This window comes from Schistocerca serialis, chromosome 1 (assembly GCF_023864345.2).
Source record: "Schistocerca serialis cubense isolate TAMUIC-IGC-003099 chromosome 1, iqSchSeri2.2, whole genome shotgun sequence".
Lineage (NCBI taxonomy): Eukaryota > Metazoa > Arthropoda > Insecta > Orthoptera > Acrididae > Schistocerca > Schistocerca serialis.
The window spans coordinates 166,678,115-166,750,203 of record NC_064638.1 but is presented as its reverse complement, the minus strand read 5'-3'; positions in this window follow the sequence as shown (position 1 = coordinate 166,750,203).

The following is a 72,089-nucleotide window of genomic DNA, read 5'->3' as shown; positions in this document are numbered from 1 at the left end:
GACCTGGGACCGGACCGCAGCGACGCACGGATGCACGCCAAGACCGTAGGATCCTACGCAGTGCCGTAGGGGACCGCACCGCCACTTCCCAGCAAATTAGGGACACTGTTGCCCCTGGGGTATCGGCGAGGACCATTCGCAACCGTCTCCATGAAGCTGGGCTGCGGTCCCGCACACCGTTAGGCCGTCTTCCGCTCACGCCCCAACATCGTGCAGCCCGCATCCAGTGGTGTCGCGACAGGTGTGAATGGAGGGACGAATGGAGACGTGTCGTCTTCAGCGATGAGAGTCGCTTCTGCCTTGGTGCCAATGATGGTCGTATGCGTGTTTGGCGCCGTGCAGGTGAGCGCCACAATCAGGACTGCATACGACCGAGGCACACAGGGCCAACACCCGGCATCATGGTGTGGGGAGCGATCTCCTACACTGGCCGTACACCACTGGTGATCGTCGAGGGGACACTGAATAGTGCACGGTACATCCAAACCGTCATCGAACCCATCGTTCTACCATTCGTAGACCGGCAAGGGAACTTGCTGTTCCAACAGGACAATGCACGTCCGCATGTATCCCGTGCCACCCAACGTGCTCTAGAAGGTTTAAGTCAACTAGCCTGGCCAGCAAGATCTCCGGACCTGTCCCCCATTGAGCATGTTTGGGACTGGATGAAGCGTCGTCTCACGCGGTCTGCACGTCCAGCACGAACGCTGGTCCAACTGAGGCGCCAGGTGGAAATGGCATGGCAAGCCGTTCCACAGGACTACATCCAGCATCTCTACGATCGTCTCCATGGGAGAATAGCAGCCTGCATTGCTGCGAAAGGTGGATATACACTGTACTAGTGCCGACATTGTGCATGCTCTGTTGCCTGTGTCTATGTGCCTGTGGTTCTGTCAGTGTGATCATGTGATGTATCTGACACCAGGAATGTGTCAATAAAGTTTCCCCTTCCTGGGACAATGAATTCACGGTGTTCTTATTTCAATTTCCAGGAGTGTATTTCTTTACGACCTCACACTTAAGTCTACTGGCTTATGACCACACTCAATCCTTGATTCGCGTGTCATTGGACGGAAGTAGCCTCGACCCTACGATTTTGGGGATGCCGTTTCACTACCTCTGTGTAGTTAGAATTTTCAGCTATACAACGAACGTCGTCTGCACGACGGCCGACAGCAGGGAGAAGATCACCGCTGCAGAATTGCTCCTCACAGCACTGAATTCGGTGAGATACGCACCACGGCTCGACAGATAGGGAGTATTTAACAGTAAATGTGATAAGTTCCATTTGTTTGATCGCAGAGTATCTTCTTTCAGTGTCCGTCGGGGTGGAGGCTTTCTGAACTTCGATGCTGATCAACTGCTTAGCGTTTCCGTCGTGTAAACGGGGGCGCGAGTTCGAGACACGTCATGAGACATTTTGCAATTTCAAATTTAGATTAATGAGCAGGAGTCAATGATCTGTGTCTATATTTGTTGTTTGTTTCTTTGAGAGTTGTTTTTATAATAAACATACTGTCAAACGCAGTTGTTCTACTTCTCCTAGGTTAGATTCGAAGTACTGATCCTGATCAAGTTAGAGTCGAGTATTGCCGCAGCTTTGAAAATTAACCAACACGTTACACCCAGCTGCAGGTTATCAGTGACAGGTTGCTTGACTGGTTGTTTATGGGGAGGGGACCAAACAGCGAGGTTATCGGTCCCATCGGATTAGGGAAGGATAGAGAGGGAAATCAGCCGTACCCTTTCAAAGCAACCATCCCGGTATTTGCCTGAAGCAGTTGTAGGGAAATCATGGAAAACCTAAATCAGGATGGTCGGACGCGGGTCTGATCCGCCGTCCTCCCGAATGCGAGTCCAGTGTGCTAACCTTGCGCGGTCCATTGGCAGGAGCAATGTAATTCACTTTGGAGGCGTGACTAGACCATTCCAAACGCTACACAGAATACAATGACACATAGACGAACGCAATTAGAGAGGGTAATGTTGGGAGTTTGAAAAGATACATTAACTCATTACAGAAAACACTGCGTAACAAAAACAATATTGTAAGAGAAGAACTTACACGTAAAGGCTACCGCGTTATTTAAAAAAAATAGAGCACTGATGCATAAAATGGAAACATCATTTCAATAAAGTGAGGGAAGACAGACTAGTTGATTAAGTAACGCATTATGAGCCGACAGGGAATAGAGATGTCACACGGTAGAGAAGCAGATAGCTTCAGTGAATATGGAATGCGCTGGAAATACAGTCCATGAACCGAAGGAGACGAATAAGAATGGTGTTCATACGTTGTCTCTCAAAAATCCCGAAGCACCTACGAGGTGAGCGGGAAACGAAATGAAACTTCGTAGGTTGGCAAAATACGTGATGGTACTTCTATGATTACATACTCAGGTGAGATTTGGAGAGAATTTGACAGTAGGAGCCCACTTATGACATTGCGTCCCCTCCAGCATGGATGCACGCACTGATTCGGTTGAGATGGGTGCAATAAACCTATTGTATTCTCTCATTCGTCAGCTGTAGCAAGCTGGCCCAGAACTGCAGCAAATGGTCATTGCCATTCTCGATACTGGCACTTGGGAGGTGTTGACATCTGAGCTTGTCCCATCATGTTCTATGTGGGACAAATATAGCCATATTGCTGGCTACGGGACAACCTTAACATCACGGATAGAAATTAAACGACACGTGCCACATGTCACCGAGCACAGTCCTATTCAAAAATCGCAGTGCCGCATGCGAGTTAACACATGAGGACGCAAGACGTCTGTGACGTACCGTTGTGCCATCACAGTGCCGTCAGTCACTACGATACCCAGTGGCAAGCATACCATGACGCCAGAAGTAACACCTCTGTGTCTCTTAAAATCACTGGGAGAATGAGATCTCTCCCCAGGTTCTCGAAAAACTCGCCGACCATGGCCATTCGGGGATTCGTCGGTAAACCCAAACGACGCCATTCTTCATCAGTCCATGCTTTCTGGTCATGGCGCTACACAAAACTCATTCATTTGTGTTGTGGTGTCAATACAATAAATGCATGGGACGGAAATTCCCTAGTCTCCAACCAACAGTATGGAATGACACAGAGAACTGGAAATGTGAGCTCGGTACACACTACAGCGACCCTCCCTTTTTTGGTCAGATATGGTCACTGGAAATCTGACGCCGTGTATGCTCGCCCTCAAGTTCCCACAGAGTTCAACACCGTGCCACTGACACAGCCAAATGCCGCACAATTTGTAAGTAGGCTGTTTATGTTTTCTTATTGGCAACGTTACGTAGCGCTCTGTGTAGGCTGTTTATGTTTTCTTATTGGCAACGCCACGTAGCGCTCTGTAGGAAAATCACTGGCTGTGTCGTGTGCAGTCTGTGGCTAGTTTGCGTTGTTGTCTGCCATTGTAGTGTTGGGCAGCGGCAGCTGGATGTGAACAGCGCGTAGCGTTGCGCAGTTGGAGGTGAGCCGCCAGCAGTGGTGGATGTGGGGAGAGAAATGGCGGAGTTTTGAAATTTGTAAGACTGGATGTCATGAATTGCTATGTATATTATGATTTTTCAACACTATTAAGATAAATACATTGTTTGTTCTCTATCAAAATCTTTCATTTACTAACCATGCCTATCAGTAGTTAGTGCCTTCCGTAGTTTGAATCTTTCATTTAGCTGACAGTAGTGGCGCTCGCTGTATTGCAGTAGTTCGAGTAACGAAGATTTTTGTGAGGTAAGTGATTTGTGAAAGGTATAGGTTAATGTTAGTCAGGGCCATTCTTTTGTAGGGATTTTTGAAAGTCAGATTGCGTTGCGCTAAAAAACATTGTGTGTCAGTTTAAGCCCAGTCACGTATATAATTTTTCAAAAGGGGACGTTTCAAATTCTTCACATTGTACGATTCTGCCATCTGGCGAAACGGAGACACATAATGAGGCGCGGTAAAAATGTGTCAAGTGTTGACAAAGATTCTCAGACGAATATGTGAGATCTGCGTGTCCTTCACAGCGATCGCTCCACATCTGACGCTGTTCACGCCCCATACAGGACATCTCAAACAATTTCGTTCAAACCAAAAAATGTGATAGTGGGTCCACAATCGATTATATTGACATAGGGACACACAGTCGCAAAATGAACATTCATTGTGCTATAGACATACACAGAATACAACATAAAACAACAATGTAGCTTATAGTAATTGTTTAAAGCGTCGATGGGCAGTCTCACTGCTTGTATTGCAACGGTGCATGCAATTCTGTTGCACTTTCGCAAAGATGGCGGTTGTCTGTTTCTAACATTCTGCGAGGTGTCTGTTTGTTCTAAGTCGTGTCTCCCTACCACTATCGCGCAACGACGCTCTGAGCGTGTTTTTTCGGGAATTGACTAGTTTGAACCTGGGACCTGTTGCTGGTAAGGAGACGCCAGACACGCATGACATGTAGAGTTCAGAAGAGTTCAGTGAGACTAGCGCTGATATAATCAAATACTTAATGATTTCTGCATTAGCTCCACTGCACTCCCTGTAAAAGAATCTTATTACTAACTATGTTTAGTGGAAGGGGTTCAAGGCTTTTCTGTTTTTAGTTGGCTGGTAAAATAACTTGGAAAAAGCAGTTAGGTTTACCATTGGAATTTTTATTCTACTCACAAAACATTGTTTATAAATTGTACTATTGATAAAAGGGAATATTTTAATACAGGATGATAAAAACGAAATCTTATTACTAACTAAATTTAGTGGAAGGGATTCAAGGCTTTTCTGTTTTTAGTTGGCTGGTAAAATAACTTCGAAAAAGCAGCTAGGTTTACCATTGGAATTTTTATTCTACTCACAAAACATTGTTTATAAATTGTACTATTGATAAGAGGGAGTATTTTAATACTGGATGATAGAAACCAAATGCGTTCAACAAAAATGTGAACGAATATTCCCTGTATGGTTTTTCAAGTTCTATAATGGATCGAAGGATGACCTATGCAATATCACATCTATAATCTAGGTTTAAATTAAGTTTTATAAAAGAGAAAACTGTCAAAAGTGGTCTACAGTGACCCTCAGTTATCTTTAATTACTTATTTAGCTTGTCGTAAATTACAGTGGCTGATGTGGCTTCTCAATAATTATATAACAGAAAAATCATCGCGTTTCAGAACTTCTAGCAGCAAATGAGAATACCACGAAATTTAATTGACGATCGACACTAGTATTATGTAAAAAGGGAATGTAACAGATGAGATTTCTGCAGTTTTCAGTGAATCCCTATGCGCTCTTATGCGATATCGTGTGCGTTCATTACCTTGTCGGTGGTTAGGCAGCATCAGGGATGGCAGGCGGCGCAGCTCCACACACCTCGCCGTCTGGGTAGCAACTCTTTCGAACTTATCCTTACTACTGTCTACCGAAGTTGGTTCAAGAAAAAGGTATCTGGCTGTGCTTTCAACTGACCAATCAGCGTTTCATTGTTAACCTTAAGCTCCGTCTACAAAAATTCTGTCTATCCAATGAGAAACGTTGTACTTTTCATGGTGGGGCAATGTTTTTAATGGTTGCTATGTAACGGAGACGTGTATAGACTCACGCTAAACCTTGTAGCTGGTGTGGCCCTTTTAGTGTTATCGTAAAATTTATACTGTTCTTCTGGAGGGTTCTATCTTTTAACATGGGCTGGGGGATGGACCTCCCGGCGGTCGGCCGGCGAAGTGGGCGTCCCATTGTCCCGCTCTTATTTTAGGGCCTTCTAGCCCACATGGCTCTGCTCTCGGCTTCTGTTCTCGTTTCTCCCCTCGGAACTGCGTCTGTTTCACGGTGGGATGGTATGACATGCATTTAGATATTCTTGTGTTAGTCTGTGATATTTCATTTGCTCACTTATTGCTCATATTACTTTGGTTAAATTAATGTCAGGATTTATTCGGAGCTATGTGACATACTGCCGGATTTGCTACCACGTCAGGGTTTTCATGGAAGGTGTTGGATTTGCATGACACCTTACATATCACTGCCCTTTGAGCCTAATTTTTGCACTGAAGTTAGGCAATGATTGAAATATTGTCCAAGTCAATCAAAAATTATTCCTTTATCTAAATTTTGTTGCCTACTGTTCAGCCACTTTATTCTAGGTGTATGCTAGTTCGTATTACAAATTTATATTTTTATATTCTTCCACATTATTCTCAAAAATATATTTATATTGACATGAGAAGAATATTTTTATGCTATTATTGATTTTTAATTATTTCTTTTCTTTATTTAAGTGTGAAGTTTGTTTTTTAAGAAGTTTGCTATCCAAAATGAGGAGTCTCTCACATCGATCTTATCAGAAATATTTTTTTTTTAGTAAATCTACTTTTCTTTTCCCCACCTTCCTCTCTCTTCCTTCTTCTTTCTCCCGACGATCTTTTCTGCAACATAAACTTGAAATATTGTGCTAATTATTTACTTGAACTTCTTGCAATTTTTCGTCGATTTCTTTATGGACAGAATGCGATTCCCCCTTTTGTGCATACCTTTCTAATTCTTCATCCTCTTTATCTCGCATCATTCTTAATTGTTTGTTTATAACTGGTATTTCTTCTAATTTTAGCGTTTGCACAAAGAGTAGTGTGACATTCCCGAATGTTACGCCACCTTTCCCCATATCTAGTATTGCTCGTCTCTCATTTAAAAAATTTGCACCTATAATCAAATCTACAGTTACTTAAGGTATAATCACGAAGTTGGCTTCGATCTTTTGACCTTGGCACGAAAGAGTTAACCTTATTTGTTTCGTAACTTCCGCAGCATTGATTATAATAGAACCTCTTACTTTAATCTTACGTGTTTTCAGAACTGGCAATTCCTCATTGGCATTACACTGCATGAATAAATTTTCTGAGATCGCGGTCAGTTCACTTCCGCTATCAGTTACAATATTGACTGGGATCTGTTTTACCATGGCCTTCACAAATGGTTGAATTTGAATGGGTAGGTTCTGTTCTTCTTCTTCTTCTTGCATCAACGAATCCTCCACTGAATCATACATGAGTCTTTTCAGGACTTTCCCCTGTGAATTCGAACTTTCTGTAGGATAAGCTTCGACTGCTACTTCTCTCTCTTTTATTTCCTCTTCTCTATTTCTTCCTTCATTTACACTTTCTTCAACATCCTCTACTTTTTCCTCATCTTCGTCTATCTTCTCCTTCTTCGTCGCTACTTACACATAATCGCATCTAAATGCTCTAATTATCGCTTCATAACTTCCTTCATTATATACGTTGGGTTGTGTGCGCACTAGTAACTTATTTTCAACTTCTGTCGACTGCGCATTATCCTCCTTGATTTCGCTTTCCCTGGTTTCCATCTCAAATAGCTCTGCAATACTCGTCCTTTCCTCCTACATTCATTGTGCATGCCTCTGGTAATTCATCTTCCCCATCAGTATTCTCCCAATTAATTTCATCCCAACACGATATTGTTATTTTCCTGTCTTCGTTTTCATCTGGTCGCAGCGGTTTTGTTTCTTCCTTCTTATCTTCTTGTGATAAGGTATTTATTTCTCTGTTCAAGGTGCTACAATAGTCCTGGGTCGGTGCGCCATTCTCTTTGGCATGGGCGCTTAGCTGTCAATTCGAACGTTCTTCGGGGTTTGGTGGTCTTACCTCCACCTCTTCTATCTGTATTCTCTTTTCCTGCTCAGCTTGTTGATATTGGTTTCTTTGTTGATAATTTGTCGATCTATTGGTTCGCCAATACAGGTTCCAGTTGTCATTATTCCCTCTGTAATAGTTGTTGCCGTTCCTAGGTGAATTACAATTATTGCCATATTCTCTTCTAAATCCATAACCGTTTCTTTGTTGAAATCTGTTGTTACTTGGTGCGAAGTTATCACGTGGTTCGTAATTATTGTTTCTTCATATTGTATCTTGTGGATTCCACTGCTTTTTGCTTTCGTTTTCACGTACGCTTCGCCTTTTTCTTGCGTCATCTTCCGAAAATATAAACTCTAGTTCCCTTAGAATTCCATTAAATGCTTCGATGTCACTGCCTCCGCAACCTACTAATGACTGCTGGTATTTCAATGGTAACTTCATCGTGCATAATTTAATCAAGTCTCCGTCACTGTATGGTACATCTAAGCATTGATGTTTCTCTGCCTTTACTTCGAAAAATTTCACGGGACTCTTCTCTCCTGAATTTTCAAAATATGGGTTCTGTAATAATTCGTACTTCACTCTGTTCTGTGCTTCGCTGGACCAATATCGTTAGAGAAACTTCTCTCTGAAATCTTCGTACGATCGGCATGTCGCTGCAACATTCTGCATGGTTTCAGCGACTGTTTCTGACATGTGTGCACATATGAAGTCTAATTTTTGTGCCAGCGTCCCGTGTTCTGGTAATCCTACTCGGAATTGGTCAATAAAAGTTCGAGGATGTAATGAATTTCCTTCTCGAAAGGGGTGAAATTTTCTGACTGTGAGGAAATAATCGTTGTCGTACTTCGTCATGGTTCCATATGAAATTCGCGATTCTTCGCCACTTTTGTTTCTGATCATTTCTCCCGTCATTCTTTCCGGTTGTGATAGATCCATTGGATATTGTCCACTGTAACTTTCGCCTACCCTTGCGTGATATCGTTGAAGTGGTACGCAATAATGTTCTTCCATCGGTTGTGAACGTGTAGCTGAATGCATTGCACTGTACTCTTCGCGACCTGGCTTTCCATTGTCACGTATTGGTTCGGTATCTTGATTGGCTAACCTTGCCGCTTCATTGCACGATCCAAACTGTCTTGAAACATACATTTGTGGTTCCGCATGTGTTTGTGGTGCCGTTTGTTCATCAAGAGTTTCGGAACGTGTTTGTTGCGGTGACAGCTATCTGATTTCACACATGTTACTTTTCGCCTGTGATTGGAATCGGAAAAAAATGATATCTTCGTTAGTTGCTTGTTTTCCCGGTGCTGTTACAGATACGGATGTGGTTGCAGACTCAGTGCTTGTTCGATCCTGTTCACTACGCTCTTCAATGGTTTGCAGCAACTCTGTTCGCAATTTCTGAAATTGTAGCTTCGTTTGCGCTTGTATTTTGACTATGCGATTATCATACCTTTTCAGCGCTGTTTTTGTGATACGTTTGAGTAACACACTGTTTTCAGCAATTTCATGCGCTGTACCCGCTGCTTGTCTAGTAACTACGGTTATCTGTTACTCTAGTTTCTTGGCTTCTCCCTGGGTGTTGTTACGTAATGTTTTGATCTCGACCTGAGTGTCATTACGCAATGTTTGTACGACCACTTGTACCTTGTCAATGTCTGTTCTCAATTGATTGTGACCTGTTGTTAAGTTCTCTATCACTTCTCGAGATTATTTTGCCTCGTCTTCAATATAACTTAGGTGTAACTGAATTTTTTTGTTTTGTTCTTTAATCTCACGTATTTGTTTCATGGTTTCTGCATTCTGAATTTGAATTTGGTTCGCAATTTCTTTATTTTGCCTTGTCATGGTTTCCGTCATTTGTTGTAATAATTCTACCAGATTGGTGGGTCCTATTGCGTTTTCTTCCGACGTCCCACGCTCTGTATTTTCGCCCAAGTGTTGGTTTGCAACCGATTGCATTGAACTGTGTGGTGACACGTTTCTGCTCGAATTCCTTATACTCTGTTGTGATGGAGCTCTGATTACTTCTACTATGGGTTCTGCGTATTCAAGACGCAAGTTAGAATATCATTGACTGTCTCTCTCTACTTTCCTGCTCCTCTGTCGTATACTGAACTACATTTTCTGTGCCTTGGCGTACATTATCCCCGTTATGGTGCGTTATCTGTCCTATTTCTCGCGATACTGCATCGTCTGTTGTTCTGTCCTCTATTCTCTGTTCGTTTTTATGCTGGGTCTCTACCTCAATTCGGTCAAGGTCTCGATCTGCCATTTCTAATCTTTCTGATTATCTTATTTTCTGTTTTAAAGGCAATTCACGCCCCCTACTTCGCGTTAACATGCGCTCATACGATCTAACGCGTTTCATAAACTTTTGCTCACACGACTTGACACTTATTATACCTAAGACTGATAATCCATTCATTTACTTTTTGGGTCAGAACCAACTTGTCACCGATGTATCCACCACCTGTGCATTGGAGAGAAAACTTAATTCCAACAGTATTAAAATTCATAACATAATTATGCTATTGTCTCTGCTAGAATGTCTCACTTTCTATTGAATACTTTCTTACTATGTATCGCTGCATCTGCTGTTTCCGACTATTCATGCCTTTCACAAAAATTATTCGTTACGAAAATTTTTCAACAGAATATTTTTCTGAACTAGTTAGGCATGTGGTCGACCTTCAATTATGATATTTTACCATCCTGGCAGGGTCGCCATTCTCTAACATTCTGCGTGGTGCCTGTTTGTTCTGTCATGTCTCCCTACCACTTTTGCGCAACGACGTTCTGAGCATGCTTTTTAGGGAATTGACCAGTTTGAACCGGGAACCTGTTGCTGGTAAGGAGACTCCAGACCACACATGACATGTAGAGTTCAGAAGAGGTCAGTGAGACCAGCGTTGATATAATCAAATACTTAATGATTTCAGCATCAGCTCCACTGCACTCCCTGTAAAAGAATATTAATAAAAACTAAATTTAGTGGAAGGGGTTCAAGGCTTTCCTATTTTTAGTAAGCTGGTAAAATAATGTCGAAAAAGAAATTAAGTTTACCATTGGAATTTTTAATACTATTCACAAAACATTTTTTATAGACTGTACTATTGATAAACGGAAATGTTTTAATACAGGATGATAAAAACCAACTGCATTCAACAAAACTGTGAACGAATATTCCCTGAATGGGTTTCCAAGTTTTATAATGGATCGAAGGATGACCTATGCAATATCACATCTATAATCTAGGTTTAAATTAAGTTTCATAAATGAGAAAACTATCAAAAATAGTCTACAGTGACCCTCAGTTATCTTTAATTACTTATTTAGCTTGTCGTAAATTACAGTGGCTGATGTGGCTTCTCAATAATTATATAACAGAAAAATCATCGCGTTTCATAACTTCTAGTAGAAAATGAGAATACCACGAAATTTAATTGACGATCGACACTAGTATTACGTAAAAAGGGAATGTAACAGATGAGACTTCTGCAGTTTTCAGTGAATCCCTATGCACTCTTATGCGATATCGTGTGCGTTCATTACCTTGTCGGTGGTTCGGCAGCATCAGGGGTGGCAGGCGGCGCAGCTCCACACACCTCGCTGTCTGGGTAGCAACTCTCTCGAACTTATCCTTACTACTGTTTACCAAAGTTGGTTTAAGAAAAATGTATCTGGCTGTGTTTTCAACTGACCAATCAGCGTCTCAATGTTAATCTTAAGCTCCGTCTACAAAAATTCTGTCTATCCAATGAGAAACGTTATACTTTTCATGGTGGGGCAATGTTTCTAATGTTTGCTGTGTAATAGAACCGCGTATAGTCTCATACTAAAACTTGCAACTGGTGTGGCCCTTTTAGTGTTATCGTAATATCTATACTGTTCTTCTGGAGGGCTCTATCTTTTAACATGGGCTGGGCGATGGACCTCCCGGCGGTCGGCCAGCGAAGTGGGTGCCCCATTGTCCCGCTGTTATCGTAGGGCCTTCTAGCCTACACGTCTCTGCTCTCGGCTTCTGTTCTCGTTTCTCCCCTCGGAACTGCGTCTTTTTCATGGTGGGAAGGTATGATATACATTTAGACGTTCTTGTGTTAGTCTGTGGTATTCCATTTGCTCACTCGTTGTTCATATTACTTTGGTTAATTTAATGTCAGGATTTATTCGGAGCTATGTGACATATTGCCGGATTTGCTATCATGTCAGGGTTTTCATGGAAGGAGTTCGATTTGCCTGACACATGTTGTACACTGGAACAGGTAGCAGGCAATAAACAGCGTACACCCCTGACCATCAAAACGTACTGTACACAGATGAGCCCATGGTGAATGTGTAATATGACTACCGCATGCATCGCACTGGTGCATTCACTTGTGCCGTATGCACAGCAGTGTGCCTTGTGTCAGCTGTCCATCGCATCATACAGCTTGTGATATGTCTGTGGTGAGGTGTGCTACTGTGTACAGTGGATGAGATGGAGTCGAAGATGGATCGTTACTCGTCACGAGAGTTGCCAGACATGCATTTAAAGTCTGGTGCTGCACAATGAAGTGCCAATAAAGCAGCATAAAATTACGTAGAATGCTTTCGCAATAGGCTTCAGCCTAACTGGAAGAAGTGGTACCAACTTAAGGGAACAGGGTAATGCCTGCTGCAGAGACCTGGCCAGGTTCCCTGCTAAGACATATTCGAAACACCAGACTTTGAGGAGATGGTGTTAGATCGTGTAGCAATAAGCATTTGTCAACATACCCACATTTCTGTGTGGAATAGCCATTACACTCCTATCATATGCAACACACACTAGCACTTGGACCTTCCTTCATTCCTTTCTGTTAATTGATGATCCACCACAGTGCTGTAGTTCGAAGCTTGTACAGTTTGTATTATTCACGAACGAGGCCTCATTCACATGTGATGGGGTTTTCAACAGTTGCAACGGCATTGTCTAGAGTGAGGGCAATCTGCACCCCACCCACATCAGTGGCCATTTACAGTGATTCTCTGTCAACGTACAGGCAAGCATTGTCTAATTTTTCCTAATAGAACCATAACTGCTGCTTCCGCATTTGACTAGTCCATGTTACTTGGTGCCCCTACGAGATGTGCTGCCACAGTTCTTGGAGCATTACCCCTTGTTGCCCATGAAAGGATGTGTTCAACACGACGGTCTACCAGCACAGTTCGATGTTTATATATGCGAGCGCTGAGACAACTCTCATCGTCGGATTGGATGGGGAGGTCCTGTCTAATAATCAGCGTGATCGCTGTATCTCATAGCTCTGGACTTTTTCTTCTTGAGTTACATCGAAAAGTTAGTGCATGAAATTCCTGTAGAAACAGATGAAGATGTGCTTGCTAGGATCCATGCTGCCTGTTTCCTGGTGCAACAGACACCAAGGATCTTTGGGAGAGGGCAGACTTTCATGCGCCATTACCATGCACGTACTGAGACTGGTAATCGTCACTTTCAACAGTCAGTATGAACCACGTTGTTGTTATATGGTGTTCGCTCTGTATGTCCATAACACAATAATATGCATTTCCGACAACTGGTTCCCCATTTCAATATAATCGGTTGTGGACCCACTATCACCAGTTACAATTTTATCCAGAATGTTTGAGACACCATTTAACTATATACATAAATGATTTGACGGACCGGATGGGCAGCACTCTGCTGTTGTTCACTGATGATTTTGTAGTGTATGGAAAGATGTCGAAGTTGGGTGAGTGCAGGAGGATACAAGATGACTTAGACAAAATTTCTACTTGGTATGATGAATGGTATCTAGCTCTAAATGTAGAAAAATGTAATATGTGGAATAAAAACAGCCACCAGTTGCGGAATGTACTACTCAAAAGCTCTTGTCCTAAGTTTCAGCCCATACAAATGGGACTTCTTCAGAAATCTTACTACTTACAAATATTGGCCCATATTACGCACTTGACCATTGGGCCACTTTGTTGTGTTTGGCCAATGGCCATTCAGCTTGCATTTATGATAGCAGGTTGACGTATTTTTATTTCTTATTGTGACTTCCACAATGTATATATTTCTTTTATAAAATCCTAATTTCTTGAACGTCACGCTTATATATTTCTAGGTAATAAGACTTCTGAAGCATGCCCATTTATGTAGATTGGGATCTAGGTCAAGAGCTTTTGACTACTACCATCCGCAACTGGTGGCTACATATATTACATTTGTACAGTTGTTGTTGCAGCCGTGCTCAAGATCCTAGAAAAATTTAAGTTAGAGCGGATGAGTAGGAAAAATAAACACTTTATGTTCAGATACAGCATTAGTAGTGGCCTGTTGACACAGTCACGTCATTTAAATAAATACCTTTGGGTAACGAAGCAAAGGGATATGAAATGGAACGAGCGTGTGAGGATTGCGGTAGGAAAGTTGGTTAATTGGGAGATTCTAGAAAAGCGTGGTTTACCTGTAAAGGAAACATCATATAGGACGCTAGTGCGACCTATTCTTGAGTGCTGCTCGAGTGTTTGGCATGCGTACCAGGTTGTATTAAAGGAAGACATCGAAGCAATTCAGAGGCAGGCTGCCAAATTTGTTACTGGTAGGTTCGAACAACACGCAGGTGTTGACGGAGATGCTTCTGGAACTCAAGCCTCGCGGGGAAGCCGCGCAGTCTAGGGAGCCTTACCAGGGTTCGGGCGGCTTCCCCTTCGGCGGTTGGAGTCCACTATAGGGCATGGGTGTGTGTGTTGCCCATAGCGGAAGTTAATTAAGTTAGATAAAGTAGTGTAAGCCTACGGACCTATGACATCAGCAATTCGGTCCCACAGCAACTTACCACAAATTTCCAAATTTTTAGAACTCAGATGAGAATCCCAGGACGGAAGGCGACATTCCTATCAAGGAACACTATTGAGAAAATCTAGAAAACTTGCATTCGAAGCTCACTGCAGAACGATTTTGTGTGTAAGGACCACGAAGATAAGATGCGAGAAATTAGGGCCCATACAGACACATTCAGCCAGTCGTCCTTCCCTCGTTCTATTTGCGAGTGGAACAGGAAAGGAAATAACTAGCAGCGGCATGGCGTACCCTGCACCACGCTTCATAAGGTACCCTACGGGACCCAATAACAGCACGAAACACTAATGTGTTCAGGCGGCCGTTCTGCCCGTCACAGAGAATTCATCTTTCACATAGCTATGGATGTCGTGTATGTGTACGGTACATTGAAGCGGGACCATGTCTCTGGGTGCTTCACTGTGCTTTACTTTTTTGTCACAGTTAGAATATGTTTGTTGTTTGTTGTGGTCTTCAGTCCTGAGACTGGTTTGATGTAGCTCTCCGTGCTACTCTATCCTGTGCAAGCTTCTTCATGTCCCAGTATTTACGGCAACCTACATCCTTCTCAATCTGCTTAGTGTATCCATCTCTTGGTCTCCCTCTACGATTTTTACCCTCCACGCTGCCCTCCAATGCCACATTTGTGATCCCCTGATGCCTCAGAACATGTCCTACCAACCGGTCCCTTCTTCTTGTCAAGTTGTGCCACAAACTCCTCTTCTCCCCAATTCTATTTAATACCTCTTCATTACTTATGTGATCTAATCTTCAGCATTCTTCTGTAGCACCACATTTCGAAAGCTCCCATTCTCTTCTTGCCCAAACTACACTCCTGGAAATGGAAAAAAGAACACATTGACACCGGTGTGTCAGACCCACCATACTTGCTCCGGACACTGCGAGAGGGCTGTACAAGCAATGATCACACGCACGGCACAGCGGACACACCAGGAACCGCGGTGTTGGCCGTCGAATGGCGCTAGCTGCGCAGCATTTGTGCACCGCCGCCGTCAGTGTCAGCCAGTTTGCCGTGGCATACGGAGCTCCATCGCAGTCTTTAACACTGGTAGCATGCCGCGACAGCGTGGACGTGAACCGTAAGTGCAGTTGACGGACTTTGAGCGAGGTGGGCATGCGGGAGGCCGGGTGGACGTACCGCCGAATTGCTCAACACGTGGGGCGTGAGGTCTCCACAGTACATCGATGTTGCCGCCAGTGGTCGGCGGAAGGTGCACGTGCCCGTCGACCTGGGACCGGACCGCAGCGACGCAAGGATGCACGCCAAGACCGTAGGATCCTACGCAGTGCCGTAGGGGACCGCACCGCCACTTCCCAGCAAATTAGGGACACTGTTGCTCCTGGGGTATCAGCGAGGACCATTCGCAACCGTCTCCATGAAGCTGGGCTACGGTCCCGCACACCGTTAGGCCGTCTTCCGCTCACGCCCCAACATCGTGCACCCCGCCTCCAGTGGTGTCGCGACAGGCGTGAATGGAGGGACGAATGGAAACGTGTCGTCTTCAGCGATGAGAGTCACTTCTGCCTTGGTGCCAATGATGGTCGTATACGTGTTTGGCGCCGTGCAGGTGAGTGCCACAATCAGGACTGCATACGACCGAGGCACACAGGGCCAACACCCGGCATCATGGTGTGGGGAGCGATCTCCTACACTGGCCGTACACCACTGGTGATCGTCGAGGGGACACTGAATAGTGCACGGTACATCCAAACCGTCATCGAACCCATCGTTCTACCATTCCTAGACCGGCAAGGGAACTTGCTGTTCCAACAGGACAATGCACGTCCGCATGTATCCCGTGCCACCCAACGTGCTCTAGAAGGTGTAAGTCAACTACCCTGGCCAGCAAGATCTCCGGATCTGTCCCCCATTGAGCATGTTTGGGACTGGATGAAGCGTCGTCTCACGCGGTCTGCACGTCCAGCACGAACGCTGGTCCAACTGAGGCGCCAGGTGGAAATGGCATGGCAAGCCGTTCCACAGGACTACATCCAGCATCTCTACGATCGTCTCCATGGGAGAATAGCAGCCTGCATTGCTGCGAAAGGTGGATATACACTGTACTAGTGCCGACATTGTGCATGCTCTGTTGCCTGTGTCTATGTGCCTGTGGTTCTGTCAGTGTGATCATGTGATGTATCTGACCCCAGGAATGTGTCAATAAAGTTTCCCCTTCCTGGGACAATGAATTCACGGTGTTCTTATTTCAATTTCCAGGAGTGTATTTATCGCCCATGTTTCACTTCCATACATGGCTACACTCCATACAGATACTTTCAGAAACGAATCCTGAAACCTAAATATATATTCGATGTTAACAAATTTCTCTTCTTCAGAGTCATTTCCTTGCCATTGCCAGTCTACATTATATATCCTCTCTACTTCGACCATCATCAGTTATTTTGCTCCCCAAATAGCAAAATTCCTTTACAACTTCAAGTGTCTCATTTCCTAATATAATTCCCTCAGCATCACCCGACTTTATTCGACTACATTCCATTATCCTCGTTTTGCTTTTGTTGATGTTCATCTTATATCCTCCTTTCAAGACACTGTCCATTCCGTTCAGCTGCTCTTCCAAGTCCTTTGCTGTCTCTGACAGAATTACAATGTCATTGGTGAACCTCAAAGTTTTTATTTCTTCTCCATGGATTTTAATACCTACTCCAAATTTTTCTTTTGTTTCCTTTACTGCTTGCTCAGTAAACAGATTGAATAACTTCGGAGAGAGGCTACAACCCTGTCTCACTCCCTTCCTAACCACTGCTTCACTTTCGTGCCCCTCGACTCTTATAACTGCCATCTGGTTTCTGTACAAATTGTAAATCGCCTTTCGCTCCCTGTATTTTACCCCTGACTCATTTAGAATTTGAAATAGTGTATTCCAGTCAACATTGTCAAAAGCTTTCTCTAAGTCTACAAATGCTAGAAACGTAGGTTTGCCTTTCCTTACTCTTTCTTCTAAGATAAGTCGTAAGGTCAGTATTGTCTCACGTGTTCCAACATTTCTGCGGAATCCAAATTGATCATCCCCGAGGTTGGCTTCCACCAGTTTTTCAATTCGTCTGTAAAGAATTTGCGTTAGTATTTTGCAGCTGTGACTTATCAAACTCATACTTTGGTAATTTTCACATCTGTCAACACCTGCTTTCTTTGGGATTGGAATTATTATATTCTTCTTGAAGTCTGAGGGTATTTCGCCTGTCTCATACATCTTGCTCACCAGACTGTAGAGTTTTGTCAGGACTGGCTCTCCCAAGGCTGTCAGTTGTTCTAATGGAATGTTGTCTACTCCCGAGGCCTTGTTTCGACTCAGTTCTTTCAGTGCTTTGTCAAACTCTTCACGCAGTATCGTATCTCCCATTTCATCTTCATCTACATCCCCTTCCATTTCCATAATATTGTCCTCATGTACGTCGCCCTTGTATAGTCCCTCTATACACTCCTTCCACCTTTCTGCTTTCCCTTCTTTGCTTAGAACTGGGTTTCCATCTGAGCTCTTGATATTCATACAAGTGTCTCTCTTTTCGCCATAGGTCTCTTTAATTTTCCTGTAGACAGTATCTGTCTTGCCACTAGTGAGATAAGCCTCTACATCCTTACATTTGTCCTCTAGCCATCCCTGCTTAGCCATTTTGCACTTCCTGTCGATCTTATTTTTCAGACGTTTATATTCTTTTTGGCCTGCTTCATTTACTGCGTTTTTATATTTTCTCCTTTCATCAATTAAATTCAATATTTCTTCTGTTAGCCGAGGATTTCTACTAGCCCTCATCTTTTTACCTAGGCTAACATAAAGCAAAAAACACTGAATTAGGTTTGTTTTTAACAAGAGCACGTCTTTGTGATTTCGATTATTACATCACAGTTCAGACTCTGCAAGAGGTGGGATTGCAGAGGTGGTGGCAGTGGTAGGAGGATCAGCGTGAGTGGGTGGACGTTGGGGTGGGGGGGGGGGGAGAACTCTGCGGAAATGGGAAAGGAGGGCTGCTCGGAAGACCAAGGTAGCGAGTATGTGTGTGTGTGTGTGTGTGTGTGTGTGTGTGTGTGTGTGTGTGTGTGTGTGGAGCTATGGCCGGCTTAGGATGTACGACGCGACGCCAGGCGTCCCCGTTCGGCCAGCGCCGGCGCTGCAGCTGGAGCCAGGAAATGGAATTCCAGCGACTTGCCGATGCGATCAGGCGGCAGCCTCCGGCGCCGGAAGACGGCTGCGACGCTGGGTGGCGTTGTGGGAGGCGAGTTGGGGCGGGGGGGGAGTGGGGGGTGTTGATCTGAGGGACGCGGGGCGCGGCGTGGCAGTGCCGCGGCGGCGCCAGTATGGACACACTTGTTATCCCGAGTCACCCGTTCTGGAGAGTTTTCTGCTGTGATTCGACTGTCTTGTGCTAATAGTGCCATCTCAGTGTTTATAGCGTCACAGCCAAAATTAAAGTCATTTCCTCTCTTTTATATTCAGATCAATGATATGGTCATGAAAGCGCCATGTACACACGAAGTGAAATAACGATTAATGTATAAAGTCGTCGTCTGTGGAAGGTCAATGGTCATTATAGACATACCATTGCAGTGAAAACAAGGAGGACAATGATTCTCATGTATGATGTATTATATAAAGACGACGCATTGGCGAAATCGGCCATTGGTACCTTGCCTCGCTATTAGATTGTCTCGATTTTCGTTTTGCTGTAGAGGTTGCTAATTTATGTGTGTTGTCGCACATTAAAGTGTATGTCAGGGTTTAAAATAGTAGATGTGGATGAGTTAACTATATCGTGATTACTTCATTTACCATTACCTTTCCATTTTATTAAAGAGAAACTTTTATAACAATGAAAACAAAGGTCAAGTACACTACTGGCCATTAAAATTCCTACACCAAGAAGAAATGCAGATGATCAACGGGTATTCATTGGACAAATATATTATATTAGAACTGACGTCTTACTACATTTTCACGCAATTTGGGTGCATAGATCCTGAGAAATCAGTACCCAGGACAACCACCTATGGCCGTAATAACGGCCTTGATACGCCTGGGCATTGAGTCAAACAGAGCTTGGATGCCGTCTACAGGTACAGCTGCCCATACATCTTCAACACGATACCACAGTTCATCAAGAGTAGTGAGTGGCGTATTGTGACGAGCCAATTGCTGGGCCACCATTGACCACACGTTTTCAGTTGGTGAGAGATCTTGAGAATGTGCTGGCCAGGGCAGCAGTCGAACATTTTCTGTATCCAGAAAGGCCCGTACAGGACCTGCAAGATGCGGTCGATCATTATCCGGCTGAAATGTAGGGTTTCGCATGGATCGAATGAACGGTAGAGCCACGGGTCGTAACACATCTGAAATGAAACGTCCACTGTTCAAAATGCCGTCACTGCGGACAAGAGGTGACCGAGACGTGTAACCAATGGCTCCCCATACCATCACGCTGGGTGATACGCCAGTATGGCGATGACGAATACACGCTTTCAATGTGCATTCACAGAGATGTTGCCAAACACGGATGCGACCATCATCATTCTGTAAACGGAACCTGGATTCATCCGAAAAAATGACGTTTTGCCATTCGTGCACCCAGGTTCGTCGTTGAGTACACCATCGCAGGCGCTCCTGCCTGTAATGCAGCGTCACGGGTAATCGCAGCCATAGTCTCCGAGCTGATAGTCCATGCTTTTGCAAACGTCGTCGAACTGTTCGTGCAGACGGATGTTGTCTTGCAAACGTCCCCATCTGTTGACTCAGGGATCGAGAAGTGGCTGCACGATACGTTACAGCCACGCGTATAAGATGCTTTTCATCTCGACTGCTAGTGATACGAGGTCGTTGGGATCCAGCATGGCGTTCCGTACTACCCTCCTGAACCTAACGATTCCATATTCTGCTAACAGTCATTGGATCTCGACCAACGCGAGCAGCAATGTCGTGATACGATAAACTGCAATCACAATATTCTACAATCCGACCTTTACCAAAGTCGGAAACGTGATGGTACACATTTCTCCTCCTTACACGAGGCATCACGGTAACATTTCACCAGGCAACGCTGGTCAACTGCTGGTTGTGTATGAGAAATCGGTTGGAAACTTTCCTCATGTCAGCACATTGTAGGTGTCGCCACCGACGCCAACCTTGTGTGAATGCTCTGAAAAACTAATCATTTGCGTATCACAGCATCTTCTTTCTGTCGGTTAAATTTCGCGTCTGTAGCACGTCATCTTCGTGGTGTAGGAATTTTAATGACCAGTAGTGTATTTAAATACGGAAACTTCTCATTTGGTAAAGGAATCAGTTCGACAATATAATTTTTCAATCTTTAATTGCAACAGAACCTGCAGTCACTTCCTTCCGTCCTTTCGTCATGAGTCCGGTTGTCTTTTCGAACTTCAAGATTCACAGAGTTAAAGTCAATAATACCGTGAGCTGTTGCTATTTTGAAAATAACTGTAAAGAAAAGCCTTGAGATTTTCGGCAAGTTTAAATTTTTATAAGAGGCAGAATTCAATAACTAAGTTAAGTATAAATTCTGGCGCCAGTTACTACGTTTGTCGTTGCCACAGCATAAGTGGGTAGAACGAAATATTTTATGTGCCGATTGATAACTGAGTTTATTAAATTAGAAATAAAGAAAGAAAGTAAAACCCCAATTTCCGTGTAGTGCCGGCAAAGTTTCTAATAAACCAACATCATCTTAATACCTTTGCGTACCGAAAGTAATTGACAAAAGGTGAAAATACAATGTGTAATGGATATGAGTGCGCATATAGAAATATCTGTACTTATACCCATTACACTCTGTATTTTCTCCTTTCATCAATTAAATATATCAGTTACTTATTACTCCACTTATAACTATTACATTCTGTACTTCCTCTTTCCATTAGTTACTTGTCCATTGCACCCTATAATGGATAAGTCAATTACTTGGTGACTGAGGAGGGTGTAATGAGCAATATTACATCAGTATTTGCCTCAGATACAGACTAAAACTTATAGTGAATACAAATATTATGTTTTTAGGTTGGTTAGTATCTCATAGTACATGTGGCAAGATGTTTATTTTATTCTGGGCAGCAGGTTAAGTATTAAAGTGTGGACTGACAGGCGTAGTCGATTTAGTGCTTCAGTATGACGAAGCCCAAAACATCTCGTCGTAACGTTTCTGATGTGTTTGTGGGAAGACTGTTTGACAAAGAGAAAAAACAGCCAACCTGGTAACGTGTGTAGATAGTAAGGTATCACAAATAAAAATATCTACATTTATACCCTTTATAATCTGTATAAAAAAATGTAGCAAATGGAGCAGGCAAGAGGGAATGAAGGTATCTAAACAATGAGACTGGTAGAAACTGCAAAATGACCAAACAGAAACTGCTAGATTGGCAAATGCAAGATTGTAGATGACAGACAGAATATGAAGGAGACCTTTGGACAAAAGAGGGGCAGCTGTATGTATCTCAACAGCTCTGATAACAAGCCAATAGTAAGTAAAGAATGGAAAGCTGGAAGGTGGAAGGAATCTAGAGAACTGCTATACGACGGAAATCGAAAGCAATATTGTCAAAAAGGAGGAAGAAGTTCGAGTTCCATAGAAATATAGATAGAGCGCGTGCAACATTACATGGCCAGTAGCTGTGCAGAAGGCGCGATGGGGTGAGGAAAAACGATAGTGGTAGCGGTCTCTGTTGCGGGCGGGGCAGCGCCGTGGGAGGGGCGTAGTTCTATAACCGAAGCCTTAGCATGAACACCTAGCGCGCAGAACTTGTAAGTTAATAGTCAGCGAGTCTGCAAAGCACCATTATTACCGGACTACGCCAGTACGACAAACAATTCGACAAGGCAACCGCTTATTGTTAAGACTACAATGGGTACAGGATTACACTGGAATTGGGTCGATTTACATTCGCCTGTCTTGTACACCAGTTTTTCTTTCTCTTGTTGCCATGCTAGTTTACACAGTTTCACATCACTAACATGCTAATGCAGCTGCAATTGCAACAAAATCCTGAAACAGTCTACTACTAATGAAACAATTGAGGACAGGTGAAGATCAGTAACTTATAAAAACTCATGCTTGGTATAAACCGAAAGTGTGATTTATTCATTTATGGTCTTACAAAATCGCTTGGTATAAACCGAAAGTGTGATTTCTTCATTTATGGTCTTACAAAATCCGTACTATTTCTTATTTCATGATAGTCCTTGGCAGAATCATTTTAATTTACTGAAAATGTTCCAGTTACTCGTATATTGCTGTAGAAAAGAACGTTATGCATGTTAGCTACGTGCCAAAATACTCTCCGCTTTCCACAAAATCTGAGGTGGCTGCGATGGGAGTTTCCTCTGTGAGAACGATAATGTGTTTCTGCGCACTGGTCAGGTAATCATGTGCGATCTCTACACGCGCAACAATACTAGTACGATTTAGAAGACACACTGAAGAAAGGCAACCCTACCATTATAGGATTTGCGTACTTATAGTAAGCTTTTGAATTTGTTTAATGGAATACACTCTTTGAAGTTCTGAAGGTAGCAGAAATGAAATACAAGGAAAGACAGGGTATTTACAACTTGTACAGACCCAGACTGCAATTGTAATAGATAACTGTTACAATATGGAAACAGAGGTTCAGATGGGAGTGAGACAAGATGTAGCCTATCGCTGATGTTATTCAATATGTACATGTATCAAACAGTAGCGGAATCCAAGGAGAAATTGGGAGAGGGAATTAAATTTCAATGAGAAGAAATAAAAGCTTCCATGTTTGCCTACGACACTGTAATTCCGTCGCCGACATCAAAAGTTCCTGGAAGAGCAGTTGACTGGAATTGGATCGTGTCTCGAAGAGACGTTGCAGATGAACATCTACGAAAGTAGTGTAAGGGTAATGTAACTTATTGGATTTAAAATTAGGTGATGTTGAAGGAATTATATTATGAGATGAAACATTAAACGCAGGGGCTGCCGAGATCTTAAGCTTTTGCTTTTCACTACGTTAGCTATATTAGAGAAAAATATTCTGTGAACGTTTCTAGCAGGAAGGGGCCGCCTACATTTTACTCCTGCACTTCATACAAAGTGAGCTAAAACAGAGTAAAATATTTTATAAATGTAACTTACAGAATATTTTAATTAACGGATTGTGAGTTTTCAATCATAGGTCGAACTCACGTTGGTAGTTTGTGCAGAAACCAGTATTCATTTGACATAATAAAATACGACTATAAAGAAATATGTTCAGTCAAAAGCTATTCCGTCGGTTAGTACTGTCAGAGAAAGACATACCACAAAATGCAGAAACCAAATGGACTGAAGAAAGAAAACTAGCCCACGGAGAGAGAATGACACCAACATGAAAGATCAGAAAATCTAATCTAAACGCAGTGCGTGAGCCAACGAAATCCATACCCAAATAATAATAAAAAATAATAATATGACACAAGCGTCTCTGAAGTATATACTGCTTCCTCCTGTATGTACCTAAAACAAAGACCATGAAGCCCAAAAGTAGGCAAAGCAGCCGACAGATTTGAGTTCATGGGTGCACATGGGTGGAATACTAGAAAAGAGCAATCAGACCACAAAGGAAACTTCAGACAAAACAGAAATCTCGTACGACTTGGAACCCGTACCAAATTTAACTAATAAGAGATGCTGAACATATGCAAAGAAGTGTACTGCTTAAGAAAAAGGCCATTACGGAATAATTTGCGTCTGTCTTCAGTGTTTGCAAGATCAATTCTTTCAGCATCTCCAATGGCTCAAACAGACCTTTGACCATTCATGCTGCCCCTTTTTTTGGTATACGTTCAATATCCCTTGTTAGTCCTATTTGGTACAGATTGCACATACTCGAGAAATATTCCTGAGTGGGTCGTACGAGTTTGTCGTAGACGGTAATCCTTCGTGGAGTGAGTGTTCATTTCTAGTATCCCATTCATGCACTGAAGTCTACCGCCTGCTTCACCTACCTCGGAGTCTACGTGGCTGTTCCATTTCATATTTCTTCCAATTGTTATAGCCAGGTATTTGCATGAGTTGACCGATTCCAGTTGTGACTCACTGATATTGTAGCCATAGGACACTACTTTTTTTCGTTTTTTACAGTACACGATTTTGCACCCTGAACTTTAAAACCATGTTGTCAATCTTTGCACCACTTTAAAATATTAAAATATTTGTGCAACTTGTTTCAGGGGCTGTAGGTAACTGCGTCATTTGTGAAATATCTGAGGTTACTATTAATAGTTAATACGAAACATGAGCAGCGTAAGTCCCCCCAAACACTTCTCTGTGGCATAGATAACATGCTGCGTTGTTCCTCCCCCCCCCCCCCCCCCTCCACCCTCTCCCCAAAAACTTTTGAGTGCAGTCACAAACTACTCTTCATATTCCATACTACCGGACTTTCGATAATAATCGTATGTGTGGTACTTAGTCAAACGCTTTTCTAAAGTCAAATATGTACTGGCAGCTGCCAGACTGCCTTGATCCATGGATCTCAGTAAGTCATGTGAGAAAAGTCCGAGTTGTATTTAACATCATAGATGTTACCGGTAGTATATCTGTTCTGGTTGGCATGGATGAGGTCATTCTGTTCAGATACTGCACTATATTTGAAATCACAATATCTTCTAAGATTCTACAACAATTTTGTATTGAGAATACTGTACAGTAGTTGCGTGCTTCATTCTGCTGCCCCCTTGTGAACGGTTTTGACGTGTGCTTACTTCCAACCACAGGACACGGTTTCTTATTCGAGAGAATTACAATAGATTAATGTTAAAAGAGGGGCTAACTGAGGCGCATATAAGGTACAGAATGGCTTAGAAATCCCATGAGCCCTTTTAGCTGCCACGCACCATAAAACGCTTGCGGAGTACAGATGCAGATGAAGAAGTAGGTAGCATTCTCCGTCGTAGACGGACCGCATTATACCGGATTCCGATCATTCTTGGTTCGACAACGACGTAATCCATACTTCTACTTTTCTCTCTTTCCTGCTGACGGGTGAATTTTCGCCGTCTGACACCGTTTCGCGAGAGAAATCGTGACGCAGATATCTGATGGAGCGCCAGGGAGACGCCATTGAGCGGCGCGGGCAGGGCGGCGGAGAGTGCCGGGAATGACTGTGGGGGGCGGGGGGCGGCGGTAGGTAACTGATGTGGCGCGTGCGACGCCTCCCAAGCACGGCGCCGGCCGCCGGCCGACTTCCTGCGGGGGGCGGGGGGCGGCGTCGCGTCGCCTGATTAATGCCGCCTCCAGCGCACGCTCCGCCGCCGCTTATCTCGCAGCTACCTGCCGGAGCCGGCGACGCTCCGACCAGATTCGCATTCTTTGAAATATGTATCCTGACTCACGAACGATAGTTCCTTCCTACTTTCTCGGAAAGTTAATTTTGCGGTGAAAGTCAGGCGAAGCGCAAGTAGATACATTTCGTGTGTGCCTATTCGCTAATTATCCCGTGTTGTCTGTGCTCTATGTGGCCCCAATCCCTTTCGACATTACCACCCCTGTGCATCGGAGGTTCGAGTCCTCCCTCGGGCATGGGTGGGTGTGTTGTACATAGAGTAAGTTAGTTTAAGTGAGATTAAGCAGTGTGTAGGCTTAGGGACTGAAGAGCTCAGCAGTTCGGTCCCATAAGAACTTACCACCACCCCTGTGGGGGTGGAACTTCAAGCCCCTCTTACATGTCTTAAACTACAGATAGCCAACTGTAAACCGCTCGCAGTAGATATTTCAGACAGCAGCGTCTGCTTCTGCCTCTCAGAACAAGAACTTATAAGTTGCAGGGAATGTAACTCAGACCCGACTGTAAAAGGCAACTAACAGCATTGCCACTCACAGGGATGAGCCATGCTGGCTCCCCTCGATTCCTCTTTGGAGCTCCTGGGTGCCTATTCTGTATCTTTCCGCCATTGTGCCGATCGTTTCGGTACTCAAGAGCACCGAACGGTCTAGTACTCGAATTATTGCCCCTGCATTATTCAGTATGCATTTCGGAAGCGATACCGTTCGGGTCTAGAGAACCGAAGCGCTGTTGTCGGCTTGTGTCGCGCAAGCCAATCAAAACTAAGCGGCTGCAGATCCACGCACGCGCACTGCAGCGCGCACAGCGCCGCGAACGCAAAGCGGCTAGCAGACGACACAGGCGCGCTAGTTTTCGAAGTACCGAAAATTGTGTTTGCGTTGCCATTCCATCGAGCTGACGCGCCCCCCTTCATCGCTCTTGTCTCCTCCTTAACAGTATCAGGCGCAGTATATCCATTTCCATGATTCTCAGCTGAAATGCATAAAAATTTTAACAGTTTCCCTGATCGCATGTTTCCACGCATGCATAATAATGATAGCGTATCTGACTGTATTCTGCAGATTGTCGTAAATGCCGCATTATGTCATCTTATTATCATTCACACTGACATCGAGTTTAGGGTTTTACGTTTCAGAAAATGAGTTAGGAATAGTGTGTAGTACCACATTGTACTAATACATCTATAAAAACACCCGAAAAATTGATTCTCAGAGTTTCAAAGAATATGAAGGGAAACAGAATGTGGTTATAGCTCGCTCGTAGAGATCCAAATGATTAAGTAGCCCTCTTCCCTGTATGATACGTCAACGATTTGTGTCTTAAAAACGAAATTGAAAAAACGCATTTTCGAGAGCTCCGGCAGTTCGTCGAATTTTATTATATGGATCTCATGAATGAAAATATTTCGTATATGGTGCTACAGTCTAAAGATATTACGGCTGAGATCTTTCATCTCTGTCTACTGTTGTTGAGGATTCTATCGCAGATAAATGCTTGTGACGAGCAAGATTATGAAGATGACTGCTGCTACTTACATTGTCAGTCATTTAAGTTGTGTTCTTAGATTCCTGTCTAACTGCATACTCGGAAATCACTACATATTTCGAAAAAATTGTGAGTTATTTCTGACAAGAAAAAATATAAAGGCCACTGTCGGTTGTTTCACTCACAGCAATTTCATCTCCAGCAATTTCATATTTCGTTTTTTAAACACACAGAAATCACGAAATCATTGCTGAGGAAGAGCGCTCTTACATGTAAGTAGTAACGAATACTGCAGAAAAATCCTAACTTACACGAATAACAATGTCTCACAACGTGTTGCATATACGAAGAGGGAAAAAAAATTGATTTGTACTCATCCGTGATCGCACCTGTGTTCTTTCGTATCGCATTCCCACGAGCTAACCACTTTTTTTTTTTAAGTTGATCTCATTTTGTTCTATATTGTTCGTTGAATCTGTTCGGGGCGGACGTCCGATGACACCCGTTCAGCTTCTTCGGTGATCTTTTCACTCAGTTTTTTTTTTTTTTAATTACATCTGGCCGAGCAAGCTGAGCTACCGTGCCGGCGCTTGGCCACGCCAAACAACAGAAACGCAACGCTCAATTCTTGTACTATTTCGTAGAGGGACATAGGCTGACTTCACTGCCAAACGGTACTGCGTAAGCCATAAATGCGTGATAGTTTAGAAGGTTCCCAATATCAGGCTTCACATAATTACTTTCCAGTGTTACTTGAAAGTTGTAAACACGTTTCGATAATTACTAACTAAACCATTTGTGGGAAAAAGTACACAAAGTCACTAGTAAAGTCAGTTCACACTCATGTAATATACGTGAGCAGAGCAGATGTCTTGATATTGAATGATCTTTAAACTCTTATTTTCGTAAAAATAACACGTATTTTGATAGAATATTGACTGAAAACTTTTTTTATGTAATAATTCACAGTAACAACCTAACCTAAGCATATTTCTAACAAACGAAAATAGTCTATTTTGAACTCAATTTCCAACCGGATTCGTCTAAAGCTAAAACCGCTAAATATGTTTAAAATAACAAATTATAGGTGTACATAAACCACAGCTCACCGATCGACAGGGCCACACTGAAATCGAAAATCTCTCGGTACAATTGTCGTAAAATCGGTGGGAGGACCGTTCGGTAACAGGTCTGAGAAGCTTACTGAATAGGATGTTCGGATAATGAACCGAAAATGACGTCACTACCGAGACTAACCGACTACACCGATCGGTATGAACGATACAGAGACCTTTCAAGCTTGAGTTCCGCCAAGTGGCGCTTCGGCTCTTGTCGTGCTTGCTATTTCTCATTTGGGAACAGTTGGCAGGTTAATCGGCTGCGTACCTTTCTAGAGCTATTTGCGTATTGCTTATGTGATCCGTTCTTGCTGACTTTCTTGTATCGCCGATTCGTGACCTTGGTGGATAAAACTTGTGGCTGTGGTTCTGTTGGGTTGCCTCCCGCTACGTAATTGGGTGGTGCTCTGGCCTCCATTGCTCTGAGTTGGCTTAATGTCTTGCTACCAGCTTACTGTCTAATTTTGTCAGTGTCTCATTAATGTGTACTTCTTATTTGTAAGAGGTTTTTGAGTACAGCCCAGCTTGCAGGGTGTGCTGTGTAATGGCTTGCTGATCTTAAACATTTGTTTAACTATGTCATTAGTGTAAAATGTTTTTCTAGACACTTTTAAAAGGTTATCTTTATAAACTCTGTATTTATTGTGGTCATTACCTGGTTTTTAATGAAGTTTGTTATTGAACTATGAGATGTCCTGGTGCACACCAACTATGCATGTTTGTTCACGTGTCAATAAGGTTACTGTATTTGTATTATTTAAGGTAAGCTCGACGGTGCGGACATTTTGTCCACGTCGATGTCCTTCCTGTTTTCCTGTTCTTAAGTGTCCATAGTTGAGTTCCGTATATTCAAGCACATCTTAAGTAAATTTAATGAGGTCATTTTGGCTCTTTGTTGCATATTTCGGTTTTTTCTCCCTATAAAAGCTCAGGTAATTCGACGCTACTAGGGGTTGGAGAGATCAAGACACGTTCATAAGATCTATCGACCTGGAAAAAGTGTTCAACAGTGTAAAATGCTAGTTCGAAACTTTGAGAAGCTATAGGGAGAGACAGGTAATATACAATATGTACAAGAGCCAAGAGGGAGGAACAAGAGTGGACGACCAAGAACGCAATGCTCGGAAAAATAAAAGAGAGGTTCAGGAGTGGAATTAAAATTCAAGGTGAATTGATGTCGATGATAAGATTTTCTGATGACGTTCCTACCCTGATTGAAAGTGAAGAAGAATTACATGATCTCGTGAATAGGATGAACAGTCTTATGAGTACAGACTATGGGTTGAAAGTAAATCGAAGAAAGACGAAAGTAATGAGAACTGGCATAATTGAGAACAGTGAGAAACGAAACATCAGGATTGATGGTCATGAAGTAGATGAAGTTAAGGAATAAGCAGTAAGATAACCTATGACGGTTGGAGCAAGGATGATATCAAAAGCAGATTATCACTGGCAAAATGGGCATTCCTGGCGAAGAGAAATCTAGTAGCATCAAACATAGGCCTTAATTTTAGAAAGCAATTTCTGAAAATGTACCGTTTAGAGCACAGTATTGCATGGTAGTGAAATATGGCTTATGCGAAAACCGGAACAGATGTGGCGCTACAGAAGAATATTGAAAATTGGGTGGACTGATAAGATAAGGAATGAGGAGGTTCTGCACAAAGTCGGAGAGGAAAGGAGTATGTGGTAAACACTGACAAGGAGAAGGGACAGGATGACAGAACATCTGTTAAGACATCAGGGAATTACTACCATGGCACTAGAGGGAGATGTAGAGGGCGAAAATTATAGAGGAAGACAGAGATTTGAGTACATCCAATATGTAATTGAGGACGTAGGTTGCAAGTACCATTCTGAGATGAAGGGTTGGCACAGGAGAAGAATTCATGGCGACCGGCATCAAACCAGTCAGAAGTACTCAATAAAACGTTGGAGAGAAATAATCAGGGGCCTTTCATTAGGTTTTTTGGATTTAGTTATTTAACTTATGTACCTTTGACATTTATGTATATTCTTCATGCGGAACTCATTGTGGGTTCCTGTCTCTTGTGGCGATGTTGGTCGTTGTGTACTTGTGCGAGGCGAGCACCAGGGACGAGCGTTAGTGAAGTGCAGCTTGCATTGAATCGCTGCGCCATGGCTCCATCGCGTGTTTTATACACCACTGTGGCGGTTTGATTCCAGCCTCCCTTCCGGTGTCTTGGCCGGTGCTCCTCCGAGGTATCTGAGTTCAGTTTCTTGCCTTGTTCTATCCTACGTTGGAAACCATTAACTTTTCTGGCGGCTACGAATTTTATTTTAGTTAATTCGGGGTGAGAAGTACCTCTTCTTCTCCAAGCAATTCTGTTACTAACATCAGGGCAAGTTTGAGTTTATTTCACTTACATTGTATGAAACCTCCCCTTACAAAAATATATGAATGATTGTGCTGATAAACCCCTTACGTTATTTGATTTTCCAACAGCTGAGTAAAACTGAACGTGCACAGACATTTATCTCTTTACTTATTCAGATCATCAATAAACTGACACACAATATTTTTAGCACAACGCAATCTGTCTTCCAATAATCCCTACAAAAGAATTGCCCTGACTCACAATAACCTATACCTCTCATGAATCACTTACCTCACAAAAATCTTCGTTACTCGAACTACTGCAATACAGCGAGCGCCAATACTGCCAGCTAAATAAAAGATTCTAACTACTGAAGTCACTAACTACTGATAGGCTTAGTTAGCAAATGAATGATTTTGATAGAGAACAAACAATATATTTACCTTAATAGTGTTCAAAAGTCATTATACACTCCTGAAAATTGAAATAAGAACACCGTGAATTCATTGTCCCAGGAAGGGGAAACTTTATTGACACATTCCTGGGGTCAGATACATCACATGATCACACTGACAGAACCACATGCACATAGACACAGGCCTGTGGAACGGCTTGCTATGCCATTTCCACCTGGTGCCTCAGTTGGACCAGCGTTCGTGCTGGACGTGCAAACCGCGTGAGACGACGCTTCATTCAGTCCCAAACATGCTCAATGGGGGACAGATCCGGAGATCTTGCTGGCCAGGGTAGTTGACTTACACCTTCTAGAGCACGTTGGGTGGCACGGGATACACGCGGACGTGCATTGTCCTGTTGGAACAGCAAGTTCCCTTGCTGGTCTAGGAATGGTAGAACGATGGGTTCGATGACGGTTTGGATGTACAGTGCACTATTCAGTGTCCCCTCGACGATCACCAGTGGTGTACGGCCAGTGTAGGAGATCGCTCCCCACACCATGATGCCGGGTGTTGGCCCTGTGTGCCTCGGTCGTATGCAGTCCTGATTGTGGCGCTCACCTGCACGGCGCCAAACACGCATACGACCATCATTGGCACCAAGGCAGAAGCGACTCTCATCGCTGAAGACGACACGTCTCCATGCGTCCCTCCATTCACGCCTGTCGCGACACCACTGGAGGCGGGCTGCACGATGTTGGGGCGTGAGCGGAAGACGGCCTAACGGTGTGCGGGACCGTATCCCAGCTTCATGGAGACGGTTGTGAATGGTCCTCGCCGATACCCCAGGAGCAACAGTGTCCCTAATTTGCTGGGAAGTGGCGGTGCAGTCCCCTACGGCACTGCGTAGGGTCCTACGGTCTTGGCGTGCATCCGTGCGTCGCTGCGGTCCGGTCCCAGGTCGACGGGCACGTGCACCTTCCGCCGACCACTGGCGACAACATCGATGTACTGTGGAGACCTCACGCCCCACGTGTTGAGCAATTCGGCGGTACGTCCACCCGGCCTCCCGCATGCCCACTATACGCCCTCGCTCAAAGTCCGTCAACTGCACATACGGTTCACGTCCACGCTGTCGCGGCATGCTACCAGTGTTAAAGACTGCGATGGAGCTCCGTATGCCACGGCAAACTGGCTGACACTGACGGCGGCGGTGCACAAATGCTGCGTAGCTAGCGCCATTCGACAGCCAACTCCGCGGTTCCTGGTGTGTATGGTGGGTCTGACACACCGGTGTCAATATGTTCTTTTTTCCATTTCCAGGAGTATATATATATATATATATATATATATATATCAGTTCATGACATTCAGTCTTAATAATTTACTCTCTCTGATGGATACACGTCGAGATCATCCGCTATCAAAACTCCGCCATCTCTCTCCCCACATCCACCACTGCTGGCGGCTCACCTCCTACTGCGCAACGCTACGCGGCGTTCACATACAACTACCCAACGCTACAATAGCGAATATTACAACAATGCCAACCAGCCACAAACTGCACTCAGCACAGCCAGTGATTTTCATACAGAGCGCTACATGGCGTTACCAATATAAAAACCTAAACAGCCTACTTACAATTGTAATTTTTTTTCTGTTGTAACCAATGTTAACCTGGTAACTTACTGCAATTCATTGTGCTTCCTTGTCAGTTATTTAATTGTCAGTATAAACTAAATTTTTTACTTGAGTTCTTGTAATTGCTAGCAATCGCTCTTTTGACCTTATACAAATTGGGGCTGAATAATTATTTTGTTCCCGTTCTGGGGACTTGGTTTTTTATTGTTAACGATATTTTTAAGGGCGTTTTACTCGCCGTTTGATAAAACCATTGAGTACTTTTACTACTGTCAAACAAGAACTCTTCTTAAATCTATTTGCTAGTCCTATCTTCCTGCTGTTCTGAACGTTCTACTTGTGTAATTGTATTGCTTTGTAACGAGTTTCATTCATGGTGTTCACTAATTGTTTAAAGGTTCCTTGTTTGCCTTAAAACAAACTTGCAGATATGTGTGAATAAGTTGTCGTAACAGATTGTTAATATTCTAGTAATTGACACTGAATGCAGTTATTGTTCAAGTAATGGAAGATATCCATATTGAGTCCAGGCCTCTCACGCTTATCCAGTATCCCTCTGGTTTAGTATCCCAGAGCATTCAAAGGGGATCTAAATCAATAAGGAGACTGAGCAAGGTGGACAGGAGTTTCGACATGATTTAGAACAGGTTAAAGTTTAACAGTGGAATATACAAGGTTACAATTATTCAACTATATGAAATAAAATCGTCATAACTTCTGAACGGTTTACATTAGACGTTCAAACTGCACGGTTGGCTGTGGGACATGAGGGGAATAAGTATGCGCTGCATGGTTTGGTTCAGCGACGAAGCCCACTTTCATTTAGATGCATCCGACAATAACCAAAAGCCGGCCGGTGTGGCCATATAGTTCTAGGCGCTTCAGTCTGGAGCCGCTTGATCGCTACGGTCGCAGGTTCGAATCCTGTCTCGGGCATGTGTATGTGTGATGTCCTTAGGTTAGTTAGGTTTAAGTAGTCCTAAGTTCTAGGGGACTGATGATCTCAGAAGTTAAGTCCCATAGTGCTCAGAACCATGTGAACCATTTGAATAACCAAAATTGGGGCATTTGGGGAAATGAGAATCCGCATTTCGCAATCGAAAAGTCTCTTCATCCCTAATGGGTGACTGTGTGGTGTGCAATGTCAAGTACCGGAAAAATCGGTGCGATATTCCTTGATGGCACGGTGATTTTTAAAAAACAATTCTTTTCTTTTTTAACGTATGTCGACTTTCCAGCAAGATTTTGTTGCTTCCCTCGTTATTCATACCAGCTTATCATTTCTGAACGTAGTTACGGAATTCGTGCTTCTCTCCAGCGTATCATCATTTCCTGCTTGTCTAGGGGTTCCCCCGAGTCCTTCTGCGAGGCAGTTAGATACATCATTACTTTAAACACCACCAAATTGTAAAACAAAAACATTACCACATGTCTGACAGATAGCAGTTTGCTCCTCTTATTTTCCGCAAGTTAACCAGGCAGAGTGGGTTCTGGTCTGGACAGATGAGCACGTAGGCATCTGCAGAGAACTCTCTTCAAATAATAGAGTTAAATTGAATTCACATTAATATAGTCTCTGATTCGCAAAACGTTTGGGCTCGTCCGAGTCCTACTGCCAGGCAATTAGCCAGCCAAGGTAGTGATGGGAAGCTGTCATTCTTGATGTCAGAACGAAGCCCGAAAAATCAGGGTGGACAGGAAAGCGTTTACGTTTATTTATATATATAAATATTTAAATATATATAATGAGAATTTAAATAAAAAGAAATAAATCAGTTTCTATTTGGAAATTTATTTTAATATTGATCATTGAAATTTCAGCATATTAAACTTGATTCATAACTAAACTGGTGCCTTATTTAGGATTGTGAAAATGTGAGTTTGTAATCTTATGGAACATGTCAAATATGGAGCCAAGATTGGGAGACTGCATACAACACTGCATTCATAAAATAACACACAAAGAACGTTGAAACATGTGCAAGAGGAAATTAACCACAACCAACCAATTTAATTTTCACCCAAAGAAGTTACGTTCGTAGCGCAATCCTGTCCGTCATGTAATTACCACACACTGGTATACTAAATTCATACTAACTCTATGTGAAATCTTCCCGAAAAGAATAGCTGAGGGCTACTTTGATGATTACACCACATGCTTCACGTGGTCAACTTGGTTTACGCAAAGAGTGTAACTCCACAATGATTTTGATAATTAAAATAAATTAGATCAAAAAGCAATTTACAAAAGAAAAACTTCGAACTGGTTACTATCGTCTTACTATTAATCTGATGGGCCAAACAATTGTATAAGCACGTGGTACTGGTCTCACAAAGTACACCCCACATGGGTTGAACATAAAGAAAAGTTGCTATATTGAAAAATATTGTCAAGACGAGACATTATAATCTCACGCACATTCGCATTTAAGATTGATGATCTTAGTTAGAGTTACTGATCAATACGTGGTTCCACTTTACTCACAAAGTAGTGACAAAGCAACTAGTGGTAGATATTCTGAACTTCACACTCGAAATACACTGCATTGCAATTTAAGATAACATTAGATATTTTAGATCCAAACCTGAAATAAAGGTGATTAAATTTTCATTTAGGCTGGACTTAAGAAATCCATTGTCCTACGGACTTAGTAGACACGCGCTTAGCCGGAGATCTTACCACTCCAGACGCTCGCTGCGGACAGACTGACCTGGGCTTCTACCAAGGGTGCTTCCGTATACAAAACGGAAGTGACCAGAGAGGCAGCTTCCTATACCAACATGACAAGGGACGGACAGTACCATACTAAGGATAGAAACCTCTTTGCTTTTAGAAAGCGTAGCTACCTGTTCCGACGTTGGTCTTACTGTTCTCTAGCAGACAGGCTTGTCTGCTACCATGCAGCATGCAACTAGAAATACATTTGCTCATTCATCCTCTCACACAGAAGGAAGGGTGATGACAGTATCTTATCATATACAGTATATAAAAGAAAGCGGATGTAGGTTCCATATGAGACTGTGCGACATGAATTACATATAAACTGTGTTTTAAAGTGTAGTAGTGTGACAGATCGTTCTTGTTTATACGTAAAAGTAACACGTTTCACTGCTCAGTCTCCTCCCAGATAGTCAGAAACACCACGGTAAATTTAGAAGAGGAATTTATGCCGTAAATGACAACAGATTTAAGAAATTAACATGAAAGGGATCCAACAGAGACCTTTCAATCTGCCATCTGACAAACCAAGCGAGGTACGTAGTGCTGAGTCCAAACATAATATTTTCCTTTATTTACGTTTTACGGTGGTCTTTCCCGTTACCGCTGGGACTTGATTTCAGTTTTGCTTGATGTATGAAGTCGGTGAAAGGTATCTGGGTGTCAAGATACACTACAGATGTAGAATCCTCGTAGGCCAACTGGCTTTCTGTTTCGTTATACAAAGCGTATAAATATATCCACGTCATTTGCCAGTATGATGCGTGAAATGGGATCGCATACAAATGAGTATGTGGTAAACAATCAGACGAATTTACCACGCGGAAGTAATATTCTAAGAATCTGATTGATCTCATTTTTCTTTATTTTCAGATTTTGACGGCCAAGGCACCTGCATTTCCCTTATCCTGCTGAGCCACAGTATCGCACAGCTCATTTTAAGAAGGAATAAAACCAAACAGATGAATAGTCGGAGAAAAATTATCAAACATTTTGGAAGGAGGCTGTTGTTATTGTGCTGCTGAGTTCGAAGGGTGGTTTAATGCAGCTCTCCATGCTGCTATGATACGTGCTACCCTCTACATCTTTGCATAACTATTGCACCCTATATCCTTTTTAACATGGTTATTGTACTTTATTGTACTCATCTCGTGGTGTCTCTGCACAATTCGTCCCCCTCTCCACCCCCCCATACCCCCGCCGGTTAACATCGAAATCTAACTCCTTTCCATTACGTAACTGACGATTTCCATATGCCTCAGGATGTGTCTTATCAAGCGATCCCTTCTTTTAGTCAAATTCTTCCTCAAAACTCTTCTTTCACCAGCTACTTTCAGTAAATCATCATTACTATTTGCTTATCCTTCTAACTTTATGCGTTCTCTTTAGCACTACATTTCAAAAGCTTGTATTATCTTCTCGTTTGAACTACTTACCTATCATGGTTCACCTTCAAACTAAGTTACAGTCCAAGTAAACACCTCAAAAAGGCACTTCTTTTCATCTAAATTTGTGTTCAGTGTTAACAAATCTCTTTTTCTGAAACATTTTTCTCGCTCCTGCCAGTTCGCATTTAATGTTCTAAAAATGGATCAAATGGCTTTGAGCACTATGGGACTTAACATCTGAAGTCATCAGTCCTCTAGACTTAGAACTACTTAAACCTAACTAACCTAAGGACGTCACACACATCCATGCCCGAGGCAGGATTCGAACCTGCCACCGTAGCAGCAGCGCGGTTCCAGACTGAAGCGCCTAGAACCGCTCTGCCACATCGGCCGGCATTTAATGTTCTCTCTAATTCAGCCAGCATTAGTTATTTTCTTACCGAAACAGTAAAACTCGTCTACAATGTTTAATGTTCATTAGTGTATCTAATTCCTTCAGAATCATATTATTTAACTCGACGACATTACTTTTACTCATATTCATTTTATAACATCTTTTCAACATATTATCCATTCCGTTCAACTGCCTTCCGTAACAGAACCACAATGTCATCGGTAAAATTCGAAGTTTTTACTTCTTTCTTCAGTCTTCATACCTCTCCCCGGTTTCCTTTATAGCTTTTTTAATGTAAAGATTGAATAACATCGGGGACAGGCTACAACCCTGTCTCACTTGATTCTCAACCATTTACTCCCTTTCATGTCCTTCGACTTTAGTAACTGGAGTATGTTTTTCTGTACAACTTGTGGATAGCCTTTCTTGCTTGTATTTCAACTCAGACACTTCCAATTTCAAAGAATATTGCCGAGTCAACAACGTCAGTAGCTTTTTCCACAGCTAGAAGCGCTGTTAACGTAGGTTACCTTCCTTCAGTGTAGCCTCTAAGATAAGTCGGAGTGTAAATATTGTGTCTTGCGTTGCAGCATTTCTCCAGAACCGAAACTGGTCTTTCCCGATGACGGCTTTTAAAAGTTTTTCCAGTCTTCCGTAAATAATTCGTCTCAGTATCTGGCCCATGACTTATCAAACTCGCAGTATTCACATCTCCAGAATTGGAATTATTATTCTCTCCTTGAAGTTTGACCGCATTTCATCTCTCTCACATATTTCTTGAACATACTGCGCAGTCCACAGCTCGTGGTCATGCGGTAGCGTTCTCGCTTCCCACGCCCGGGTTCCCGGGTTCGATTCCCGGCGGGGCCAGGGATTTTCTCTGCCTCGTGATGACTGGGTGTTGTGTGATGTCCTTAGGTTAGTTAGGTTTAAGTAGTTCTAAGTTCTAGGGGACTGATGACCATAGATGTTAAGTCCCATAGTGCTCAGAGCCATTTGAACATACTGCGCAATACATGAAATGTATTCACAGCTGCAAATACGAACAACCATAATGTGTACAAAGGGACGACGACAATGAAAACTTGTGCCGGACTGGGACTGGAACCCGGATTTCCGACTTTACGCGAGCGTTCAAAAAAATGGTTCAAATGTCTGTGAGCACTATGGGACTCAACTGCTGAGGTCATAAGTCCCCTAGAACTTAGAACTACTTAAACCTAACTAACCTAAGGACAACACACACATCCATGCCCGAGGCAGGATTCGAACCTGCGACCGTAGCAGTCGCGCGGTTCCAGACTGTAGCGCCAGAACCGCTCGGCCACCAGCGGCCGGCTACGCGAGCGTTAGCCTCAACGGTTTATTTTTCATTTTTTTTCTTTTTTTACAATGGGTATTTCTAGGGTTAAGAAGGCAACTAATCAAGTAAAAAATTAAAGCATAAATAGAACGTAAAGACAGCCCTTCTAGCGGAACCAGCATTAGAGACGTCACAACGATAAACATGTCCATCGATCCTTCTACCCTATCATTCGTGCCGGGCACGCCTTCGCTAAGAAAGGGTTCATGTAATTCTGCCACTTGTTCCGGTCCGTTCCGTAAAATTAACACGCACATGAGGATAGCTTCTCATACCCGGCGCACCACAACTGTGGGGAGGGTCCAAGAACACGCTACCGAGACAATTAGCAAAGTATTGGCGGTAGAGCGGCTGGCGTCGCAGACGAGTCAATCGTTCCAATAGGAAGATCCAAAAATTGAGAAAGTGTCTGTCATCATCACTGCGAAGATACAATATCGTCAGGTTCTTAATCCTTATAACTGCACTCATGTTACTATTTGTATAAAACATCATATCTGGGATGAGAAGGATTCGCGAAGTCACTGCTGTAGGGGTCGTTCGCTGAGTGAGTACCAACATCAACCTCGTCAGTCACCACACTACCATGGCGGACCCACATTCCAGACAGTGTTCATCCATATCGGGTAGGTGGCACTGGTCACATAACGGAGCATCAGCCATACGAATGGAGTGGATTCATATGTGTGTGGTTGACCACCAAATACCAGGCTGCTCTGGTATCGGAATCGAGAAGAGCGCCATGCACTGAACGCAAGACCACTGGCCAAGTAACCGAGGGTAGACGGCTTGCAGTCGCGTTTCGGGGACGGTCTCGCGTCGTATGGGAGTAAACATCACGGGACCTCTCCAGTCACTCACTCGGCATGTCACCGCTTTGGCTGTCTATGCACGACCCCTGGCCACATCTCCCATATGTCGTCGTTCCTGTGTCACAACCTGTACTCGTACACACATCATTAAATTCCCGTACATGGGAGGGCATTTCAATTGAAAATCGCTGGCTCGTATTGGTGGATAAATACTATACTAGAGTGCCTGTATTGTTACGAGGAACGATGCGATGTTCCCTAAGTCATGCATGCATCTCCCGAGGAACAGGCACTGCAGCGACTACAGCAGTTATGAAATACATGAAATATACCTGTATTCCCAGTTGCAAATGCGAACGATCATCAACTGTATAACAGAACAGACGACAGCGGAAATGTCTTGTGCTGGATTGGGACTCTGACCTGGATTTCCTGCTTTACTCTAGTGGACGGCCTCACCAATATGGCTATCGTATGCGCTACAGGGCCTGTTCCGAAGAAATATTGCATCGTTTTTGTTAACAACACAGGCACTGGAAATCAAATTTATCTGCCAATACCAGGCAGCGACTTCCTGTTAAAATGTCCCTCACTGTACGGGAATTACAAAATTGTGCGTAGGAGTATAGGTTGTGATGCATGGAGGACGAGACATAGACACCTACATCTACATGGATACTCTTCAAATCACACCTAAGTGCGTGGCAGAGGGTTCATCGAACTGCCCTCACAACAATTCTCTATTATTTCAATCGCGAACACAGCGCGGAAAAAAGCGAACATCTATATCTTTCCGTGCGGTCTCTGATTTCCCTTATTTTATTGTCATGATTGGTTCTCCCTATGTAGATCGGTGCCAACAAAATTTTTTCGCATTCGGAGGAGAAAGTTAGTGATTGAAATTTCCTGAGAAGATAATGCAGCGGCGAAAAACGGCTTTCTTTCAATGATGTCCACGCCAAATCGCGTATCATGTCACTGACACTCTCTCCTCTGTTCCGCGATAATACGAAATGTGCTGCTCTTCTTTGAACTTTCTCAGTGTACTTCGTTAATCCTATATGGTAAAGATCCTAGACTGCGCAGGAGTACTCCAAAAGAAGGCGGACAAGGGGAGTGTAGCCAATCTCTTTAGTAGATCTGCTGCATTTTCTAAGTTTTCTGCCAATAAAACGCAATCTTTGATTAGCCTTCCCCCAACATCTTGTATGGGTTCATTTCTAATTAAGTTGTTCGTAATTGTAATTCGTGGGCATTTAGCAGAAATTGCAGCATTTAGTTTTGATTGGTTTATAGTGTAACCGAATTTTAACGGATTCTTTCTAGCACTCATGGGGCGGCTTCACACTTTTCATTATTTAGGGCTGACTGACAATTTTTGCGCCATAATTATATTTTTTTCTAAATCTTTTGCAATATGTTTTGACCTTATGAGTTTTATTTATTTAATCGTATGGCTAGGGCTAGAGACAGCAAAGGACTTGGAAGAGCAGTTGAACGGAATGGACAGTGTCTTGAAAGGAGGATATAAGATGAACATCAACAAAAGCAAAACGAGGATAATGGAATGTAGTCAAATTAAATCGGGTGATGCTGAGGGAATTAGATTAGGAAATGAGACACTTAAAGTAGTAAAGGAGTTTTGCTATTTAGGGAGTAAAATAACTGATGATGGTCGAAGTAGAGAGGATATAAAATGTAGACTGGCAATGGCAAGGAAATCGTTTTTGAAGAAGAGAAATTTGTTAACATCGAATATAGATTTAAGTGTCAGGAAGTCGTTTCTGAAAGTATTTGTATGGAGTGTAGCCATGTATGGAAGTGAAACATGGACGATAACTATTTTGGACAAGAAAAGAATAGAAGCTTTCGAAATGTGGTGCTACAGAAGAATGCTGAAGATAAGGTGGGTAGATCACGTAACTAATGAGGAGGTATTGAATAGGATTGGGGAGAAGAGAAGTTTGTGGCACAGTTTGACTAGAAGAAGGGATCGGTTGTTAGGACATGTTTTGAGGCATCAAGGGCTCACAAATTTAGCATTGGAGGGCAGCATGGAGGGTAAAAATCGTAGAGGGAGACCAAGAGATGAATACATTAAGCAGATTCAGAAGGATGTAGGTTGCAGGAGGTACTGGGAGATGAAGAAGCTTGCACAGGATAGAGTAGCATGGAGAGCTGCATCAAACCAGTCTCAGGACTGAAGACCACAACAACAACAACAACAATGGCTAGGGGCCCCCGTCGGGCAAACCGTTCGTCGGGTGCCGGACTTTCAATTTGACGCCACTTCGGCCACCTGCAGTCGATGGGGATGATAGGATGATGATGAGAGCACAACACCCAGTCCCTGGGAAGAGAAAATGCTCCGACCCAGAAGGGAATCTAACCCCGGCCCAGAGGACTGACAATCCGTCACGCTGACCATTCAGCTACCGGGTGGGGGACGACGACGACGACGACTATCTTCTGATGACTTTATTGGACAATAAACAACAGCATCAACTGCAAAACAACCTAAGACGGCTGTTCAGATTGTCTCCTATATCGTTTATATACACAAAGAACAGCAGAGAGCCCATAACACTACCTTCAGGATCGCCAGATATCACCTCGGTTTTACTCGATGACTTTCCTTCAGTTACTATGAAGTGTTATCTCTCTCGCAGGAAATAACGGATCCAGTCACATAATTGGGACGATATTCGATAAGGACGCAATTTGACTACAAGCCACAGGTGAGTTACAATGTCAAAAGCCTTCTGGAAATCTAGAAATACGGAATCAATTTAAAATCCCTTGTCGATTGTATTGAACACTTCATGTGAGTAAAGAGCTAGTTATGTTTCACAAGAAAATCGGTGTCGACTGTGTCTAAATAGACCGTTTTGTTCGAGGTAATTCATAATGTTCGAACACAGGATATTGAAACGTGGGACGTAGGGAAAGCAGGAAAAGGTGTGGATGGGGCCTAATCAGTTATCGTTGGTTGTACAGCAAACACATAAACTTTATTTAATGAAAGAATTTTTTTAAAAAACAATCATTTAAAAAAAAGACTGTAACACAAGCTACACTGACGGCTGAAGGTCTTACTACGAAAGAATTCAAAATTATTTGTCGGCTGAAGACCACAAGCAATACTTCAGAACAAATAGCGGCTGAAGGCCTGAATTACATGTAAGGAAGATAACTACACATTGAAAATACCAAAATAATTTTTAAAACAATCATTAAAAACATTGACTGTAACGCAAACTACATTTATTAAGAAAGAATTCAAATTATTTGCTGGCTGAAGGCCACAAGCAATTCTTCTGAACAATTAACAGCTGAAGGCCTGCATTGCAAGTGAGAAAGACAATTAAACGTTAAAAATACCAAAATAATTTTTAAAACAACCAAATTTAAAAATTCACTGTAACACGAGCTACGCTGACGGCTGAAGGCCTTATTAAGAAGAATTCAAATTATTTGTCGGCTTTAGGCCACAGGCAATAGGAATAATTTAAACAAAATGTAATTTTCTAAACAGTTGACACAATCAGACCAAATAAAGAAGGGAGTGATCCACAGACAGTGCTCCAAGGATCGACCTGGGAAAGTCCCTCAAACGTAAGTAAGGTGAGACGGGTAGCCTAGTGTTGTACTCACTTAACAGGATGGCAACTCAAACAGTCACAGTTTAAACGCAAGACCAACACTCTCGCAAAATCTACCTAACGTCCGATGCCGAATACATGTCAGGCAGACGGGCGGACTACTCTTGACATCATAAAATTACAAACATTATACAAGAGAAAATGTTCAAACGCAAGAATAATCCGAGGTAATCACAAGTTGTCTCCACGACCAGTATGCAGCCAGCGATAAAATGACAGCTCATTGAAAACTATAGAGGTAAAGGTGGATAAATGGGCCCCCACTTTGTTTTCTTTTTATATAACACCTTTTATTTTTAGTATAATCACCTGAAATTAACATAAAGCATTTCTCTAGTATGTTCTGCAAATAGTTACGACATATTTTGGCTCAACTTTTTAATAGTTAAAAGAAAATTTTATTTTTCCTGATAGTCTGCATTTTGTTGCTTCAAGAATTTGTGCTGGTAATATGGGCCCCAAGGTAGTTTGAAATAAAAAGAAACAAAAATTTGAAAAAATAATGTTATTTAATTTTTGTGTATAATGAAAGAAAGATTCACTCTGAACATTGTTAATTAGTCTACTGGTGGGATGATTTTCACAGCCTACGCCTAGTCTATTCGCTATAGTCACACACATAAGCATCTTTTTTGCACGTTACAAGTGATCCTCTTTCAGCTGCAGATAATGCACCAACTTGCCTTTTTCCCCTCAGGCCGATGACACGAGAAATTTTTCTTTGAACGACACTAAGACCTGACTCGTCTGCCGGCTGGGGTGGTCGAGCGGTTCTAGGCGCTACAGTCTGGAACCGCGCGACCGCTACGGTCGCAGGTTCGAATCCTGCCTCGGGCATGGATGTGTGTGATGTCCTAAGGTTAGTTAGGTTTAAGAAGTTGTAAGTTCTAGGGGACTGATGACCTCAGCAGTTAAGTCCCATAGTGATCAGAGCCATTTTTTGATTCGTCTACACTAAAAACTCGGTCTGCAGGATATTTGTAGTTACTGAACGCAGCTTCAAGTAAACTGAAGAAATTGCCCACAGCTTGTTTATTAAACTCATTAGCACGTGAAATCGAAGTTGCGGATGGCTTCAAAATAGACAGAACATTTTTGTGCCGTGACATAAAATGGTCAAACCAAGTTCGACCAGAAACTTCGCCCATTACAAATGGATGAGGGATTTTATTCCTTGTGCAAAGCTGATACGCCATGCGCCTGACGTCATTTCTGGTATGGCTGTAGAATTTGGATTCCATAATGAGAGGATATTTAACCAGTTTGCCTCTACTAGATACACATGGATCCGCGAAAACAATTCCGCAAACAACTCAAACAATGCTAAAACCAGTCACTGTGGAACAACAAGCACGAACCACAAGTCGACACAAACACAGAGGGCCCAGAAGCGGTCGGAGGACGAAATACACGTTGTCCGATGAAACGACCGACTGAATGACCAATCAACGATCGTCCCCGCTCAAGTCAGGCAAGGGAAAGGTGCCGGTATGAATCGTCGACTGACACCGCCGTGCACTCTCGCGACCCCAACCTTGCATCGGGCAGTGCGTGTCTCGCCAGCTGTCCCGGCGAGCACTGCCGCTGTGCGGACCTCACTGCTCTCGCGTCCTAAGTGAACTCCTTGACTCAAGACCACCCGGAAATACTAGAGGTCGCTCCAAAGATAGTACCACAGTACTTGCTATCGATAAGTGCTGCTGCTGCTGCCACTGACGGATAGACAAAGCGAGCAAACGTAGTGGTGCCAGTGAACAGACTAAGAAAACGAGAGGTGACAATCCCGATACACGACGCCAACCTGTCACCGCAGGCGTTGGTACACAGCAGCAAAGTTCGTATGATGCGGGATACGGCGATTAGGATATTGTTGTTGATAAACCCGCTGTGTAGCTCGTCTGTTGTGGTGCGCTACGTAGTACGCACCAACCATATCAGTGTACTCACTCCGGGTGTATCGCTCCATTAGTAAACAGAGACAATGCACTACTACACTGGTGGACAGCAGTTGTCTACAACTGAAGAGCGTAATACGCCTTTTAACAACTGAAGTTAGTAATACGACCTCTAACAACTGAAGAGCGTAATGCAGCCTCCATCGATTTAAATAATCCTCGCAGGAAAAAATGACATTAGGGGAAAATATTTGTTTTGATGTCCAATACAACCTCCCAGAGTTAGTCTGTTTAAATACGTTTCACACTGTGGATAACTGCATCATCTGCAAAAAGTCTGATTTTACTATTTATATTTTCTGCTACGTTAGTAATATAAAATATGAAGAGCAAGGTTCCCAACACACTTCCCTGGGGCACACCCGAAGTTACTTCTACATCCGATGATGACTTTACATCCAAGATAACATGCTGTGTCCTCCTTACCAAAACGTCCTCAATCCAGTCACAAATTTCACTTGATATCCCATATGATCGTACTTTTGACCATAAGCGTAGGTGCGACACTGAGGAAGATGCTTTACGGGTATCAAGAAATACTGCATCTACCTGGTTGCCTTGATCCAAAGCTTTCATTATTTCATGTGTGAAAAGTGCGAGTTGGGTTTCACGTGATCGATGTTTTCGAAATCCATGTTGGTCATTCTGTTCTACACATTCTGCTTTCCGGGCGGGAAGGAGCGCCGGTCCCCAACACGAATCCGCCCGTGGGATTTGTGTCGAGGTCCGGTGAGCCGGCCAGTCTGTGGATGGTCTTTAGGCGGTTTTCCATCTGCCCCGGCAAATGCGGGCTGGTTCCCCTTATTCCGCCTCAGCGATTGCTGCGCACACAAGTTCTCCACGTACACGTACACCACCATTACTTCACCATGCAAACATAGAGGTCTGGTGTGAGATGTTCCCAAGGGGGGGGGGGGGGGGTCCACCGGGGACCGAACCGCACAATAACCCTGGGTTCGGTGTGGGGCAGCGGAAGGGTGAAGTGGACTGCGGTAGTCGTCGTGGGGTTGCGAACCACTGTGGCTGCGGCGGGGACGGAGCCTCTCCGTCGTTCCTAGCTCCCCGGTTAACATAACATAACGTCGTAAAGTGGAGTAGTTTTTAGACAAGGGACCTAGTTTCCATTTAGACCTTCCAGCGCCGTGTCAAATTCATCTCGCGTCGTCGTAGCACCCGCATCACTTTCACTTGCTTCTTCTTCCTAAGCGGTAGCATAAATGGCCTCGGTGTGCTCGAAGGCTTGCGCCTCCCGGAGAGCGATCGCGCTGTGTAGTAGGTGTAGTGACGTGCGGTGTCGCGGCGGAGCCCAGGTGCGGGCCATCCGTCCAGACCCGCGGGCTGTTTATCCACGAGGCCGCGCCGCGCGGCTCGGCAAGTAGCCGCTCCATCTTGTGGAGTTACGGCGCCATTAAACAGACGCGCAGAGCGCATGCGTGACGCCGGCCGGGTCGGCGTCTTAACGGCGGCGCGTGTTTATGGAAATCTGAATGCTCACCCCTTTTTATCTGCAGCTGCATCGGCGGCCTCCGAGATTTAAATTATGCCGGCTACCGTATTTTCTGTAAGGCTATTAATGGAAATAAGCGGGCGAGGTGCTCCGAAGGGAGAGATTTAGCGCGAGGCGCGTCGTGTGCCCTCAGAGCCAGGAGCTGAGGCCGGTCGCGGGGTCCGTATAACGAGCCAAAGTCTGCGATTACGCGCGGAAGTTTTCCCGCACTATCACGGCGATGCTTTACGGCCCACTGATAACGGAGTAAATACTCGCGGCATCTCGTTCGTATCGCTTTAGTGCCGTCGTCGTTTCAAAACGTGAGGGGTACTTTACTTTGCTACTGTCCTTAATACGGAAGGGCCACAAGGCACGGCCAACTAGTTTACGCGTAACTTCCACTCACGCAAGAGAACGAACCACTCGTTAACATTTCCCATTTCCTTAGGTAAGCCTGTAGAGCCGGGTCACGGATTTAAACGGCATTACTTAACTCGTATACGGTATCAGAGATATATTCGACGATGGTATTTGGCTACATTGTCTTAAGGATTATTCTAAAAAATACCAAATTAAGATAACCTGAAGATGCCTAAATAAGGCGAAACGCGTCGCTGAAAAATCAAAAACTAAAATTGCAAACAAGAAAATGGTTCAAATGGCTCTAAGCACTATGGGACTTAACATCTGTGGTCATCAGTCCCCTAGAACTTAGAACTACCTAAACCTAACAAACCTAAGGACGTCACACACATCCATGCCCGAGGCAGGATTCGAACCTGCGACCGTAGCGGTCACGCGGTTCCAGACTGAAGCGCCTAGAACCGCACTGCCACACCGGCCAGCTGCAACCAAGACTGATATATTCGACGATGCCCTTTGGCTACGTTGACTAAATGATTCTTCTTAGAAATACCAAATTAAGATAACCTGAAGATGCTTAAGTAAGGCGAAACACGTCGTTGAAAAATAGAATAACTACAATTGCAACCAAGACTGTTTTTAACCCATACGGTACCAGAGAAGCCGAGAAGGAAACTCTTCAGCATATCAGACGAAGAGTGTCAAGACATTCTGCACGACACAGGAGTTGAGGATTGCAAAGCAAAAGCAAATGTGCTGAACTCTGCTTACAAATATTCCCTTACAAAGAAAAATCCGAGATTATTGTTCCAGTGGAACTACAACGCCATTTCAGAAGTGAATGAAATACGTAATAGGCTTCGAGAAACCGCTGAAATCCTTAGAAGTGAACAAAGCTAGAGGACTCGATGGAATCCCTATTGTATTCTATACTGACCTGCTACTGAGTGATCTGACTGATCCTTCCTCTTAACCATGATCCTCTGTAGGTTCTTAGAATAAAAGAAAAAAAATTTTTCAGTGGCTGGAAGGATGGCAGAAACGACACACAAAACTACCACCATATCACTTACATCTAGTGCGCTCCGGTAGCTGCGTCGTCAGCGCGACAGAATGTCAGTCGTAAGGAACTGGGTTCGATTCCCTGGTGGGTCGGAGATTTTCTCCGCTCAGGGACTGGGTGTTGTGTTGCCCTAATCATCAGCACTTCATCCACATCGACGCGCAAGTAGCCGAAGTGGCGTCAAATCTAAAGACTTGCACCCGGCGAACGGTCTACCCTACGGGAGCCCCTAGTCACAGGACACTTTCATTTATATTTCTCAAATATATGTGTTGTAGAATCTTAGAATATCTACATCTACATATACATGGATACACTGCGAATCACACTGAACACTTAACCATGAGGTGGGGTCTATGGGACTCCTATATTTAAGGCAAAAATCATATGAAATTTTTAATTTATGCTATATACCATTTATTTTTACAAGTATTTAAGTGTTGCTTAAATGCTCCTAGTTTATTTTATTTCAATAAACAAAGACTGCAGCACTTTACTATTTATCATACAACAGCATATAATTTCGTGTGGTTCTTTTGAATAGTAACCGTAAATGGACTGTTACAGTCCTAAATTTTACAGTAGGAATAATTACATAATCTATAACAAATAAATATCAAAATAAATTTAAATTCCAGGACTTAACTTTGCGCATAAAAAAAGGCTCTGACCATTATGGGACTTAACATCTGAGGTCATCAGTCCCCTAGAACTTAGAACTACTTAAACCTAACTAACCTAAGGTGTAACCTCCCCACAATAATGTATGTCTAATCTTACTCAAAATGGAAATGGACCTAGCGCTAGGTGTAACCTCACAGCAATTAAATTTAAAGACAATGACAATTAAATGAAAATAATAGCAATCTGACCCTAGTGTAAGCTCCCCGCAAAATGAAAGTCAATTCAGTGATAAGAAAATCTCAGTGACAATGAAAACGTAAATAGACCGAAATGTCGATCTTAGGCCCTGTGCAATAATTAAACTCAAATTCTTACCTCAGTAAAACTGCATTTGCTCTTATTTTTCACCATAGCTTGGAGGAAATGCATCGCAAAAATTTTGAATTTGAGGGAAACTTTTCTTTAAGAAATGCCAAGGGAGATATTTCTTTCAATAAAATGTTTGTTTTGTTAAAATGCTTGGTTTGAAAACAAAATTATTATTGGGGCAATTCTTGAACAAATTACTTACAGTTAATTTACATTACATTATCAAATGTGCGCAATGCTGCTTCATTACCTTAATTAAAAATATACCTCGTCCTGAATCTTGACCACAGTGCCATGTCGACGACCGTCGACTCCTTACACACAACTGCCGATTTCCTACATGCAACTGAACTCTCTCACCACTCGACTGCAACTGCACTCTCGCGCTACTGCCTCGCTACAGAACACTCGCGCCGTCAAGCGCAGACTAGGAACTCTCTGGTCAAAGATTTTATCATGCCTCACCATCGCTGCTACATAACATACGTGTTTCAAAGGACATAACACACATCCATGCCCGAGGCAGGATTCGAACCTGCGACCGTAGTGGTCGCGCAGTTCCAGACTGAAGCGCGTAGGACCGCTCGGCCACACCGGCCGGCTTTGCGCATAAAAATTTCACGTGATAGGTACAAAAACAAAGTCTGTCAAATTGACATTCTCTGCTAGGAACTACATTTCTCTTACCACCAATCAGAACACATCCGATTTTAGCAGACATTTTAAGTATTTCATTGAAGAAACAGACAGATCCCCGTCACTTTCCTGATGTTCTCCCTCTGAATGATACTCCTGTTATACAGCAGAACTGTGATCACTGACTAATTGTGGTATACACCACTTCTAACAAACACCGAACAACGCGCTCCAGTACGCGGCCGCCAAATACATCGCTGGCCGCACTTCTCTGGGCGGCCTGCTGCTTCCTTCGCTGGCCGTATTCACACGCACGCTCCCTTACGTGGCCGAGAAATACATCGCTGGCCGCACTTCTCCGGGCGGCTCGCAGCTACCATCGCTGGCCGCCTTCGCGCGCGCGCGTTTGTCAGCACACAGCAATTGGCTACGCCAGGAAACATTGCGATTGGTTTTCCCCGGAAAACAGCGACCCCAGCCTACGGCTCAATTAACTAGCAAGTGTAGTGTAACGACGTATAGATTTGTTTAAATGATTTTCATTTGACATATGACCATGTGGAGACTTCGTCACCTACGTCAATTACAACACACTTCAAAATTATTTAAACACTTTTTAAAATTTGTCACAGAATGGTTCTTGAACGAAACTGTAATTAAAACATCATCATTTGATTCGTATGCGCAGAATTTCGTCACTCAGTCCTATTGGTTTGCACAAACTTTTTCTCAATTTAGATGTCGTTTTGTTTCTTCTCAGAAGTTATATTAACGCAAGTTATTTGATTTAATAAATATTAGAACCACATTGCATAAACTTTCAAGACTCAAACTCGCGATGAACGTTGTCAAAATAAATGATCTTGTCAAATAGATTATTAATTCATTCACATAATTCTTCATAAATAAATTCTCGGAACACGTATAGTAGTATACACTACTTTATTATCTTCATACATATAGACGTTGTAACAAATAAAAAATATAAAATAAAATAATAATAAAATATAATAATAATTTGTAATAAAAGTAATTGTTAGTTTGGATAAGTAATTGAGGGATTAAAATTTTACGCCGTGAATTTATCGAGCTTCGCACGTCCGAAGATGTACGGAACGTAGCCAGGGCTCATTATGTATTTTTTTTGTAGACAGAGTCTGATATCTGACCTCAGCTTCAATCATGAAAATGGAGTGACTGAAACTACTAAAGCAAAGAAAAGCATACGATTAAATACAACATATATTCATTTTAACATATACGTTACGATATAAATTACACTTACGTAAAATTCTAGATAAATAATGGCAGATCATTCACAAATGAGAGCGACTTATTAATTCTGCGCCTCTTTTCTGCTAATAAATATCAATATGGCTAACTGTGGAGCCGCACAAAATATGAAGTCCTTCTAGGACAATGAATGACATGAGAGTGTTGATGCCTACTGGCTGTAACAAGAGAGCGGCGTTAATTGCTTTATTTTGCATTCTCTTGTCTTAAAAAATCGATACATATAATCTAAGTTAACTAAATTAAATATTGTCTGTGCTCGAGTGCAAATGGTTCCTTAAACTGCCCCCCAAATTGCGAGAGCAAAGGTGTACCACCTGCAGCTGAGCAATTTGTTGACGTATTTTCTTTATTTGTCATGTCATGAATCATAAGTTATTACATATCTTGTTTCACAGATTCACCATACTTAAAATATGATAAAATGTCATACGTCCACAAAAATACATAAATAATATTTACATACAAGATCAATGACAGTGAAAAGAAAAAATAAAAATATTTGATTCCGAGCAGTATTGAATCCGGGAACTCCAGTCTCAAAGGCCAGTGAAGTGGCTCAGTGCTATCACTGCTAACCCGGAAGAAGTTCTCATTATTGTATAACAGTTCTGTACAGACTGTAACAAATTGCACAGTTCGTATTCACTTGTGCTGTTACATTGTAAAAATTTTGTTGGGCATATAGTCTGTTGTTCTCTTTCACTTCAAAATGTTATTACACATGTTCATTCAATAAATAAAATTAATTAATGTTTTTGTGCATATTCAGAGATATGTAAACGTATTCTGTGTAGAATGTCACTTGTTAGAAATGGTTTATACTGTGCTAGCGTGCTAAAGTCTTTGCGCTTTAAAATAAATATCACGTGTCACACGTTTTGTTTACGTTGAGACGAAAGTTCTTGAAGAAAAGAGTTGGAGATCAACAGTCCCGCAATGAGCGTGCTTTGGAAGACGTAGTTAAAATGTGGTTTCGTCTTGGTAGGAATTCATGGTGTGAGTGGTTCCTTCTGACCAGTCCGTGTTACATCTACTCAATAACCTCCAATTTCGTCTTCCGAAAGGCGTACGTCGTCTCCTGGACACTGTGTCGTCGTTTCGTCGAAAAGTGTACCGTGGTTTTGCAACTCACGTCACCTATAGAGTCCCATCATGAGTGCAGTGAACCGTTTTTTTTTTTTTTTAATTTGCACACAACTTTTTCGTACATTGTTCGTTGCAAAACAAAATGTTCGTTCACAACAGAGAGCATAAAACATAACAAATATCACTTCACATTGAGTACAGTTTTCTGTTACATATTTACAAAGATATAAAAAAATTTCTGTGGAAAATGTACCAATACATTTACATTACATTGTTTGCTTATACATATACAGATTTTATATTTTTCAATTGCATTAAACTAGATATTTACAAATACATATGGGTCAGATATAAAAAAAAAATTATCTTATAGGTTCAGTGTATTGTGATACATTCAGAAAATCCATTTTCTTTTATAGGTCTCTTCCCCTTTTTAATAATTTTTTCCTTTTAAGTATATTTTCCTTTGCATCAGTACTACACAATAAGTTTTCTTCCTCATTAAATGTTTCCTGCAACATAAACTTTCATAATAGGTTAGAAAACATCCTTGAGATGATCTGTCCTGAAAAGTCATGATTACAATAAGACACGACACGTCACATCCACAATCAATTCCAAATTAGCTCATGCCCAAAGTATCATTTACAAATAAAATAAAGTATATAGCCTTGCTCAATTAATCTCTTTTGTCATTTCCTGTAGAGTGTTTTTTCTTGTGCATGTTGTGTTCATGTGGATTGTGGTGTGAGTGTGAATAGAAAATCAAGTGTCTATCATGCCAATTTATATATCAGGTTCAGGGCAGCAATTGTCTCTGGTCATTTAGTCTGTCAGCTTGTCTGCAAGGTATTAATAAATATAATCAGTAACTGTGCTTTACATGAAAATTGTTAGTTCTTCCTGTGTCTTATCTTATTGCTGCTGCTGCTGCTGTTACTGCTGGTGCTGTAATATGTAGATACTTAAGATTATACCTTATATCTTCTTCTTCTTCCAGCTTGAAGTACCAGATGTGACTTACCTTGTTTTTTTATCAGCATACTCTGCTAAGGGCTAAAAGTTTTCAAATCTTTGTGAGGGTACAAACCTAAAATTCTCTTATTCTTGGGGTTTTGTAACAGATATGCTCCAGGGTGTGGTATATCAATGATTGTGTAAGGACCTTCATATAATGCACACCACTTAACATTACGTTTTAGAGGTAATGACGATTTGTAGTGGGTCTTAAGTAAAACTTGCATGCCTATTGTAAAGTTTTGCCATCTTTTCAGATTAGCACCATAGTTCTTATTTCAGTAATTGCAATGAGTACTTCCCTTACCTTTTCCTCATGTGAAGGTTGGTGTCAGAAAATTTTGGTAGTGGGTTGCTGCATTCATTAGTTTCCTTTGTGTCAAACATGATTTCTCTGGGAGTGTAGGGTGTGTTGTATATATTTAAATTGTTGTGTATTTCCTCAAAAAGTGCTAGGTAATATATCCAGTTTGTGTGCTGTGTTGAGGTATAAGTTCTCATGAATCTATTTAATTCTCTAAAAACTCTCTCACAAGGGTTGGCTGATGCATGAAACTTTGAAATAAAGATGCTCTTAATGTTATTGTCCTTTAGAAATTTTCTCCAGGTGAATCCTGCATAATACTTGGCGTTATCTGATAGAATGGCTTTAGGTTTTCCACAGTATGGCATGTAATCTTTTGTGAATCTTCTGATGATGGTGTTTGCTGTGGGTGACTTAATGGCAAAAAATTTGATGTGCTTAGAAAATATGTCATAAAATGCTAGAATGTATTTGCAACCTCCGATGCTAGTTGGATGAGGTCCGCTAACATCTGTATAAAGTATCTCTCTAGGTCCAGTAGGTAAGATAGAGTGCAAATCTGTTTTGGTGGATTGATTTTGTGGCTTGGATTTTTGACATATGAGACATTTGCTGATAACATCATGTATTTTTCTTCTCATGTTTGGAAAATAGCAATATGTATGTAACTTGTTTAGACATTTCTTTGTTCCGTAGTGTCCCCAAACTGTGTGAGTGTGTGCAACGAGATTGTGTACAGAATCTTGTGGTATGCCAACGCACCAGTTAGTAGCATTTGTGTGTCTTTTGTAGAAAAGTGTGTTGTTGTGTAACATGTATCTCTCTTGTAAAGTGTCATTGTGTTGTTGTACTATGATTTGTTTTATTTTGTACCAGTGTGGATCTGAATCTTGTAGTGTTGCCATGTTTGTGCATAGGTTTTTGTAGTATTGTGTAAACTGTTTGTCTTGCATGAGTAGTATTCTGTAATCGTGTGTTTTCTCAAAGTCTGTATTGTTATGGTGTAATCCTTGCGGTAGTCTTGAAAGTGTGTCAGCTATTATGTTGTCTTTTCCCTTGATGTGCTTGATTTCAAAAGAGTAATTCTGTAATGCAAGTGCCCATCGTGTAAGTCTAGGATGAATGAGTTTACATGACAAAAGGAATGTAAGTGCTTGATGGTCAGTGTATATAATGGTGTGTCTTCCATACAGATAATAATTAAACATTTTAAATGCCCATGTAATAGATAATGTTTCCAATTCTGTGGTGGAGTAAGATCTTTCACATTCCGTTAAAGTACGACTGGCAAAACCAATGATCTTAATATGTTCTGAAGTTTCTGTATTAACAAGTTGAAATAAACAACATCCCAAACCAATGTTTGATGCATCACAAGCAATACAAAAGTTCAAATTGAAGTCTGGATGTTCCAGCATGTTAGAATTTACTAAGGCTTCTTTGATTTTAGTAAAGTCATTTTCACAGTCTCGGTTCCAAATCCATACCTGGTTCTTCTTTAATAAGTTTAGTAAGTATCTGCTATTGAGTAACTGTTTAGGTATGAATCGTCTGAAAAATGAGCATAGACCGAGAAATGATTTTAACTGTTTCCTTGTAGTGGGACTGGGGAAATGTCTGATAGCATCTAATTTTGAAGGGTCAGGTTTAATGCCTTGTGTGTTGATGATGTGTCCTAGTTATTTGATCTAAGAACAAGCAAATCTAGATTTACAAATATTGGCAGTGATACCAGCTTGTGTGAATCTGCATAGTAAAGTGTTTAGGGTATCAGTGTGATCCTTCCAGGTTTTTGATGCAATCAGTATGTCATCTACATAGTGTGTAACAGTTTCTAGTAAATCATCACCGAGTACAGAGTTTAGTGCAGTAATGAATACTCCTGAGCTTACATTTAGGCCAAATGGTAATACACAAAATTGATAAGTTCTGCCACCAAACATAAAGGCTGTATATTTTCAGGATTCTTTGCTTATTGGCACCTGCCAAAACGAATTTTTAAGGTCTATTGTTGAGAAATATTTTGCATCCAAGAATTTCTGAAGTTGTTCGTCAAGATTTTCTGGTTGTGTCCTCACAGGTAAGATAATTTGGTTGATAGCTCTTGCATCTAATACTAACCTGATACTTCCATTGTGTCTTTTCACTGCATGCAAAGGGTTACAATATGGAGATGTTGATGGTTCTATAATATTCCATGTAATCATTTTCTTTAGTTCTTCCCAAACTGCAGGTCGCAGAGCTAGAGGTACATTGTATGACTTGTGGTAATAGATCTGGTGAGGCTTGACTTCAATCGTATACATATATGTGTTGATCCTACCTGGCTTACTAGTGAAAACATCCTTATTCTTAAGTAAAATATGTTTAAGCTGGGATCTCTCCTCTACATTAATAGCATCACATTCTGATAACTTAGAATTAATTTGTGTAAGTACATCATTCACTACCTCACCGTGTGATACTGGTTGTTGTGTGGAATCTACGTCAGTCTCACGTATAATTTGTATCTTGTAGCCAGAACAGTGCTTGTTATGGTCTACTAGTCGAGTGTCCAAGTTCAAAACTATATCTCTGCCTTCATACTTAAAATAACAAATGCTTTTGGAGAAGTCTATAGTACAGTCCTTCTCGCAAAGAAAATCAATACCCAATATACAATTGGCAGCAAGGCTTTGGACAACTAGGAAAGACCATTGTACGATTCCATTTCCCATATTAACAGTCACAAATACCTGCTTATTAACTCTGCTTGACTTATTACCTAATGCAGTTAATATTAAACAGTTCTGAACTGGGAACTCTGGTATCTTAGAAGTTTTCTTCCTCATAGTATAAAAATTGTGAGAAATCACACTGACAGCAGCTCCTGTATCAATAATTATGTTAGTAGGTATACCTCCTACAATGCCTGAGGTGGAAGACAGTACAAATCTTTTCTTTACATTGTGACATTGTGTGTTGTCATTTATCAGATCATCAGCTAAGTTTCCACTTTCATTATATCTTAAGAATAGTGTAGGCAACTCTCGTTGTGTAAATGTTAATTTTTCTTGTTTCACAGTTTCACTAGCAAGTGTGTATTCAAACATAGTTTCTAAATTGAAGTTGCCCCCCAAATGTTCCTCAGTCACGACCTGGGGCTCAGTAATGACTGGTTCTAGTTTACCTGGTTTGTCTGGTCATTGGCAAGTGTAGTTGTAGTTTCATTAGCTACCTCAATAATATTTACATTAGGATATTGTCTTTGCCAATCGCCTGTCTGTTTTCGGTTGGCTGAAGTCACTTGTTGGTTTGTGTTGCTTGTTTGCACAAAATTCCCTTGTGGCATCTGAATATGATTTTGTGGTGGCGGTTGCGGTGTTTGCCACTGTCTCACATAATACTGGTTGTCGTTCTGGTTAAAGTGCGGTGTAAGTGTTCCATTTCTTGTGTAATCTGTGTTGTTGTTTCTTTGCCAGTGTTTCTGTTTGGCTTTGTGTCCGTTGTTGTTTCCATTATTCCTTCTTGAATTAAAATTGTCGTTTCTTCGTTTTTTGTACGGGTTATCTCCCTGTGTATAGTTGCAGTTGTTGTTTGTGTGCAGCTGTGAGTTGTGGTGATTGTTTTGCATGTTTACTGTGTGTTGTGAATTTTGCTGCGTGTTTGGTAATGTAGCAATGTAGACATGTTGATTCCTACTGCGTGAGTTGTGTGTTGGTTCTTGTTCTTCATAGAGTAAATCAACAGCATCTAACTTTTCCAAAAAATATTCAGGATCGTTATCCGGTAAGTACAGTAATTTCTCTTTAATATTAAAAGGAAGTCTTGCTTTCAGTGATCGGATCACATCTTTTGGTTTCACTGGTTCATTGACGAAGTGTGTCATGTTTAGGTACTTCTCGAAATATCTGCGCAGGTTGCCGTTTTTAGGATTGAAGTGTTCGGGTTCAGTGACTTGTTTGCGGATACGTTCCTGCACAGTGGGTGACCAAAACTTATTCAAGAAGGCGCGTTCAAACTGCTCGTATGTTACACATCTGTCGCTTTCATGGTAAGCCCAGACAGCAGCGTCCCCTTGAATGTAATCCACAACGTACGCAATGCGTTTGTGGTCGCTCCACGAACGTGGGGATGCGTTCCTAAAAGCTTTTAAGAAGATGACAGGGTGTACAATGTTTTTGCCTGGTATAAAAGGTTGGAATTTACGGTGCTTGAATAGACTTTCTTCTTCTTTGTTACGTGTTCGTCTGTTTATTTCCGTGTAATCATTGAATTCTTCCCTGTGTGTACATGGTTCTTCATCAGAATGATAATTGTATTGTATTTCGGGTGATGGGTATCTGTTGCTATGCGTGTCAGTGTATTGTATATTTGAGTGTTGAAATTCGTGTGTGTACATGTGTTCATTCCCGAATCGAGATTTTCTTCTGTGTGTGTAAAAATGTGTAGTGGGTGTACTATTTTGTTGTACCTGGCATTGAGTTGTCTTTGTTTGCATATCGTCATCGATTACTTGTCTATTGTTGTTCACGTATTCCACTACAGAATTGTGCACAATATGTGGCAATTTGTATTGTATACATTCTTCAAAAATTTCGTCTTTGTGTGCCGTCCATTCTTTAAATTGTGAATTAATGCGAGACAAATGGGGTTCAGCCTCTATCTGTATTGTTGTGTGAATCTGTTTGTGAATGTCAGCTACGTTTGTTTCTATTGCATTCACCTTTAAATTAATTTCGCCACATGCGTGCGTGTTTGATTCTAATTTGTAATTAATAGTTTCACAGGTTTGTGTCAAGTCATGGATGTGATTGGCATTGTCGCTTTGTCGTAACTCTAAATTTTGGAATTTTTCCGTAAGATCGTCGACCTGTTTGGAAAGACGTGTATTAATTTCATCTACCTTTTGAGTCAGTGTGGCGAAGTCTGATTTTATGTCATTCCTGAAGGCTGCATTGTCTGTCATTAATTACGAGAATTTTTCGTCATTACCTTGCTTAATATTGGATATGCCTTCCAAAATTGAATTCAGTATAGCGGCAAAATTTTGATTGCAAAATGAGCTTGCCCCAGCCGCGTCATTAGACGTGACGTGGTCTCTCAGGTTTGGTTCGGAGTTGCTCCTTTCGGCGTTTGTGTGTATGTGTAGCAGGTTATTTTGATGCGTTTGCGTGTCTGTATTAATTTCTGTGTCTGACTGCGTCTGTGTATCCATGTTTGCATTACTTGATTGTTGTTCCATTGTGTACTGGTGTCGAGTTTTTACCATATCGTGAATAAATTGTGTGCAAGAAAAAAATCTTTTAAACGCGTAGTGTGAAACTGTACTGCCTATGTGTGTTTTTAAATGATTGAGAATGATTGAGAGATGACTTTAAAGATCGAAAGTAGCATACGTGTTAATGGTTACTAGCCATGTTGCTTGAATCTTGTACAATGTCGGCCATATTGTGCAATGTAACTTGCGTATTGTTGGATCGGAATGTAATCGTCTGAATAATGACATTTCGCGGAATTTGGAAAAAATTACTGAATGGAAACTGAATACTGAATTTAATGCTGAGAAAAATAATTTTGAATGAAAAATGTGCTTGGAATGAATTGTGGATGCGCGAGTGCTGCGTCTTACCGTACATATCGTCTTGATGCGAAGATTGCATTTCCAGTCCAAATTGTCTCCAGATTTTATTCGTTTTCTTCAATATTCTCGTTACATAGGCTGTTACCGGTCAGGATGTACATGAAAAAGAACAATTAGTTGTAGTACAGATACAATAATGAGTCCTGGCAGATAGTCGCCAGTGTAACAAATAAAAAATATAAAATAAAATAATAATAAAATATAATAATAATTTGTAATAATAATAATTGTTAGTATGGATAAGTAATTGAGGGATTAAAATTTTACGCCGTGAATTTATCGAGCTTCGCACGTCCGAAGATGTACGGAACGTAGCCAGGGCTCATTATGTCTGATATCTGACCTCAGCTTCAATCATGAAAATGGAGTGACTAAAACTACTAAAACAAAGAAAAGCATACGATTAAATAAAACCTATATTCATTTTAACATATACGTTACGATATAAATTACACTTACGTAAAATTCTAGATACATAATGGCAAATCATTCACAAATGAGAGCGACTTATTAATTCTGCGCCTCTTTTCTGCTAATAAATATCAATATGGCTAACTGTGGAGCCGCACAAAATATGAAGTCCTTCTAGGACAACGAATGACATGAGAGTGTTGATGCCTACTGGCTGTGACAAGAGAGTGGCGTTAATTGCTTTATTTTGCATTCTCTTGTCTTAAAAAATCGATACATGTAATCTAAGTTAACTAAATTAAATATTGTCTGTGCTCGAGTGCAAATGATTGCATAAACTTTCAAGACTCAAACTCGCGATGAATGTTGTCAAAATTAATGACCTTGTCAAATAGATTATTAATTCATTCACATAATTCTTCATAAATAAATTCTCGGAACACGTATAGTAGTATACACTACTTTATTATCTTCATACATATAGACGTGAACCTGAGCCTTGACAAGATAGGACTGAACACTTACACATGATTAAACTTTCTATGACGTCATTGTTGTACAAAACATTAAAAAATCATAATTTTTCAATTTTTAGAAGCACGACGCAACAACTCGGTTTCAGGATCTTCCGTTGCTCTTTGGCTGTCGACCCGCGACGTATAGTGGCCAGCAATTTTCTCTCTGGTCCTGGCAATGAAGATGCTGTCTTCGTTCGTTGCGCCGCCCTCTCCGTACAAGAAACATAAAAAATAAATACAAACTTTAGACAATTCACAACCATTACAAATATTACAAAAAATACATAAACAAAAACTAAAATAAACTTATATTCACCTGCAAACTGGGCTGACACTGGTGGAGGGGTGACGCTTCAATTTCGCGTCCCACTACACAAGCCTTATATAAACCAGGCCGCCGCCGCAAACGACAGTTCTCATCGGGAAGTGCATTACGCCGTGTTCCAGCTGCTTGTGGATCACTCGCCGCAGCACCCGAGGTTACCTGGCTGCTGGGCGGAAATCTTGCGACTTCACTTGGAGAGACTGAACTTCACTGGACTTGGGAATAATTACGGGACGTGCAACCCACTATGCACATTTGGACATTGGTGTAACCAAACTTTAATTATGCATTACTTCTGAGTGTGAGCCTGGGTAGACGCTTGGCTAACATAATTGTTAAAAAGTGATTTGTTATTTAATAAACGAGACTGACGAGGTTATTGTGTTATTCCTGGTTATAACACTAATGTAAAAGCGTTATCTTTTTCGTTTATTTCTTCACTGACACCTTCCTCCATAGACCGACTAACAATTTGATCAAATTGACACATTCCTGCGAACACATTTTCAGCTATATGGTACCTTACTGAGGAAAAGAGGTACGTAGTTCACGAGCTACGGTCTAGGAGACTCCAACACCTATCAGTAACACGTGTCAACAATAAACACGGAAGGCGATAACGCAACCGACAACAAAACATCGTAGGCCTGGCAATTTAAGGACGGTACGGGGAGTATAGAAGGATTCCACCACAACTGGCGTTCGGGAGCTAGTTCGAAAATTTTCGTGCAGTCTGAGAGACCACACCTCGTGAATTAAGGGTTACGTGCATGAAACAGGGGTCATCGAACCACCTTCATATTAATTCTCAACGAACACCTATATCATTCAGTGCGTGATCTGATTTCCTTTATTTTATTCAAAATGGTTCAAATGGGTCTGAGCACTATGGGAATTAACATCTGAGGCGTCCAGGCGCAAACTGCTTCAAATCCACTTTTTCTCGAAAATGATTTGGTGCCACCATTTTGTTCTCTAAGCTGGCATCTGTCGTTTAAGTTCTTATAACACGAACAAAACAGTTTTCTTCTTCGCTAAAATGTACCTCGAAAACCGTCTACAAATGCAAAACTCTGTCTTTCCACTTCTGGTTATAAAGCAAAACTGAGTGAATCCATTGTACGATAAAGAAGCAGAACTTGGTGTATCCTTAGCATGTGCCATTATTAAAAAGGTTTGAAGATGCAAAACTCGCTTTGTACACATTAATTGTTTTGTCCAAATAATACAGCCTTCCCAGGTTATTACTTCATAAATTTTACTTTTGAGCCTATAGGCGGCAATTTGACAAGTTGTCCCAACTACAAACTAATGTGAAACAAAAACAGTATCACGTCACCTGTTATCTAGCCATATTGGCGCGTTTTTCTTGGCTTGGCTTGTTTGAGAGTGCATGCAGGTATTGGATAAAATATGATAGCGCTTTATCATTTCCTGCATAATAATGTATGTAACTGATGGAAGACATGTACAATCAGTTCCAAAAGGAAAAGGCCATAAAATAATCGGCCAGTTCTTCTGACTGGAAGAGGAACGAAGGAAAACGCATGAGGTAAGATTTAGTCCTCAATCCTAGTATATTCATTGCCTGAGGACGGGACAGGACTTGAAAGCTTGTGGCGTATTAACTACTTTCAAACTATTGTTTAATGTCACATACTTTGTAATCACAATGAACTAAGTAAGAAGTTTTTTGCGTTTCCTGAATAAAATGTTCTAGTGCACTAACTGTATTTTGCTTCTGGGCGCCTCATCTGAGGTCATCAGTCCCCTAGAACTTAGAACTACCTAAACCTAACTAACCTAAGGTCATCACACACATCCATGACCTAAGCAGGATTCCAACTTGCGACCGTAGCAGTCGCGCGATTCCAGACTGAAGCATCTAGAACCGCTCGGTCACAGTGGCCGGCCTTTATTTTATTATGATGATCATTTCTCCCTACGTAGGTCGGTGTCAACAAATTATTTTCGCATTCTGAGGAGAAAGTTGGTGACTGAGATTTCGTGAGAAGATTTCGCCGTACCTAAAAACGCCTTTGTTTTAATTAAGTCCATCACAAATCCTGTTTCATTTCAGTGACATTCTCTCCCCTATTTGAACTTTCTCAGTGTACTCCGTCAGTCGTATCTGGTAAGAATCCCACACCGTACAGCAGTATACTGAAAGAGGACGGACAAGCGTTGTGTAGGCAGTTTCTTTAGTAGATCTGTTATATTTCCTAAGTGTCCTGCCAATAAAACGCAATAGTAATTCCTAGTTATTTGGTTGAATTTACGGGCTCTAGATTTGACTGATTTATCGTCTAATTGAAGTTTAAGGATTACTTTTACCACTCATGTGGATGATGTCACCCTTTTCGTTATTTAAGATCAATTGCCAATTTTTGTTCCACAAATATATTTTTTCTAAATCGGTTTGCAATTTATTTTGATCTTCTGATCAATTTACTAGTCGATAAATGACAGCATCATCTGCAAACAAAATACGGTTGCTCAGTCTCTCAAATCGTTCATATAGATATGGAACAGCAACGGGCCTTGGGGAATGCCAGAAATCACTTCTGTTATACTCGATGACTTTCCGTCAACTACTACTAACTGTGAGCCATTTTGAGCTGAAAAGCAATTGGGCATTTCGAGTAGAAATGGCCTCCTCCATGCCGCCCAGCAGGGATTCCGAAAACACGACTTGCGCTTTTCTCACATGAGATGCGGAAAAAAAAAGAAACACGACGAAGGCAGCTAAATTAAAGCGCTATTTCTCCACTCTCAAAAAGCACGCCACCCAGCATTGATCCGAAAACTCGTCTCGCGCTCTTCTCGCGTGATATACCGAAGAGAAAGATCAAGGCAGTTGAATTAATGCACTATTTCTTGACATCCGAAAAGCATTTTTCTCAGTACAGCACCCATGTTTATTACATAAAGTACGATCACTTGGGATAAAAAGCGACAATTCTGACAAGGTTGAGGATTTGTTGGTAGGGAGGCTGTAACTTTTTATCTTGAATGGAGTGTCTTTGACAGATGTAGAAATAACTTCAAGTATTCCCCAGGGAAGTGTAATAGGATGTTTGCAGTTAATGTTGTTTATTAAGAACCTTGCAAACAATAATAGCAGTAACCTGAAACTTTTCGCTGATGATGCAGGTATTTATAACCCAAAGATCTACTCCAAGGTGCACAAATATTCAGTTACATCGTGATACGTTGTCGGTGTGCTCGTAACATTTGGACTTGATTTAAAAGTTCAGAAATTAAAACCTGTCCATTCGAACAAAACGCTAAAGTGTAATATCCTGTGATAACACTATCAGTTATTCACAGCTGGAATGAGTGAATGGATGCAAATACCTTGAACAAGCAAACACCGTCCGCATAGGTCTTGAAGGCCCAAAACTACCGACCAGTCCCCGTCTCATTCTCAGCCCTTGGGCGTCATCGGAGGCGGATACGGAGAGGCATCTGGTCAGCACATCGCTCTCCCGTAGTCGGGTCGTTACTTCTCAGTCAAGTAGGTCCTCAAATGGCCTCACACGGGCTGAGCGCGCCTCGATTGCCAACGGCACTTGGAAGACCCCGAACGGTGACCCATCCAAGTGTAAGCCTTATATAAATACCTGGCTGAAGCTGTTTGCAGGGACATGATATTTCAAAATCGCGTAGGTTCACTCACTGATAAGGTAGGTTCATTTGTAGGGTACCAGGCAAATATAATTTCTACAACTGAGCTAACAAGGGATATCGAAGGTGAACAAAGAAGGACAGCACAAATAGCGACATGTTTCTTTTACTCAAGGCGGACTGTGATTGAGGTGCTGAAGGAAAGTGAACTGGTAAATGCTTGAAGATAGGCGCGAATTGTCCTGTAAAAGCTCACATACAAAGTGTTCAAGAAGAAAAATATTGCGTAAGAATATGCTTCAACATCAACGAAACAAGCAACCTTGCACTATCCGCTCGGAAGCAAACGTCAGCTGTGAAAGCCGTCTTTATAATATTGGTGGTGAAAATGTTTGCCGACATAGGTAGCTGGGTCACACGAGACAGGCGAAATTATGGAGCCAACACCAACAGGCGATAACAGACGACGAAAGGTTTTGCAACAAACGAGCTCTACAGCTATCAAATGTTGATATTGTTTGGGGGGACAATTGCCCTACGAGATTGGAATAATAGAGAATTATTGCCAAAAACTGTTGGTTCATACGCCATATTCTTCCAATAATGTGAAACGTGAAACTCGAGGATATTGGAGGGGTAGGTATTGGAAGATTCTGAAATGCTGCACTGAGGAATGACGTTAAAATGTGCAGGTATGAAATGAAGACGTACCAGAAGGAAGGCGACGACAGACTCTATCTGCTGAGGACAGTTTCCAAGTGGTGGAACGGGTTAGTGGATGTAATTATACTAAGTGATGAAGGAGAAGCCAATTGAGAAGCCAGTTCAGCATTGGAAGGATTACACGTTGTGTTACTGGTCAATCGAACACGTAAAATTCTCATTGCTGTATAGGGAGCTAGAGGAAGGTTAGGAATAAAGGCGTAAGTTTAAGTAATAACAAAAAATATGATTATCTGTAACTATGGGCCTAAGTTTAGAGACGCTATTTTCATGGAGAACCAACGAGTAAGAGAAAACTATGAAGTTTAAATTCCACTACTCTCATATATCTCGGGAGGATGGAGCAATGGTTAATTAAACAAGACTGAAAGTCTGCCAAATTGCTGTAGTTCAGCGTTGCAGGAAAGTACTGAATCATCTTAACGGGAATGTTTGGTGGTGCCCGTCATCCGCCTGATGGCCCCGTATGGATCATAAATTTGGGCAACGAAACCAAAACATGGGCGTTGTATGGAATGGAACTGAACACCTTCTGATGATCGTTAGGTGTTACAAAGCTCAAATATATGAAAACTGAACATGTAAGTAAACAGATTATGTGGTTTGTAAATATCGCCAACAAAGGATAGAGCTCTATACTAAATACCTCCACTACGTTTCAAGAGGGAGTTGACCGCCTGGAATTCCTGAAGCGAAGTTTAAGACAAAGCCAAAGAGAATATGCAACCGATCGGCCTGAAGCAGGGGAATGTGCTACAGAAAAATTTGAGATTGAAAGTAGCCAATCAGGCGGACTCCACATCGTGAGAGGAACTTAATATAAAGCAAGAAGAAGAAAGAGAAAAAGAAGTAGAGGACGAGGAGGAAATAAGAAAATGTTCAAATGTGTGTGAATTCCTGCTGAGGTCAGGTCCCTAGACTTACACGCTACTTAAATTAATGCGGTTCCAGGCGCTTCAGTTCGGAACCGCGTGACCGCTACGGTCGCAGGTTCGAATCCTGCCTCGGGCATGGATGTGTGTGATGTCCTTAGGTTAGTTAGGTTTAAGTAGTTCTAATTTCTAGGGGACTGATGACCACAGATGTTAAGTCCCATAGTGCTCAGAGCCATTTGAACCATTTGAACTTAAATTAAAGTAATTTGTGGTAAGAACAACACAGACACCCATGCCCGAGGGAGGACTCGAACGTCCGGCGGGAGGAGCCGCGCAATCCGTGACATGGCGCCTCAAACCACGCGGCCACTCCGTGGGGCAAGGAATAAGATAAATAATAGACACAAAAAAGTAAAATTGAATCTAGAACCGGAGTAGTGTTAATACTCATTCTAGATACAGAAGAATAGGCAGAAATCAGGATTACTTCATGGCATTTATGGACTTAGTCAAGCTTAAGAGGGCAAGGGAGTTAAAAACATTGTAAGTCACGGAGATAAAATGTAGAAACAGGCGAGTAATCTATAATGAATGTGAAAACTAACAAAGAATAACAAAAACAGAAAATCGGGAAAGAGAGTGTTAATAGTATCGAGCCAAAGTTTCATTGTGCCTTATCACATCTGCTTATTAGCAGCGAACAAGACTGCTTAGAATGTGACCGCTGAATTCACAATCTGAACGGCCAACAGATCACCAGGAAAAAACTTTAGGGTTTTCGTTGTGTGTAAGAATCGCCTCATGCGAATGTTGGAGTATTGCCTCATGCTTTTTTTGTCTGAACTTACGCTTCATCTCGAGTGACTTCGCCTAAGACAGGGTAATCTGTCTTCGTTTTCTTTTAATTATCAACTTCGAAGAGAGTGTGAAAAGGTTAAACGGTGTTCCCAAGTGGGTGGCTTTGAAATGAGCTCCCACTAGTTCGTTCCCCGGCACGACTGTGCCTAAAGCTTCTTCGAATTCACCGCTTGACCTTATCGACAGTGTCAGAATAGAGACGGGGATTAGTGATAATGACGTCACCATAGCGCCGATGGTTACTAAATGGAGCAAACGCATCAGGAATGCTAGCTGAGATGTATGTTGGGAAGAGCATATACGAGGTGTGGCTAGAAAAAAACCGGACTAGTGCTGGTGAAACAATAAAACGAATGCAATAAGGCTGAAAGTCGCGTGGCCTGTCACGTGACTCTCGCTCCGCCTACTGCTCGAGTTTCATCTGCCTCCTGCACTCAGTCTGCCCGTGGCGTCTGTTTCAAGTAGTTGACGTTTTGTCTGTGCGTCGGAAAATGTTGAGTGTACAGAAAGAACAGCGTGTTAACATCAAATTTTGTTTCAAACTAGGAAAATCTGCAAGTAAAACGTTTGTAATGTTACAACAAGTGTACGGCGATGATTGTTTATCGCGAACACAAGTGTTTGAGTGGTTTAAACGATTTAAAGATGACCGCGAAGACACCAGTGATGACACTCGCACTGGCAGACCATTGTCAGCAAAAACTGATGCAAACATTGAAAAAATCGGTAAACTTGTTCTACAAGATCGCCTTTTAACAATCAGAGCAGTGTCTGAGTTAACAGGAGTTGACTTGTTGCCTTGTCGAACAAGTTTACCGATTTTTTCAATGTTTGCATCAGTTTTTGCTGACAATGGTCTGCCAGTGCGAGTGTCATCACTGGTGTCTTCGCGGTCATCTTTAAATCGTTTAAACAACTCAAACACTTGTGTTCGCGATAAACAATCATCGCCGTACACTTGTTGTAACATTACAAACGTTTCACTTGCAGATTTTCCTAGATTGAAACAAAATTTGATGTTAACACGCTGTTCTTTCTGTACACTCAACATTTTCCGACGCACAGACAAAACGTCAACTACTTAAAACAGACGCCACGGGCAGACTGAGTGCAGGAGGCAGATGAAACTCGAGCAGTAGGCGGAGCGAGAGTCACGTGACAGGCCACGCGACTTTCAGCCTTATTGCATTCGTTTTATTGTTTCACCAGTACTAGTCCGGTTTTTTTCTAGCCACACCTCGTAAGCAGTTATTACACTCTGCTTTGACTATGAATGGCCAGCATGTATTTATTTATCAACATGACAGACGTAGAGATATTATGGGCTTAGTATAAACTGATTTCAAATCACGCTTTGGAGCAGTGTATGCCGACTAAGTGCATTGAGAACGGAAAATAATAAAATCCATAAAACGCTAACGCAACAGAAGCTGTTGCGTCCTCGGCTTAAGAAAACAACGCGGGAAATGTCGACCGGCAAAAGTTAGTACATATTCGTGCGTCTATAAAATGATCGACGCGCGAGGCATTCAACAACTTCCCTGGACATAACTAAAATCACCAAACAGGTTGCAGGCCTTTTTTCAGTCATTCGACTACCTGTGTGGTGTGACACTGGACGACAGAAATGACCAGGATTTAATTTTAAGTTTTGCATTTAACAAATCATTTACTCAGGACTATCCTACAGGCTACGGAAATACGAGTAAAATCGTTTGACCGTCCCACAAAATCTCGTATGGCGACTAGATAAGTAGGCATCCCTGGCGCCGAAAAGCAGGTGAAAGAATTGGAAACAAGTAAGTCGCGAAATTGGAATCCCAATGCGATTTTGCAGAGAGTACTCTTCGGCACTGCTACCTTTCCTTTCTTGTATTTACCGAGAATCTCTTGCCCAGCGCAGAGTCCAAACGACTGTAAAAAATGCACTGGTGACTTCTGTTTGCTAGAATAAAAGAATGGATCACAGAAATAAGTAACCAATATCTTTAACATCGGTTTGCTGCAAAGTTCTTGAGCATATACTAAGTTCGAATATAATAAGTTTTCTTGAGGCAGAAAAACTTCCGCCCGCAAATGAGCACGGATATAGAAAGTACCGCTCATGTGAAAGTCGGCTTGCCTTCTTCTCGCACGAAAGGCAAGAATCAGATTCGTTACTCCTAGATTTCCGGAAAGGGTTTGGCTAAGTACCCAAGTACAGACTATTAACTAATGTCGGGACATACGTAATAGCTTTCTAGATATATTAATGGCTCGAAGACTTCTTAAGTAATAGAACTCAAAATGTTGTCCTGGACGGAGGGTGTTGAACAGAGACAAGGGTAACGTTAGAAGAGCCCCTTAGAAGAGCCCCACTGAAATTAATAGGACGGCCGTTGTTCTTGATATACTGTTCGTAAATGACATGACGCCTAAGGTAGCCAGCAATCTGCGATTGTTGGCTTATGACTCTGTAGTGCAATAGAAATTTGATATCGTTGAGTGACTGTGAGAGGATAGAGGATTAGTGAGACATAAATCTGTTATGACGAACGGCAAAAAAATTGGTTCATATGGTTCTGAGCACTATGGGACTTAATTTCTGAGGTCATCAGTCCCCTAGAACTTAGAACTACTTAAACCTAACTAACCAAAGGACATCACACACATCCATGCCCGAGGAAGGATTCGAACCTGCGACTGTAGCGGTCGCGCGGTTCCTGGCTGTAGCGCCTAGAACCGCTCGGCCACTCCGGCCGGCGACGAACGGCATCTTTACCTAAATGTAGAAAATTGTCAGCTAACAAAAATAAGTGGGAGAAATCATCATGTTTGAACACAGAGTTAGCGGTGTGCTGTTTGTCACAGTGGCGTGAGTTAAACATCTAGACGTAACGTTGCAAAGTGGTGTGAAATGGAATGGTCACATGAGATTGATAGCAGGGAAGGCGAATGGTCAACTTCGCTTTATTGAGAAAATATTATGAAGAAATAAATCGTCTATAAAGGAGACGGCGTGTAGCACACTAGTACGACTCAATCATGACTACTACTCGTGTGTTTGGAATCCGCACCAGGTTAGATTAAAGAAAGACATCGAAGCAGCTCAGAGTCGTACTGCTAGATTTTGCCGCCGGTAGATTCGATTTGCACACAAATATTACAGAGATATTTGGGAGACTGAAATTTTGGTATCCCTCCAGGGAAGACGGCATTCTTTTCGCCAAACATATAGAGAACCAGCATTCGCAGCTGACTGCAGAAAAATTATGCTTCCGGCAACGTATATTCCACGTAAGGACCGCGAAGACAGGATAACATAAATTAGGGATCGTGCGGAGGTATACAGACAGTTGGTTTTCTCTCCCTCCAATTGCAAGTGGAACACGAGACGAGTGGCTAGCAGTGAAAGAAGAAACCCTTTGCCGTGCGCCGTCTGGTAGTTTGCGGAGTGTGTATGTAGATGTACAACATGCGACCTTGCCTTCGAAATCACAATAGAGTAGATAAGGCATGATGACAGACTGCGGGCGAAAGGGATTAACCCATCTATACTTAAGTTAGAGTTGACTACAGATTCAATGAAATACCGACTCATTTAAGAACAATAAATCTCACACGATTGAACATGACGAAAAGTACTGAAGTAGATGACAAATGACACTATATAGTTGTTACTATAGCGAGAGACATGCTCTATCAAGGAAAGCCACCTACAGTAGCAAACGGACTCAAAATGAAGAAATAAAACACGCAACAGAGAGAGGGATAGAGTTACTGTTTGATGATAGGGCATGGACGAAGAAAGTGGTTGATTACCCTGGAGGCAAAATTTCTTTATTTCCGTCTATGATCGCAAACTTGTTAGATCCTTAGACTACCGGGTTTGGTCAGCAATGACCGTCTTCAGATCCTGGAACGGATTTGCTGCTTCAGTTTACAGAGCATTTTGACTCTGTTGCAAACCAGAGATGGTACTAGCTTCACAAACTGGATCACTGTTCTGTTCGCGACCATGATACAGCTTGTGAAACACGCACCATGTCTGGCTTACGACAGAGTAAAATAGCACTGTAATCTGAAGCACACAGTCAATACCGAGATCTGAAGATGATCGCTGCTGAACTAAACCGCTAGTCTAAGGAACTAATAAGTTTGTGACCATAGACGGAAATAAAGAAACTTATTCTACCTTTCCTGTATCACTGTATTGTTCGCGGTTATGTCGCAGCTTGTGAAACCTTAGAGGCTGCCTAGACACATCTTTAGTCCTGGTGTGATTGTAATTACGGATGATCTGATTTACCCAACTAGCGGGGAGAAAGGTCATTAAATGTTTCTCCGATCAAGCATCAATCGCTGTCGACTGTCTGTCGCCTTAAGCACGCATTTTAATACTACCAACATATTGCCTGAACCCGGTGGGACCCTGTTTTCTGGAGACTGACTGTACCAACCACCAAAAACACATCCTGACGACAGAAAAGCTCGCGTTCCGATTGCAAGAACCCCCAATCGTACTAAACTTTCAGAAATGTCTCAGTTCATCTGATGAGTCCGTAGATGGTGATATAAGGAGCGTACTGTATGATTGGTCACGCTTTCCCACACAGGTTTTGCGATAGTTAAGCCAGTCCGTCCTTGAACTGACTTAGTGAGCCGGAGCGTAGGAATTCTTCCTACCTGTAATGTGGAGCTGCTCTCGTAGTTCTACGTCCACTTGCAGAGACGTAGCAGCGCCGTCGAACTCTAAATGTGTAATACCGCTGCCTATGTTTTACGTAGTGAAGCGGGAAGAAGCTTTTTGTTTAAATAATGTTTGCACGGGATGCCATTATGGTGCGTTTAAGAAACACCATAAAATGAACATTTTCAGACTGATTACAAGCTGAAACTTACTGGCAGATTAAAATTGTGTGCCAGACCGGGACTCGAACTCGGGACCTTTGCCTTTAGCGGGCAAGTGCTCTACCATCTGAGCTACCCAAGCATGACTCAGGACCCGTCCTCACAGCATCAATTCTGCCAGTACCTCGACTCCTACCTTCCAAACTCCAAACTCTTCGCAGAAGAGCTTCTGTGAAAGGCAAAGGTCCCGAATTCGAGTCTCGTTCCGGCACACAGTTTTAATCTGCCAGGAAGTTTCATATCAGCGCACACTCCGCTGCAGAGTGAAAACCTCATTCTGATTATAAGCTAACTGTTAACGGTACGAGAGCATGGCCTACCGCATGTCTAAATCGACAACCAACCTATCGACGACTGCCGACTATGGCGCACAGTCTGTAACTTAAGCGTACAATCGGTATAGTTCCTATAAGACCGTACATTTTCGGTTATGACAAAGTTATTCGTTTATTTATTAATATCAATGTTTTTGGCATTGTAAAATTACTGAAACATAGTATTTATGATCTGCAGACTCCTCCTAATGTCTGAGCGTCAAATGGCGACTTTTGTTAGCAAATATTTATAAATAATAATTACTTGAATAGCGCCAAAATGAATGTACTTTTTCCCTACGTATCTCTTTGCTGAGGTCACGAGCGATTTCTGCATCGGCACCTCATCCCACTGGCTCTGAAGGCGCGGGGTGGCCAACCGCCTCTGCTAGCCAGTGTGGGAATCTACCGGTCGCTCTTTATTCTATGTGTACCACAGGGCTGACACTTTCACTTCACGTATGTGAAATGGCAAAACTGGAAATAAAGTAAAATGCGCTCTTATCTGCAAATAATAGGTACCCTACACAATGAGGCAGGTCTGTTAAAACATCATGTTTCGAATAACCGATGGCACAGAGGATGCTAGTTTTCCAGACGCCGACTTC